Here is a 72,089-nt window from a genome sequence, read left to right as displayed (position 1 = left end):
AATTTTGCACGAAACAACGCCATTTTGTGATTACATGGCATCTATTTTAATATTCTTTGAAATTCTATTCTAAAGCAAATTTCTTGGTACATTTATGCATATAATTCCAGAAGAATTTTAACACACCAGTATTGATCAATATTTTGAACAAATTTTAATTATTTCAATTTTCAATTATCGGCATTGGTTCAAAGTGGTATTACATATAAACCCGTTCCCTGGTGATAAGTATGGAGTGAATTAGTTCTTTCGTGATCATCGCACGCCCTCACGAAGAAATTGCGTCATTCATTGAGGAACGGGTAGGACGGTTAAGGCATGAAACTGTTCAGTATCAAAAGATTGAAGCTTCACATGCTACTTGCAAAACATTGCATGTCGTAGATGCTGGGGGAGGGGGAGCAGCAACAACTAGGTCACTCGCAAGCTTCATGCACTCATTCAAAGTAGCCTGGTACATGCAACTGGCGCTTTCCAAGTACTCGAAGTTCTGAACTCTCCCTTATGACTTAAAGTGACCTTAGAGCTTTGCTACAAAATAGTCCATGGTTTCATATATGCGTGTACTGTGCACCAGTGGTGTATACTGAATTCAATGTCTGTGCTATCTCACTGTGTCACGTGGTCCTAGGCTATGAATAGAAATAAATTTACCAACTCCTAAGAAATCAGGTTGCCAACTCATAGGAAATCAGGTTACCAACTCATAGGAAATCATGTTGCCAAATCATAGGAAATCAGGTTGCCAACTCATAGGAAATCAGGTTGCCAACTCATAGGAAATCAGGTTGCCAACTCATAGGGAATCATGTTGCCAACTCCAGAATCAGCATCAGCATCTCACTGATATCAATGATATTATTTACAATTTGTGATCGATTTTTCTCCTGTATTTTATTCTCTAGACATCAGGCTTCGCAGATATCCTAGCTAGACTAGAATATACGCTCCTGCTGTGCACCGTTAAAAAGTAGGGGAAAGGGTCATGAATCCCTATGGGCGTCCGGAAGGGGGTCAGGGGGGGCCTGGAAAGTGAAAGTCAACCAAAAAATATTTATTTCACACATATAATTTCATTTTAGCCACAATAATATGTTAATTATTGCATGAACATCATAATTCAAATTTAAGCAATGATTTTTTTAGGGAACAACACTATTTTGGGGGAAAATGTGCCTTGTTTGCCCCTCTGGAAAAAAATACTTTACTTGCCCCTCCCTGGAAAAAATCCTGCGGACGTCATGTGAATCCCATAAGGTTGATTTGCAGCCCTATTTCTGACAACCCCCCTGCGCTCTTGATAAATTAGCATTCACAGAGTGTTGTATTATTATTATTATTATTTAGCGTCGTTTTTCTGACACTTTTGACTAATCGCGACTATGAAGATGAGTGATGATATAATGAATCTGATGAAGGGACGCTCATAAAGAACAGTAATGCTAGCACAGAACAGAGTAATGAACGCTATCGTATCTGGCCGGAGCGGCAAGTGCGTTGTTGACATGTGTCCAACCCGAATGATTTAATCATAACATGTATAGAATATTAAACAATATTAATCCACTCTGAATGTTCTGTACACACAATTGTTGATTGGCTGATTGAAATGAACTTCTTGGGTGCTTCGGCTCATTTTGGACTCCTTAATGTATACCAGGGATATCTCCCCTTATCTAAAATCCTTACTTAAGAGTTAAAAAGGGGGTGCGTGTGGTATTTGAACTGGGATGAGGGAGGAATTCCCCTGTGGTTGCTAATTTTTCACTCTAATGGGAAACTAAGTTTACATAATATTCCAATGCTCCAAGTGTAGTTATTGGATTTTCTCCCTCGCTGGAAACTTTTGAAATACCATAACATGTATATATATATATAAATACATATAATCTTCTGTCTGCCTTTTTAAGAATCATCATTGAGCACATAATTACTTTTTAAAATGTGTATTTACTTCTTTTTTCTTGGCGTTAGTTAAAGACATGTTATAATTTTAGACAAAAAAATAAGGTAAAAGGGACATAGGCGGAGTTCTGGAGGGGGCAGGGGGGCCTGGCCCCCAACTTAAAGAAGACTAAAAAAATAACACATGATTAAGTTCAGTTACTACATTTTTGTTATGAAGCCATACCGCATATCTTGACGTTTAGCATGATGGCATGTGCGGTAATTGGGCCGCAATAGCGGGTCTTAGACGATTTGATTGATGTGTACAGTTTGAAGAAAGAAAAACGTAAAATGACTTTGTGTTGAGTCAACAAACAGTTACTGCTGGGGCATCAAAAAAACTTTTAATTTTTCTTAAATTTCTGAAGCTTACTATTGAACCGTAATTTTTTTTAAAGTAAAACGAGTATTGTATCAATTAAATATTAATGAAATGTAAAATGCAATAATCGTACTGTTTTGCTTCTTTTAAAACTGACAACCAATATACTAATTAATATTTGTTTACTTAAACGAGGAAATTTAACATTTTCAAATCTAAAAGGTTAAAACTCAGTCTTTTTTTTTTTTAATTTCCGGGGGAAGGCCTCCGAACCCTTTAGAAACTAGGGGATATTCAATAACCCTCAGGTACAGCATATGCTTCTCCCAGAGTCTGCCCCCCAAAGCAAAAGCTCAAACTGAGCCCATGGTTAATTAGCTCAAATTATCGTTATAATATGGCTTCTGCCGCGAGGGCAGCTCCAACTGTCTTTTTTTTAAAGCAAAACTGATACTAAGTTTGGTGGAGGAAATAAAAGTGACGACACTTGGGGGAAAAGACAGGAAATACTTTTTTCCCTACAAGGTTGGACAACCTTAGACATAGGGACTAGAATGGATGCCCTTTTTTGTTATTCAGTTGTTCATCAACGTCGTCAACTGTATTATTTTGTCCCCTCTTGATGGTATTCTTTCTTTGGACTAACTCTCCTGCTGCTTGGCGCTATCATCTCTTATGCAAGTCTTCACACACATGGCCCCCTACTGTGATTCTCCACATTCTTTATTGGCCCCTCCCCTACCTTCATATCCCACTCTATTCTGTTAAAGAATCTTGGCGTGGGATGTGTAAGTATTGCGAAGTAAATTGTCCATCACTGGTGGACAGTGGCGGCGATTAGGGGAGCCAGGAGGGCAGTTTCCTCCCTTCACTTATTAATATACTCCAATTACTTCATGTGATAGCCTCGGAGCCGATGTATGCGGGGACAAAACCGGAAAATTGTGATCTTAGATCACACATTCCGGGAATCGAATCTGGGTCTCCCACGTGGCAGTTAGACGCCTTACCAACTTCTTTAAGGAAGACCCCTAAGTGGCAGCATTCCCCGCACGTCAAACTCATATCAATTTATCTCAATTCTCTTTTTTCATTCAGGACCGATGAACACAAGCTTCCATGTCCGAACCGGGATTCGAACCCAGGACCTCACCACTCCGCCACGGAGGCCAACTCGACTAGACCCACCCCTCATACACTGCTGGACAATTGCTAGGGAACAAACACATATTGGGATGCAATGTTCGCGGGCGTTTGTCCAGATATACCAGAACACCATGCACACCGTGTGCACATGACACCAACTTTATTGACACAATATGACTGGGAGTCCACACCATGACCAGAACTAACAGAGGGCTACCTTCAAAGCTTGAAGGAATGATGACATGAAGAAGTAGTAACACTATGAATGTCAACATATCTGGTCCAATTAATAAGGTGTATGGCCATCTTGGACAGGAATGCACAAGGCTGTTCAGAACTTCCGTCAGTATATTGTCCCATTCATCCATTAATGCAGTTTTCAGTTCCTGGAGAGGCCGGGGTTGTGGTTTCCTCTGCGCAACACGTCTTCCGAGAATGTCCCAGACATGTTCTATAAAATTCAGGTCTGGCGAATCTGCATGCTGTGCCATTCGCTTGACGTCCTTCCTCTACAGTATCTCTGCAACGAGAGCAGTTCTTTCTGTGGGGACAGGCTTTGTCATGCATGTAAAGAAAGTTGGGACCTATTGCTCCATGGAAAAGATGAGCATATCCCTTCACAATCTCGGTATCATACCAGTCTCACGTTACCGACTCTGCTGCGAAGATATGCAGTGGTGTTCTTGCATTACGCATGATACTTGCCCAGACCATGACACCACGACCACTGTACCTGTCACATTCACGTATGTTTTGTGGATGGTAACTCTCTCTACACAAGCTGGTGACCAGAATTCCTTGTCACACCGAACCTGGACTCATCTGGGAACATCACCTTGGACCAGTCCCTTTGACCACACTCATGATGTTCCATACACAACTCTAATCTGACATGGCAGTGGGTGGGAGATAATGGAACACACTTCACTGGCTTCCGAGCATATAAGCTGACACCATGCAGTCGCCATGAAATGGTTTTAGGGAATACATGGGTGCCTGAAGCGCTTGCAAGATACATAGAAATCTGTACAGTAGTTGTGGTTCGATTCCTTTTTGCCAATTGCGCTACTTACGAATCCTCTCGGACTGTTGTACTCCTTCCTCAACCTCCACCGTGCACACACACGGCGGTTCCTCTGGTTACAGCAGCTTTCTTCAGTCGGAAAATCACACTTTTAAACACTCATCAGCACACATGCAACTTCGGTGACACTTTGACCTGTTTCAAGCCTACCAACTGCCCTTCCGCAATCATAATCACTGAGATGACACCTTTCAGCCATCTTTTCACAGCAGCTTCACTTTACACGATAGTATTTATGTGTAACTGCTCAACACTTAACTTTTTTGCTCACTACCACATTCGACTGTCTCCCTCGGTCCATGCCAACAGACTGACCTCAGCTGAGATTCCCAGGAACGTACGCTCCAATAGCACTGTTGTTTCTTCCACAGGTAAAGACTACTTCCTAGTGCCCTCTAATTGTAGTGTTATGCAGGTACACAGCCGCTGCACAGAGATGTCTGCAGAACTTCCGCTGTTCCCTAGCAATTGTACCAACATTGTATAATATTTTGATTGAAATAACTAAATATGTATGTGTCCAACACTTTTGTAGTACACAAAAATCCGTCCCTTGTGAATGATTTTCGCGAGTTTCGAACTCTAACACTGTTATTTTATGGGCAAAAGTGGTCCACGACAACGGCTATGTATAGTCCTGAAATTCTCATAGGACTTGGATAGTTATATGACTTCTGGGACTGGAGCTTTCCCGTCGTTGAAAAATGGCCGCCATATTGGCTCGAAATATGGCGGCATACAAATTACCCTTATATATCTTGCAATAGGACCGTTTCTATTTAACCGATAAAAGCCAAACGAAAAAATAAATTCAAAGGGACATCTTTCTAGAACCTGACCATTAATAAACAATACGTCGTCGTTCTTGTAGCGAGGTATAACATCTGAAGTAATAGAAATGTTTTATCTTTAATTTACATTCTAATTCAGCCAATCGTAATTGAGCTAAAAAGTGTAGCAAGCAGTGCTTTTTTTTTTCTGGGAAGAAAAGTTCCGATACTCTTCAAGTTAGTTTGTTATTGTGTTCATCACAAGAGCTACTCAAAATATAGTGGTATGTTCATAAAAGATGGTGCGGTGCCTTCTTCCGTTGAAATAAAATATTAGTTTTATTCTCGCCTGTAAAGAAATGTGCTAATATGGCGTATTGTTGCGTACCGCCAGAAAAAAAAAAAACACTCGTTATAAACATTGAAGATTAGGACTACCGAAGCAAATTTTCCAAATTCATGATGTTATAAGATATAGGTGCAACTCCAACCAGAAGATGTTGAGTTATTGGATAGATATATACTGTATAATACACCAATATCTTACATACAAAGAATGCATTTTATACTGTTTGATTGTCTGATATATATATCTTCTACTAGAAAGAAAAATATGGTCTTTGTTACGGCTATTCATTATTTATTTTTCTTACGGCATACGCTGCCATCTTTCGGCAACATGTGGAATTGCTGTCAATTTTTTATTTGATCATGTACGGGTGTAATTTCAGACCTTTCAAGATTTCCAAGAATGCCATATCCAAGGAATTGATTTGTGTGTACTACAAAGTGTTGGATATTTGTCATTTTAATGGTGTCATTAAGGGTGTCATTTTAATGGCGCCCACGGACCACGGAAACGTATAGAGGACATCAAAACAAACAACTTTTCTCAGTAACATTTTTCTCGTTGGTGCATCGTTTCGGCGCTACAGTCGTTCAAAAAAGCCCGTTTTGCCGCCTGAATGCTGGCAACCACACACAACATTTGATTGCATTGGTGACGTCATATCCCGTCGTGAAGCGATGCGTTCCAGGGTTGCCAGGAACACACATATTCTGTTAAAAATGACATAGCTACAATCAGCTACATTATGTACCGTAAAACAAACGAGAAAACACGTTCTGTAACCTAACAGGAAGTAAACAAACGAAACGAAAAATTGTAAGAAAGAAAATAGAATTCAAGTGGAAGTGGTCTAATCGAAAGTTGTCTCAGCTTGCATGTTAAATATTTGCAAATTTAGTTACCAAGTTGGCACCTACAATTTAGTCTTATCCACTTTGTCCTTCTGATACTAGTTGTCTGTGACACACTGAACAGATGACAAAATAGAAATGAAAGAACTCAAAATTCCAAAGGTAAGCAACACATAGGTTAATATAATGTATATTCAGGACATTGTGAGGCAAGTGGCAAAAATGGTTGAAAATACAGGGATAAAAGTAGTAGTAATACAAGCTCTCCGACGACTGTTTTTATCTATGCACCGGATACACATGTAATAGTTTACAACAGTGAACTGGACAGTATATTCGCTACTGATTCATCATTAGATTGTTACTGTGGCTGTACAGCGGGATCCAAAAGTATTACTCAGCAAATTGTCCATGACTATTTTTGTTGGTTTTTATCCTCATCCCACGTATTTTTAAGGACTATATTTTTACGTATACTGGTTCAGAGGTTGTAACCAGATTGTTTGGTATTTTGTGTCAGTTCTTGAAGCTCTCATTGAATAAAACAAAGGGAGTAAACGGGGCGATGGACAATTGGCTTGGTAATACTTATGGATCCCACTGTACGTGTTTTAGCCGTAATGTAACAACGTGAACCTCGGATACTTCCCTTATCAGCACAAAAGTACCACATGGCATCTGGACACAAACCTGTAGATATCAACCTTGCAACAAGATTTCCAAATATTTTACATGTAACTGGGCGTAAACAGCCACATGCAAGCTGTAAGTCCAATAAAATGTATTGTCGTCGATATTTGACATGTAGGCTGAGACAAAATCCAATATTGACACTTCATTTTGAATACGTATTTTTACCATTCTCATATCGTTGGTTCACTTCCCCCTACCCCGGAGATGACTGCTGATCTTCTGGCTGGTAGGATATGATGTTCGGTCTTCTGGACGCGTTTCTCGCTTCGTTTTACAGTTAATAATGTGGTTGGTAGTTTGTCAATTTTCACTAGAGACCTGCACAAGACCCGGAAAAAACCCGTCTGCGAGGAGGCGCGCCTACAATAATATGCAACACGCACGTCAAGCCCAGGTGTTCGAAATCGCGCAAGCGAGCTTCATGTCACAGTTGTGCACAGGCATCGATGCCTGGCAGGTTTTTCTATTACCCGGGTCTTAAGAAGACCCGTGAGACTCGATGTAGTTCTTGCAGGTAGACGGCGAGCACTACTGTCAGTGTTGCCAACGGCCATTATATTTCACTACGCATGGAAATATTTGAATTTCTGCTAGGCGCAGGTGCCTTGAGGTTGTATAACCGTTGGCGTAGCAAGGGGTGAGCGAAGTGGGCGACCACCCTGGGACTCGCGCATATAGGGGCCTCGCGCCCTATGAGGTTGATCCGAAAAACGTAATAAATGGAAGTGAGAAAGATAGAAAAGGCTATTTTTTTTTGGGCAATAAAATTAAAACATTTTTTTATCTGGCTTTATATTCTAGTTTAACGTTATAATTTGAATGAATACGTCAAATCAGAGGCGGGCGGGAGCTCTAAGCCTAAGGGTCCCAAAAAAGTCAAAACAATTCTCATTTCTCATGTGAAACATTAACACAAAAATTGCTTGGACAATTTTATCCAATTATTATTTTCTTGAATAGAAAGCGCTTTGTCTTGCCTTTTCTTCTGTCTCGTGACCTTGCATAGCCTACACGATTTTAATATGTTAATGATGAAGCACCTCAAACTGCCACGCAGCAAAGTAGCCTATGGGGCATTTAAATGCTCCCGGTGTTTTAAACTGAGGAAGGGTATGGATAATATTAGTAGTTCTTCCTTCCTTCCTACAGATGCAGCTATTGCCCTCTGTAACGAGCACGAAGATGATTTATCTCCAGAATATCCTGATAAAGTTTTACGTTTCAGGAATGTGCTTAAATCTGAAATCAAGTGCTTTGGCAAAGTTTCTTCTCCTGATAGCTCTACACTAGCTTCCAGTGTTCTCTGTATCCTGTACCGCCTTCTGTTTTTTTTTCCTACTCTTCAGTAACAACCACGAAAAAGGAACTTTCTCAAAATTGAAACTTAGGAAAAACTTATGGAAGGTAGTGTCGAATGGCATGATTCAGCCCAAATTTACCGGACTCAGTAATCTCACTCTTGAACGAGAAAGGACAAGATCTAATGTAAAAGTATCATTCGCTACCCAGAAGCCAGCTTTCTGTTAAGCAAGGTGGTTTGATTTAAATCAAAATTAAAATTGGGGAATTCTATTTTTAAAAAAATCTCTTATTGAAATCACTTTAAATAAAATTACAGAATAATGTACACAAGAAATTTGTAGATATCAGAATTGGCAAAATTACACCAGAGAGAAAATCTGTTTGATTGATTCATTCATTTATTTGGTCAATTTATGCACAATAAGGCTAATCGGGACTGGACCTACAGTTTAAAGTGGGATCCGAACCACCATGTGCCTCCACCGGGTATCGAACCCGGTACCCCTTGATTACAAGGCGACGACACTACCACTGCGCAATAGGGGAGCACCCCCCCCCCCCGCGCAACAGTATAATGTAGAAAAACCACCAGTAACACAAAGTCCAAAATATTTACAATGGCCCTTTTGCAAAACTTGGTTCGTACTCCTTTACAGGTGTCAGCAGTGGCGGCAATTAGGGGTGGGGCCGAGAGAGTGCAGTTGCCTCCCCCCCCCCCGACTTTTTGAAACTTTTGCACCACGCTAACCTCATGTATCAAGGGAAATTAAACTGTCCTTGCCCCCCCCCCCCACTTTTGCACCTTGGCCCCTTAGTTTTGGAACCCAATCGCCGCCACTAGGTGTGAGTGATACAAATGTTTTCTAGCAAGGAATAAATGTCTGCAATTTCAAATTGATAAAAGTGATGAACATTTTAAGTGCTCCTAGAACAGTTTAGAATCTAAAAGTTGGCAACGGTGACTGCGTGACTCATGTATCTGGAGACGGTGCAAAACCGGAATGAGCGTACGCTGAAGATAAGCGAGCTTCGTCTTGCAAGTCCTTCCAGTTACCCGTGGGCTTTCGATGCTTGACGGGTCAAAACTCAGGTATATAGTTTTACTCGCCCGCCCGACCAGCCAGGCGGGCCTAGTAAGCGATTCTGACCGATATGCAGCCCTCTGATTTTCACAAAATTTGCGTGTTACTTGCAACCCTGCCGTGTGCTGCTTCGCCGCAGGAAATGACGTCACAGATACGATCAAATGTTGTGTTGGGTTGCCAGCATCCAGGCGGCAAAACGGTCTTTTTTGAATGGATGTAGCGTCGAATCGACGCACCAACGAGAAAAATGTTACTGAGAAAAGTTGTTTGTTTTGATGTCCTCTATACGTTTCCGTCGTCCGTGGGCGCCATTAAAATGACACCCTGTATATAAATGCGATATATTTATTTATTTTAATCAAAATATGGAATTAAATATGGACTTAAGTAGACCTAGTGTCCGGGTACTGAATCATCATTTGGGGCTCGTGGGGCTCGATCGCCTTAATGGATTTCTCTCGTAAGGCGCAGTGTTGCCAACTCCTTACCCGAAAAAATCACCAAGGTTGTGGCGCCCGTCGTAGCTTTTTATGATGTACATTTTGAGAGCAGAGTTGGCAAGACTGTGGGTTTACTGTAGCTTTTTATGAGGGGGGGGGGTTTATTGCCCTCTGTTTACATCTGGCAATACTACCGTAGATTGACAGTGTTGTTAACCTACTGGGTTTTTTTTTCACTGTAAATTTTCATCAAAGGACCTGAGGGGTCCATGTATTTTTTATGTCTGGCAATACTGTTGGGGGCCTAGTGTTGGCGACACTGTGGGTTTTTACTGTAGCCTTTTATGAGGGGGGTCTATTGCTTTTTTTATATTTGGCAATTTTATTGGATGTTTTGTTTGAGGCTTGGGTTTTGCCAACCCATCCGAAGAAAATTCCACTATATGATCTTTCACTGGCTAAGCTAACCTACAAATAGGAATTGGCAACACTGACGAGTCTTGAATTATTATTTGAGGCTCGTCGGTGTTGCCTACCCACTCTACAAAAATTCTACTATATGATATTTTGAAACTTTTGAATGCAACTTATCGTAATTTTCCAACTGTGGGACCAAATGTTTATATATCGTGACTTTTGTAAACCTCTTTCGGGAACAATGTGTCGCACACACACACGTGCGCGCGCGTGCCTGTATTGTGACGCAAGCAAACAAAAAAAAAACTTTGCGTGTCATTACAAGAAAAAACTTTGACCGTATTCTTAAATAACTAACAAAGACAATGAATCTTTTTGGCTTCCGCAAACAGATCAACATGGAGACTGCACCGCCAAATTCCAATAACCTCTTACCTTCCGTATTATCTAAACTCAATGGTTTACTGATTGTTCATCTCAACAGCATTTGGACGAAACTGAATGACGATGTGGGCAAGATGTTTTATGTTTTTAATAACAATTTACATTTTTACGAAATTCCGATCGACGGGAAACTTCAAATCACCGTGAATCCGGAAAACGCAGGCGAAATCAAAATTTCTACCGGCAAGAACATTTTTCGAATCAAGCACGACAAGATGCTTTCTAACATTACGTACGATGTGTCTGCAGGAGATTATTTTTACATGGAACTCCTCGGAGATTACGACAAACTTATTCCTCTTTTTGTAGAATTACGAATCGTCTATCCTATTATAAATAACCGTTAACCAAAAATGCCTAACGACATTTTCGGCAACACCAAGCGTGTAGACCACGCAGAAGAGATTCTCATGTTGGACATTCGAGTTAAGAAGTTGAGGACCGATTTGATCGCTTTGCAGGAGACCTTAAACAAAAGTTTAGAGTCGGAAATCGCTACGCTCCAAACGCAATGTCTCGACCCCATTCTGAAAATTGATTCCGAACTGAAAACGCTCATAAAAAATTATGTCGACGTACCTTCTTACGACAGCGTTCAAAATATACAGTTGAGCGTGGATTCGCTTCAAAATGATTTGGCCAAATTACAGCAATTTCAATCGAAAAATGAAGATTTGGAAAAACTGAAACTCGAAATCGAAGAACGAACTTCCGCAATAGAAAAGAATTTCTCCGAACTTCAAACCGTGGTGAACGATATAGACGCAGAACGCTTGCACGTCGTCGTTTCCAAATTACAAGAAGAATTCACCAGCACGTTGGAAGAAATTAAATCCAAGTTGCAGACTTTGGAAGATACAATGACGAACCTACCATCGTCGGACGAACTGCAGGTCATCGGTAAAAGCGTCGCGAACATAAAAATTCAATTGGAGGCCTATCAAGATTTCGAACACATTCAAACCACCATCGCTACGCTTCAGGCGTCCTTGGAATTGATCAACGAAGAAATTAAAAATATTCACGCTGAAGCGAGAGCGTTGACGAGCATTCAAGACACGTTGAGCACGGTTCAGCAGAAGATCGAATATTTAGAAAATTTGAACGTCGAAACGAATCTCGCTCATTTTCATCACGTACTCGACAACATACAGGGTGACTTTGCGACGGGCTAAATTCAATTAGATTAAATTTATTAGATTGAACCCAACAACTACGACTCGATAACTGAGTCTCAACGATCCTGAAACGTTGAAAATGTCATTGGTTTGAATTATTTATTTTGATACACTTTGCCTAGTAACGCTGGTGACGCGTACAGATCGCTGGAGATTAAAATTTTATACCTTCGGATTTCAAATAGGATTTCAAATAATTTACAACTAACAATAACCCCTTTTCATAGCAACAGCATTAACCCAAATTACACATGTGAAATTCCCCCCTTCTGAAAGAGAAGAATTAATCAGTTAAACATTTTCATAAACATCAAGTACAAATGGAAGAAAATGTTTTAGCACGTAAATATGAACACCAGAAACAGTAAACTTGTTTATTGTTTTCAATTTAACACATATTACCTGCGTATGAAAGCATCGACAATTTGTCCTTATTAAGTTAAGAGACATAAAATAAGAACTGTCGAAACATGAACGAAAATTTACCCATCAAAGTCATTTAACATGCACCATTAATACCATATAAGGAATTACAAAAGTCCTAATTACTTCTTACTTTGACATTGAACCAATTTTGGAACATGTTCCTAGTATATTTTGACTAGAGCTGTGCGTTTCTTGCACGAAAATAAATCGTTTTACGTGTGCACAGAGCCCTTATCAAACATGGCGTCGATGGCCATTTTGTAGATAACGCATGGTCTGTGACGTGTACTAGTACCGTTTCCCGTAAAATTCAACACACGCGAGATAGCTATCTCATAAACAACTTTGCTTAAACGTTGTAAACACGATCTTCGAGAATTTTCTTCCTCTCAAAGTCACTTAAGATAATTAATTTCCTCACCTGGTGTGTCGGGAACGACGAGTCCAGTACGCACGAGTCCACTCTTACCTCTCTCTTCCCGAGAGCTCCATTCCTTTCCAACACTTATTTTTGCGATGTGCTTTCACTTCATGCTATTAACTGCCGTTTTGTCCTAACTGCAGATGTAAGATTCCTCCCTAAAGCACGGAAACAATTCTGATTTCCTCCACTGTAGTGACCTTGCTTTGTTCACTCCATGTTCTTTTTTCCGGAAGTCCTTCTCCACCGCTGCACACCCCTATCGATCACTGTTAGTCATTTTTGCAGAGCACATTTGTCTTTACCAAACAACAATTTTTCATGATTTAAATACCAAACGTTAACAGATATGTATATGCGTTAAGGAACCCAGTGTAATGCTCAATAAGATAAACTTTTTGCTGATAATTAACCAAAGGCATCTCGATCAAAACGCTGTATATTTTATGATTTTGCGCCATAACAGCGAATTGCCCATGCGTGCAGTGACAGACACATCAAAATGTCCTTGTGCATAAGGAAACCGCGAGAAAATCGGATCTCAAACAAAGAAATTTACAATTTAAACGCGCACAACGGTCAGAGCCATCTAGCGATTCTTCGCGTAACTATTAAAGCAACAAAGTTTTCATATTGCATAGGCATTCCACCTATCGTGAATTCTCTGCACTAGACGAGTTCATCGTCTTTTGACCTGAGTTGGGCTATTTTACCCCAGCAAAACACCCACGAAACTTAAGTTTCCAGAATACCTTATGACAGTTCGTCATAAATGGCGCCCAACATAGGGCTGAACCCTCACACAATACTTTTGATACAATACTAAAGTTAGACTTACATCAAATAAACATTCATATTCTACATATTCACTAATATACATATTTAATATATACAGACATATTACTTTATTGTTTACAATATGAAACATCCCGGATCACCAACTCTGGTGACTCCATCATTCTCCAGAAAGAAGGAACCCCGCATGTGTTTTGGCGTCTTGTAGAACATAGTGGCTTGTATATTTTTGGTTGGAGCAGGAAACAAATGAATGCCTAGGCCCACCGCAACATTATACTTACTTGACTATTAGCCCGCCGCAAGCATAACCTAACTTGACCTTTACCGCATCATACCTGCCCCCACCCGCAAACTCAACAACACCCCCATGGAACTACCAAAACAACTCTTAATTCGCTTCTGGATTCATTCTATCTGAGCTAATCACTATTTAAAGGCGTAGTATGAGCCTTGTGTGCTACTACCCTAATGCGCTGCAGTTGGTATTTTCTTTGACCTAACCACAACAACGATGCAAATAGTGGTGTTCCAAATATTTATGAGATGAATACCCTTGAGCAATCTATCATAGAAAATGTCTTATTTTATTTTGGAGCAATCAGGAAGATTTCCGGCTCATCTCGCATGCTAGTACGCCGCAGAAATTTCACCTACTTGGTCAACTCGCCCGCCGCAGGCTCAATCTCACTTTACCCATACGAGAAATTTTAACCTTGCTCTTCCCCTACCCCCTCTTTACTTACACTGTCCTTAACTAAAACGTCTGATTTACAGCTAAACCCCATCGTCTGTAACATTTCATCCACACCTTCCAAATTCAAATCTAGTAATCTTTTCACCCACATTTTTACCTTGTCCTCTGAACAATTCCAAACTTTACAATTTTCTATCGACTGGTGATCCAATTTTTCTCCTGTCACACAATCTATCAATGAAAGCGTGGAATCTTTACTGTTCTTAACACAAAGGTAAGGGCCTACAAAGAGGTCACAATATTTTCTTATCACCTTATCTCCGGTACCACTTAAGATCTGATTCTTAACGTGTTAAATTTACTTTTACGCAATATCTATATTCAAAATGAATCCCATAAAACTTAAAATTTGGTGTGTCAGATAGCCAGAAATATGTTTCTCTTACAAACACAATTCGATGTTTGGACCACTCAGTAACCTTAAATGCGACTGTGCAAGGAGAATTCACCAAAGCCAGAAGCTACATCAAACAACTGACGTCAACAGCCCCGTAATTACATGGCGCGCAATCAATGCCACCAAATGTAACACTAACATTTTGTTATTAATACTGGAACCGAACCAGGATACTCGCCTTGAGTAAACCAAAGATACGTTTTATATGACTTATAATTTTATGCTGCCATGCAAGATTAATTGAAATTAATTTGTTCCCTCTTGAATACTGGTTACCATCGGGTGGCATATCTCAGATACCCCCTACCATCACCATGTCATGTATACAGAGAAATCAAACCTATTGAATGTCGTTACTTAAACTCTCCAAAATACAGACTCCAGACGAACTTGTGTCAGGACTAAGCCTATACTAATGGCAAATGTCCCCTCGACACCCTATCGTTCTCACATTTTCTATGTGTGGAGACGTATTTTCCCAAGGACGAACAAATACAACATCCAGTGTCCCTGATGTTCCCTTGTGTTTCTTTAGAACGCCAATCAACACGATTCTACCCGAGAAATTCGCACAAAAGTTTACAATGAAACTTGCATGCACATGTGACAACAAATTCAAAATGATACTGCCCACTTAAAGGCTGTTGGCTCCAAAATGATAGTGAGGCTGCTTGACTTGTTAAATACTCCCATTTCAAATTTCCCGCATAAGACTGTCCATCAGATATCTTTCCTGAGCTATAAATTTGACACCAGACCCCAACTGAACTGACGTTTGAAAATAAAAAAAATAGTATTCAAATGATAATTAAATTCAAATTTATTTTAAACTTCCCAAAGATACATAAGTTATTAAATCCGTCAAACTAAATATATTATCTTTAATATTTACATTTTGTACAAAGCGAAGTTACTATCAATGATTAAAGAGTGATGATCGCGCCGATGATCTCAACAGGCTTCATCTTTGAGCAATCGTACTCAACCATATGCATCCCATGCCATTTTCTTCTGACATGAGTGCGATGCCAGATCATTCTAACCCTGTACCAAAGAGACAAAGCCAAGAGAAGACAAATACTCAAAATTTCCCCCAAAACTTTTGTGCTGGTACTTTTCCGAGGAGACCTTTTTGTTCTTCTCTTCCTAATATGGCTTGGATGGAGAGATACTCTTCCTCCATCAACAGTTCGACTTACTACCAAAGTTTTCTTGGGAAGTGAGTCAGTAGGTGACTTCATTTTAACTCTGATGCGCCTCCCATATCTTACTGAATAACCAGTGCCTAATTTCATGAAAGAAACGACACATGCCATACTGGCAATTCTTTTGGGCATGAGAACACGCATAGGACCACACCTAATGCAACTTCTGGTTTCGATTACTGAATTCCTCACAACAGTCTGCAATGGATAACCAACTACTGGTATGACTACGTTGTGTACTGAATGATTTTGAACTATGGACACTTCAGGTAAGTCAATACTATTTTCCCCAACTGACACTACAGACAGGGTAGATTTGTTCTGAGATGATACTGCATTTGAGTGTAAACACTGAGAATCCACCTTACTTTCCGGACACCCTGTATCAACTTGCACCGTGTGGACACGCTTACTCAACGAAGATGAACCTAGAGAACCACTTTGTTTACAACCAACACCCAGTAAAGGAATTTGCAAGCTCGGTTTTGGGAAAGATGCATCTTTTGTGCAGAAGCCGACAGGGAAAGACTCGTCTCTGTTACCCGACACCCCAAAAGACCACTCCTCGCTTATCAAATATTTTCCTTTATTACCCTTGTGGTGTTTTTGCTCTAACGTTCTGTTTCGGTTCAGTTCGCTGGTACTCTGTGCATAACTCTCCGACCAGGAAGTCAGAGTGCCTGTGCAGTGGTCATGTTCGACCGAATGTGAAGTACACATGCAATTGGTGACCGCAGAAGAAGTTACAACACCATTCATCAGTTCAACTTTACTCCCTGACAAATCAAACTCCTTCGTCAAAGACTCATGCCTTTTTTCTACCAACTCAGCCCTGTATTGTGATACTGAAAACGTGAGATCGTGCAGACCCTCACTTGTTTTAATAACATCTTGCTGCAGCTCTAATATGCATTTACTGGTGTCACTAAGATCTGACTGAAGTTTCCCCACCACCTTACTAGTATGAGCTGCAAGTTCTGTTTTGAGTAACTGATTGCTTTCATTAAGTTCTGATTTGATTGACTGATTGCTGTCTCTGAGTTCTGATTTGAGTGACTCAGTGCATTCCTTGTTCCTTTCCTCACTCTGTTTAATAAAGGCGAACAAGGAATCTAATGTAACCGGTTCCTGCTCAGTTGCCATTATTAATATTAGCTTTAACAACAGCAATTAACCAACTAAAGATTAACCTACTTGAAACCCAACAAAAAATTCAATAACGCAGCCCCTCTGCACTTGAGTCCTCGTAATCTTGCGACGGGCTAAATTCAATTAGATTAAATTTATTAGATTGAACCCAACAACTACGACTCGATAACTGAGTCTCAACGATCCTGAAACGTTGAAAATGTCATTGGTTTGAATTATTTATTTTGATACACTTTGCCTAGTAACGCTGGTGACGCGTACAGATCGCTGGAGATTAAAATTTTATACCTTCGGATTTCAAATAGGATTTCAAATAATTTACAACTAACAATAACCCCTTTTCATAGCAACAGCATTAACCCAAATTACACATGTGAAATTCCCCCCTTCTGAAAGAGAAGAATTAATCAGTTAAACATTTTCATAAACATCAAGTACAAATGGAAGAAAATGTTTTAGCACGTAAATATGAACACCAGAAACAGTAAACTTGTTTATTGTTTTCAATTTAACACATATTACCTGCGTATGAAAGCATCGACAATTTGTCCTTATTAAGTTAAGAGACATAAAATAAGAACTGTCGAAACATGAACGAAAATTTACCCATCAAAGTCATTTAACATGCACCATTAATACCATATAAGGAATTACAAAAGTCCTAATTACTTCTTACTTTGACATTGAACCAATTTTGGAACATGTTCCTAGTATATTTTGACTAGAGCTGTGCGTTTCTTGCACGAAAATAAATCGTTTTACGTGTGCACAGAGCCCTTATCAAACATGGCGTCGATGGCCATTTTGTAGATAACGCATGGTCTGTGACGTGTACTAGTACCGTTTCCCGTAAAATTCAACACACGCGAGATAGCTATCTCATAAACAACTTTGCTTAAACGTTGTAAACACGATCTTCGAGAATTTTCTTCCTCTCAAAGTCACTTAAGATAATTAATTTCCTCACCTGGTGTGTCGGGAACGACGAGTCCAGTACGCACGAGTCCACTCTTACCTCTCTCTTCCCGAGAGCTCCATTCCTTTCCAACACTTATTTTTGCGATGTGCTTTCACTTCATGCTATTAACTGCCGTTTTGTCCTAACTGCAGATGTAAGATTCCTCCCTAAAGCACGGAAACAATTCTGATTTCCTCCACTGTAGTGACCTTGCTTTGTTCACTCCATGTTCTTTTTTCCGGAAGTCCTTCTCCACCGCTGCACACCCCTATCGATCACTGTTAGTCATTTTTGCAGAGCACATTTGTCTTTACCAAACAACAATTTTTCATGATTTAAATACCAAACGTTAACAGATATGTATATGCGTTAAGGAACCCAGTGTAATGCTCAATAAGATAAACTTTTTGCTGATAATTAACCAAAGGCATCTCGATCAAAACGCTGTATATTTTATGATTTTGCGCCATAACAGCGAATTGCCCATGCGTGCAGTGACAGACACATCAAAATGTCCTTGTGCATAAGGAAACCGCGAGAAAATCGGATCTCAAACAAAGAAATTTACAATTTAAACGCGCACAACGGTCAGAGCCATCTAGCGATTCTTCGCGTAACTATTAAAGCAACAAAGTTTTCATATTGCATAGGCATTCCACCTATCGTGAATTCTCTGCACTAGACGAGTTCATCGTCTTTTGACCTGAGTTGGGCTATTTTACCCCAGCAAAACACCCACGAAACTTAAGTTTCCAGAATACCTTATGACAGTTCGTCATAACTTGGAATCGTTACGGACGAGCGTGCCTTCGAGCGAAGATTTGGAAAAATTGAAAACGGCGGTGACGGCACTATCCGAATCGAGCGACATCAAAAGTTCATTGAGCGATCTCGAGAGTAGGGTGGCCAATCTCCCCACCTCCAAAGAATTGCACGCTTTGAAAAGGAACATATCTCGAATGCTGAAACGACTAGAAACGGAAACGGCGAACGTGGAACAGATTCGAGACGAAATTAGTTCGCTGGTGTCGACGCTACCCACTTCGCAGAGCGTCGCCGATCTTCACACGCAGTTTACAGAGATGCGAAGCATCGTGAACGATCTTACCGAGAAGAGCTCGAAATTGAATCAAGTCGAGAACCTTCAGAATATTGTCGTCAACATCAGAGATCAAGTTGGAGTGTTGGAATCCACGCAGGAATCGACGCTGGCCTCTTTCGGTGCCAAGTTGCAAGAACTCAACGAAAACTACAAGCAGTTGAACGTGGAAGTGAAAATCAAACCGTCGTTTTCTGCCGTAACGGATACCATAGTCGAGCATTTGCTGCCCATCGAAAATAAACTCGGACAAGTTCACAGTAATCTGCTCGGCGTCGACACTAAATTCGCTAAACTGCATTCTCTGCAAGCCATCGAAATCAACAGCGTACCCAATCAACAGAGAATCTCCACGTTCGTCGAAGGTAACAAACTGTACATGTTGCATCCTTATCATCCGTACTACAAGTTTCTCCTCGATGGCACGATTCAGATAAACGAATTTTCGTACTGGTCTCACGGTAGAAAAGCTAGCGTTCCCACCATGACTTTGATATCGAATCGTGGTGTCCAGAAAGCAGGAAACATTCCTCTGGCACGTTGGAACGAAACGCGCAACATATATGAAATACACGAAGACGAAGATCTCACCGTTTTCGACGTGAGTGCCGGCGATAAGCTGATCATTCAAAACACGAGCGAAGTGCCACCCTCTTTGAATCCCATCACGCTTGTGCTTCTCTTGAAACGTAATCTCTAAAAAAAAATGTCTAGGCAAGGCATCGTCGAAGAATTGCATAAACCTGCACGCCGTAACTACGAACGTTTGGCTGTGGTAACCAAGGGCATCGACGACCTCTGGCAAAGCGACCTCGTCGAGATGAGTAGCGGCAATTTGAAAAACGTACATAAATTGAACAAGGGCAACAAGTACCTCCTCACCGTCATAGACACGTTTTCGAAATTCGCATGGGCTCTACCTTTGAAGGCGAAAACGGGAACATGCGTCACGGAAGCATTCAAATTAATTTTTCGCGAAAGCGGCGGCAGACGACCACGGTTTCTGCAAACAGACAAGGGGAAGGAATTTTACAACGCCGTATTCCAAAAGTTTATTCAAAAACATGACGTTCAACATTATTCGACCTTCAGTCACATCAAAGCCAGCATCGTGGAAAGATTCAATCGAACCTTGAAAACACACATGTGGAAACGATTCACGCTTCGGGGGAATTACAAATGGGTCGACATCCTGCCGGAACTCGTCGACACCTATAATGATACGGTACACAGAACGATAGGCATGAAGCCAGCCGACGTTACCAAGTCCGACGAGCAGCGTTTAATTTCTACCGTTTACTGCCCAAAGTACACGCCCACGACAAAAAAAGCTAAATACAAAATTGGAGACCGGGTGAGGATCAGCAAATTCAAACGCACCTTCGAGAAGGGATTCACAAAAAATTGGAGCACGGAACTTTTTACCGTGGTTCGAGTTCTACCCGGAAACCGACACACGTATATAATAAAAGATAGTAGCGGCGAGATTTTGAAAGGAAGATTTTACGAAGAGGAACTCTCTAAAACGAAACACCCGGACACGTACCTCATTGAGAAAGTATTGCGTAGGAAAGGTGACAAACTGTTTGTCAAATGGCTGGGACTTCCGGAAAAGAGTTGGATCGACGCGAACGAAGTGATCTTGTGAGTACGTGGAACGTGGTGAAGCGTCTACCGGATCCGGAAAGTCAAACGAGAAAAAAAAAGAACGGCAAGTTGCTTCCCGACAGCATCCGCTGTCTGATCGTAGGTCCATCGGGGTGTGGGAAAACGACACTGCTCGTGGACAATTTTCTCCTCGCACCGAATTGGTTAGATTGGAAGAACAGGCACCTGTACGTGTTCTCGAAAAGTTTGGAGCAATCCAAATACCAGCAACTGATGAAACTGTACGATGGTCTGGACATTGCAACGTTCGCCTCGGAAATAAAACCACTCGACGATTGTCGTGAAAATTCAGTCGTTGTGTTCGACGACGCCATCCTGGAAAATCAAAATGAAATTCGCAACTTTTTCACGCAAGGTCGTCACAAAGGAATGGATTGTTTTTACCTAGCTCAAACGTTTTCCAAAATTCCAAAACAGTTAGTGCGCGACAACGCTAATTTCATATGTTTGTTTCGTCAAGATCACACCAACCTCAAGCACGCGTACGATGACTACGTAGGCGGAGACATGAACTACAATCAATTTTCGGAAGGCTGCTGCTCTACTTGCTGGAACGGTGACGATTTCGGATTCGCGACGATCGACATGACGAGGAAACCCAACGACGGAAAATACAGAAACAAAATCAACGACTTTCTAAACGTTGCAACGTTGTGAGAAACGATGTATATAAATAAACGTTATGACGAAACGAAAAATCGAGGACGAAAATCTCAAGCTTCGCGATTACCTCGCGAAACGCTTCAAAGGTTGGAAATCCGAGAATCGCGGATTCTACGAAGAGAAGAAACGTCAGGATCAACCTGTGATCGATGCCATCAGCGGTCTAGGTAAAGAAATTAAAAATGTCACGGAACAAAATAAAAATTTGATTAATGAACTCGTACCGCTCACAGCTAAAAGTTACGCCGTACCCACGCCTATTTCGAGCATTCCTTCGACGCCGTTCGAACTGAAGGATGCACCGGCACGACGTCGAGCCATAGGCAGCACGTCGTCTTCGGATAAAATCGAGTTGGGACCTTTGGCACGAGACTACCTGAGCACGGGGAAATTCGACAAGGATGAAGTGTTCGGATTGTATCCCAGCATGGAAACCAGCGAAGGCGGCGGTGTGGTGTGGAAGATTGGGAAATCGAAGGTGACCTTCGAAGGCAACGACATTAAAGTCAATTTAGGCGACAAGGATAGTTGGAACAGGTATCCGGGTACGGTGGGACTGTGGGAACTCGTCGCCAAAAAGCAGCCGAAAGATTACACCGACGAAGATTACCAAAGTTACAAGGAAATTCTGATCATGACGGATGCCTTGTACCAGAACAACGACGCCTCGCAGAATAGGGTGAAATCGAGCAGCGGCGAGAAGTACAGGAATCTCATCAAACCGATTTGGAACCAGGTCAAAACAGGCAGCGGCGTCAAACGCTACAACACGTTACCCAAAGAATTCGTTTGGGTGGACGACGTTAGGAAACTCGTGGACCGATTGTTGGTGATAGCCGGCGAAGAGAATGCAGGTAACCGTAATTTCTACAACGAGAAGGTTGGCATCGTGGACATGATCAGCACGAAACTTTCCAACTTCATCGTGAACGACGACAAGGGCATAGGTTACCTGATCAAAATCATCAACACGCTGCCTCCGAAATTTTGGAACGTGGCCGAAGGAAAGGGACTCGTGAACGACATCATCAACAAGTTACCTTTCGAGATGCATCTACCTGGCTACCAGTACTGCGGACCGGGCACCAAACTCGAGAAAAGATTGGGGAGAGGAGACAAGGGTGTGAATCCGTTGGACGCGGCATGCAAAGATCACGACATAGCCTACAACACCACGCAGACGGATCTGGACGCACGTCACGAAGCAGACAAAAAATTGGAACATGCAGCTTTCGAAAGGTTCGTGAGCAGAGACGCATCGCTGGGTGAACGGGTCGCCGCACTGGGTACCACCATCGCCATGAACACGAAACAAAAATTGGGGTGGGGTATATAAATAACATACCGTAAAAAAAAAACTTGATATATAAATAACACACATCGTAAAAAAAATAATCTTCGGTATATATAAATAACACACATCGTGAAAAAAAAGCAATTAAATTTCTCTCTAACACTCTGACAACTGAAAAAATGAGTGATCTCCAAGCATTAAAACAAATGCTAAATTTGTCAGTCGAGTATGTAAAAATTCAGGAATTGGAAGTCGACAAACCTTACACGATAACTTCCGGTTCAATCGTTTCTACCCAGTATGGTCCCAAGGTACGCCTGTTGCTCAACGCACAATACAGTCTATTTTTACCAGATCGATACGCTAACATGTTATCCGACGAGAAGCTATCTATTTTAATCGAGAACAAAACTCGAATCGTGTACAAGGGGACAAAGGAACTTCTTGGTAAGAAAACGAAGCACGTAATAGAATTTGTGTAACGACTGCGAGGCCGTGAAAAAAAATCTCAGAATATTTATATATAAATAACATACCGTAAAAAAACTACACAAGAAAAAATCTCAGAATATATATATAAATAACATACCGTGAAAATAACACATAGAGCATCAACATGAAGCCCAAGGGTGTCGTGTACCAGATACCATACTCCAATCTTAAAAATCTAGGTACCCTCGATGGGTTACTCACCAAGAAACAACGCGAGAAGAAACGTTCTTGCTTGTCGAAAGGACACGGAATGAAATTACTTCTCAGCACACCTCAATTGAAAAGATTGCAGCGTTCGCGGAAACAGCAAAAGATCGGAGGTTTCATATTCAGCATCCCGGCCATCCTGGCAGCATTGGGGGCCGTGGGAAGTTTGGCCGGTGGAAGTGCCGCCATCGCGAAAACCGTCATCGACTCGAAGAAGAACAAGGCCGAGTTGGAAGAACAGAAACGTCACAACCTGGCCATGGAGAAGAAAGGAGGAAAAGGCGTGATGAGAAAGTTTAAAAAAAAAGAAACAGAAGCACTCACCAACCGAGACATTGAATCTCTGATCGAACCGTTACAAATCAAACACTTCAGAGGAGTTTTCATGTCCGACTCGTTACCTTCAAGCGTCAAAAGAAGAGAATGCGGAGTAGTCAACTTGGACGGTCAAGAAAATCCAGGCACGCATTGGATATGTTACCACAAAAACGATGATAAAGCATTCGTTTTCGATTCTTTCGGAGGTGTTCCACCTACAAATTTAATTCATTATCTGAAAACGAACAAAACCTCTATATACTACAACGACGAACGCATTCAAAATTTCGGAGACGTGAACTGCGGTCATCTCTGCCTCTCCGTGCTCGTGTTTCTCTCTAAAATAAATAACCCTACGATCGAGGATTTCCAGAAAGCATTGTGGAACCTCAAACAGCATCACTAGGATGGGCGTGTTCCATCTCACGAGCGAATCTTCAATCTTGAAACTCACGCTGCACGACGACATCGTCTATCCTAAATCCGTGGCTCTGCGTGCATTCTACAGCATGTACCTCATACCTAATGTTACGCAGCACAACAACAAAATTAGCGTCGGAAGCGAACACATCGTCGTCACGCCAGGACAATACAATCTTTCCACTTTGCAAGCTCAATTACCCAAAGGCGCATACCTTTCTCAAAATTCGGTCACGCACAGAGTGGAAATCCTATCCGCTACGGAGACCGTGGACCTGGGCACCATGGGAGAACTTTTAGGTTTCGAGAACGACACCAAACTCGAAGCTGGCATCAAGCACGTAGCAACCAACATTCCTAAATTCTTGGCCATAGAGACTCTGAACGTGCACTGTAACGTGGCCGAAGGTATGATCACGAAATCTTCGGACGGATTGTTAGGAAGTCACAAGCAGACGGGAATCATAGCCACTTTCAAACCAAGTTCCGAGTTCATGGAACCGATCATCTACACGCCCTCTTCGCCGATCTATTTTCCAGTATGCCGCAACCGCATAGACGACATAGAGTTGGTGGTGACGAACGAGAAAGGAGACGTGGTGGATTTCGCAGGTGCCACTACGACGGCCATCGTGGAGATCAACGTATAATAAATAACCATACATGTAAAATGGAGCAAATCGAAAGTTACGAATTGCAATCTTTCCCTCCCAATCGTCGCACGTTCGCCAATCTGAACGAAGCGAACAGGGAGATCGAATACGACGTGGACGTAGGCGACGGGTTCATTCATCCTCACAGAGCGGACCTCTACCTTCAATTCGACGTGGTGAAGAAGGAAAGCGGAGACGCGTTTCCCGCAGCAGCAAACTTGATACTCGTGGACAACTTCGTGCCTCACCTGTTCTCGCAGGTGGAGGTGAGGAAACACAACACCGTCATCGACAGAATAGATTATCCAGGCATCACGTCGACGGCGGTGGGAACGTTGAAATTATCCAAAACGGACGCAGCGTACTACCAGGCCGGGGGATTCGAAGCCGGGGCCAAAATATCGACGAAAAGTCACACGGTGCTCTTTCCCATGCGTCTGCTGCCTGGTTTCTTCTCGGACTACAAGGAGATCATGTGGAAGGGAGGACTGAGGGTTACGTTTCGAAGAGCGGCCAACGACAACGACGCACTGATGCGATACGCTACTTTGGGTCCGGATGGCACCACGCCGATAGCCAACACTTTACCCGAAGCAGCGAAATGTGTCATCCGGAGCATGGAATTGAGAATGCCGGTGGTGGAATACGAAACGAACTACGCCCTCAAGTACAAAGCGGAGATCTTGAAAAGTCCGCAGGTGCCGATTCACTTTCACGGTTACCAGTGCGTGCAGAAGATGGCGTCGGGAAGTCACATGGAATTCGACGTGACGACGCAGTTCAACAACATACAGTTCGACATGCCAGATTTCGTCGTAGTGCTTTTTCAGACCGGGCGCGATAACAACCAGGAGAAAGATTCCAGCAAGTTCGACGACTGCAAAATCAAGAACGTTTATCTCAAGAATGGACGCAACGAAGTGTTCCCGCGCGAGAATTACAACCTCGACATGACCAAAGACGATTATCTCAAACTTTACGAAGCGTTTTCGGCTTACAAGCGCGTGACCGAGGGAAGCGTGGACATGTACTACACGCCCAGCGAATTCAAAGCACGGAGACCCATGACTGTTATCAACACATCTAAGAGGAAGCAAGTGGTGGTCAACGATCGTACCAACATCAAGATTGTATGCGAGTTCCACGATGCCTTGCCTGCAGATACTCCGTGCAGTGTCATTCTTATTGCAGAGAAAACATTTGTGTATGACGTCAAGAATGAAAGAGTAACTGAACAGTTTTAAATAAATAAAAAAAATAGCACACAATAAGAAATGTGGAATTTTATATATATAAGTACAAATTGCAATTAGCAGTTTCCAGAAGTTTAATTTTGCTGTGCCATGCATGCATGTAATCGAGGAAGTGGAAGTAAATTAAAATTGTTTTTTTTTTCGCATTGCCTATTACTTTTTGTTACACTCTGGGCAGGTCTTACTAGTTTGGAGGCGATAGTGGCCCCACGGAAGTGTATGGACCCCACATTCAAGAATACACCTCTTGTCGTCGTGTGCATCCAGAGCAACTTTCCTGACAATATTAGTTGTAAGCACATGATCGACGCTTTGGATACGATGCTCTTTTTGTAGAATGGGCGATTTTGTTCTGAGGCACTCGAGGTAATCCTCAAACTTGAGGTGCTCCCGAACCACTTGCCTGCTTACACCCTTTGCCTTTTTTGTTACAGAACCCTCAGCCCGGATCGCATAGGCTTTGGCACGAAGTCCAGCAAACTCCACAATCACATCCCCGGCTTTCTCGTCCTTGAGTTTGCCGGGTATTTTTTTGTTCCGGGGCAGAATTCCATACCGGTTTAGCTGGGGATAGCCCGATGTGTCGAAGAGCTTGACAAGAGCTGGAACTTTGGCCATATCACCATACGCATCGGCCGTGCGAACATGGTACACCAAGCTGTCTGTGTCTGTGTAGAGGAGCGAGATATTGTGGTTGTAGTGTGCACGTAGTATGCCGTAATATGTCTCGAACATGCACAACTTGCTCAGATCCAAAACTGCAGCTCCCACATAGATGGGCTTGTTGAGTAGCACCTTGCCCCGGTTCATGTGAATCAGAGACATCTGTTCGTTGTAAATTGTTCGAGACCTGAACAGCGGGCTTGGAACAAGTCGACGACACTGTGTTTTCTTCGTCACCAACCTCACATCAACGCGATTTCGCACATTCTCCATGGTCTTCCCAAATACCGCATTGTTCATTAATTTGAAAAAATCGCGATCAAGTTCCGAAGTGGCATCAGTGCGATGTTTGGTGTTCAGTTCGATGTACGGCTTCAACCATGGAGACTGCCTGAACAAGAGCACGCGGTAAACTGCTTTGACCGAGACCCCTTGCTGCATTAACCACTGGAGGTTCCGGTAGTGTAGCACATAACGCTTTTTGGGCTCCAAGTCCATGACGAGCTTCGGTTGATCCGAGCCAGGTGGACACTTGAATTCCGGAGCAGGCGAAAGGTCACAGAATGTATCCTGCAGCTTCTCGGGGAAGTCAAGGTCCACCTCGGCAAAAAACCCAAACTCGTCGCACTCTTTTTCGATGTCGTGGTATAAAGGATCAGCCCACTCAAACTGTCCTGTTGGGAGTGGCTGCATCATGGAGTGCCCGTAAAGATTATTCACGTCAGTGTACATGATGTAGCTTGATGGTTGGAAGGGGTCGTAACCAGTGGCCATGTGGTGATTGTTGGCGTGTGCGAAGCGTTGCGACACTTGGACCATGCCGCCCCGGATAGCTCTCTCGATGAAAAGCATGATATCAACATCGAAGATAAGTGAAAGTTTAACTTTAGTCAGCAGGAGCATGGCCGACCATGCCAGTCCAGGAAGGCTGTAAAAATATACAGGGTCCAGGTTGTAAATGTTTATCGCACTCGCCCGAAACGCCTGGAACACATCGGCAAGAAGCGTCACATCAAGCTTCAGGTATGCATCGTGGTAATCACCGAAAGTTCGGCAACCCAACTCGACCCACATAGACTGAGCATGCTTGTACTCCTCGTCGGTAATACCTGAACCTCTCAGCTGGCTGTAGAACTTATCCTGGGGAGGCAGCAACTCTTCTTCGAACTTGGAAGGGTCGGTGACGTATTCGTAGGGGTAGACCCCTTTACGTCTGATGAGTGCGACATCTAAGTTCGGGAAACTTGATGTGGTAATGGCTAGTTGGTCGTCTCTGAGCTTCCCAGCAAGAGCATCGAGGCTTGCCTGGAGGAACCTCAGAGAGTCGAGGAACCGAAGCTCGATGCTGCTGCTTGAGTCGGGGATCGGCACCCACTTGCTGATGCTAATATAACGCTCCTCGTTCTGTGCCAGGACATTGATTCTCGCATTGTCGTACCCTAGATGTGTAACCAAGTGATGGAAATCATATCCCGAGCCATTGTGAAAAAAGACCGGTATGAAGCGCGGGTCCCTGGCTCTCAAGTTACATCTGTTGCACCACGGGCCAATGTAGCTTCCGCTCCCATAATGGTCATGGTGGTGGACCTTTTTGTTATCGTCAGTGAAGACCGAGTTGCAAACAGGACAATTTAGAGCCATTTCGTGCTGATGCTTGTTTTTGGGAGACAGAGGCAGCATGGGCTTGGGGGCCAGCAGCACCTTCCCTATCTTGATGGCTTCCTGTTGCATTCTCTCCAGGAAGTGTTTGACCGGGTCGGGACCGCGATACACATAGGGCTTGGAGGCAATATGTTGGTCTCGCCACACCACAATATAGGAGTAACTCGAGGCCTCGTGGATTTGGAAAGGAATGGTAGAGGATGTTTCGGGGTTGGGCTCGCAGTTAGATAGAGGTTGAAGAAAGGCCTCGAAGTCTGCTACAATATAGGCAGGATGCTTCACCATAGCACTGTGCATGCGAAAGCACTCTACTGCACCAGGTTCGGGCAAGATAATTCGTGCAGGCTTGTTGGTACCACAGTAGAACATGTGGCGAGCTAGCTTCTCAGCAGCAATGTTGGGACCTCTGATGCGCCGGTAATCCTGCTGTTCTCGATTATTAAATGTAGCCAAGCACCTGCGACACACCTCGACGTGGGTTTTGTCTTTGCTCCGTTGGCTCGAAACAAGCCGAGAGAGGGAACGGATAAGGGTGTAATGGTGATGGGTCTCGTCCTTGATGAGCAGGAGGTTGATTTCTCGTACCTCGTTGTTGTTGCTCACGTTGCTCACCCGGATGGGGTGGACCTCATTTTCGTTCTCGGTGAGACCGTAAACATTGATGGCTAATTGCAGGCCCAACAAGTCACGAGCACGAACCTCAAACTTGCGAATATGCGAGACTTCTACAGGGTAGGCAATCCCGGCCATTGCAACCTCCAGTTCCGACTCATACTGCGTGTAGTGGTTAACACGGCGTGGATTGTTTTCCCTAGGTATAGGGTGCAATGCTGCCAGCACCGACCAGAGGAAGCATTTGGTGTCTTTGTTCTGAATATTGAGAACAGCTTTCCTTGCTTCAACCTCGGGTGGCAGGGCAATATAGCTAGACCCTGCCAGTGGCAGGGACTTGCTAAGTTTCAGACGAAGTTCGTGGGGGTCGCCACACAGCGAACCGCCCGAGCCTTTAGCCTGATGCTCCTCGTGCTTTGCCACAAACTCCTCGACAAACTTGTCGTAGATGCTGTCGAGGTCAGTGACATCTGCCTGATGCAGTGTTTTTGCTTTTGTGGCATGGAAGAATTTATATATTTCATCAGACGGTTTCTTATACTTGCAGCATAGCACAGCATAGAATTTAGTGGAGTATGTAGCCAATGCATCGTTGAGGATGGATATTATCTTAGCTCGCTCGCTCTCCAGAAAACTACGCACATCGCAGAAGCTGTCTGATGTTATGTTAAAGTCTTCTAATAAATGCTCAAACGCAAATCGGTCTGCTTTCTTCGCCAGCTTGACGCGTTTGGTAGGTGGCGATGTATCGAGGGAGGTTACTTCTACCTTTCGCTTGGAAGGTTGCGGTAGAGATGTTCCAGTGCTCTTGCAAGTAAGCTGGTGTCGCTTGAAGTTGTCAATAGAAAAATTTATTCCACACTTAGAGCACAGTTTGGTCGCACATATTCGCTTTCCCGGCACACAAGTACGACAGTGCCTTTGAAAATGTTTACTTGACATAGCAATTTGGCACGTAGGGCAATTTTTTTCAGAACGCATAATGCAGAGATTTTTTGGGGGTATGTTATTTAATACCTAATGCTGTGCAATGCAAAATATAATTGTTCACTTTTTTTTTTAACTATTTTCTATGACCTTACTTGGATTTTTTTTTTCGCCAAATTATATGCTTCTAGTCTCCTATACAATACAATATACGTACAATATTGTCGACAGTATGATATTTGAGCAGGTTGCTTGTCACCTAAACACTACAGCTCACAGGTTGGGAAAATCTGACATGAAAGCAGATAATACGCTTATGCCTTATTTATATATAATTTTCACGGGGCGTACAATATTGTCGACAATATGATATTTGAGCAGGTCGCTTGTCACCTAAACACTACAGCTCACAGGTTGGGAAAATCTGACATGAAAGCAGATAATACGCTTATGCCTTATTTATATATAATTTTCACGGGGCGTACAATATTGTCGACAGTATGATATTTGAGCAGGTCGCTTGTCACCTAAACACTACAGCTCACAGGTTGGGAAAATCTGACATGAAAGCAGATAATACGCTTATGCCTTATTTATATATAATTTTCACGGGGCGTACAATATTGTCGACAGTATGATATTTGAGCAGGTCGCTTGTCACCTAAACACTACAGCTCACAGGTTGGGAAAATCTGACATGAAAGCAGATAATACGCTTATGCCTTATTTATATATAATTTTCACGGGGCGTACAATATTGTCGACAGTATGATATTTGAGCAGGTCGCTTGTCACCTAAACACTACAGCTCACAGGTTGGGAAAATCTGACATGAAAGCAGATAATACGCTTATGCCTTATTTATATATAATTTTCACGGACGTACAATATTGTCGACAGTATGATATTTGAGCAGGTCGCTTGTCACCTAAACACTACAGCTCACAGGTTGGGAAAATCTGACATGAAAGCAGATAATACGCTTATGCCTTATTTATATATAATTTTCACGGGGCGTACAATATTGTCGACAGTATGATATTTGAGCAGGTCGCTTGTCACCTAAACACTACAGCTCACAGGTTGGGAAAATCTGACATGAAAGCAGATAATACGCTTATGCCTTATTTATATATAATTTTCACGGGGCGTACAATATTGTCGACAGTATCATATTTGAGCAGGTCGCTTGTCACCTAAACACTACAGCTCACAGGTTGGGAAAATCTGACATGAAAGCAGATAATACGCTTATGCCTTATTTATATATAATTTTCACGGGGCGTACAATATTGTCGACAGTATGATATTTGAGCAGGTCGCTTGTCACCTAAACACTACAGCTCACAGGTTGGGAAAATCTGACATGAAAGCAGATAATACGCTTATGCCTTATTTATATATAATTTTCACGGGGCGTACAATATTGTCGACAGTATGATATTTGAGCAGGTCGCTTGTCACCTAAACACTACAGCTCACAGGTTGGGAAAATCTGACATGAAAGCAGATAATACGCTTATGCCTTATTTATATATAATTTTCACGGACGTACAATATTGTCGACAGTATGATATTTGAGCAGGTCGCTTGTCACCTAAACACTACAGCTCACATGTTGGGAAAATCTGACATGAAAGCAGATAATACGCTTATGCCTTATTTATATATAATTTTCACGGGGCGTACAATATTGTCGACAGTATGATATTTGAGCAGGTCGCTTGTCACCTAAACACTACAGCTCACAGGTTGGGAAAATCTGACATGAAAGCAGATAATACGCTTATGCCTTATTTATATATAATTTTCACGGGGCGTACAATATTGTCGACAGTATCATATTTGAGCAGGTCGCTTGTCACCTAAACACTACAGCTCACAGGTTGGGAAAATCTGACATGAAAGCAGATAATACGCTTATGCCTTATTTATATATAATTTTCACGGACGTACAATATTGTTAAGAGCACCAGTTTTTGTAGAGCTCTCTTTTTCCATCTTTCCTCTATACAGTGAAGCTGTAGAAGACACAATTAGCTAACCTAGCATACAACATACCTTTCTAATTAATATGGATATTGTCACACATTCCTCTTATTTTATACTGTTGTAAATAGAAAAGATTATGTACGGTAAATGTTTTGTACATTATAGGGAAAAAATGCAAAATATCCCCCAATTTTAATTCGATCCACCTCTGAATCGAATTTTTTACATATTCTCACGCCGCCATATGTTGTTCTATTTGCTTCTTTTATTTGCCTTGCTTAATTAACTCTCGCTAATTAGCATTTTTTTGGAAGAAGTCAACTAGAACAACATATGGCGGTATGAGAAATATGCAAATCAAAGAACATTTTAGCAATATAGGGGCCCTAGCAATTAGCTTTATCGACTAAGAGTACTCTTTTAAACGTCTTTTGCTGATCGTATTACTAAACGAGGACGTTTAAAATGTTTGGGTGTTGAAAAAGTTTGACCCTACTTTTTATTTCTATTGTTTGCTAATAGATGGCGCTAATAGTACCCCCTCCCCTCCCTCTCCCCTCTTCTCCTCTGCTGTATGACAAATAGCACAAACATAAAAATCAAGATTTTGGAGATCAAAACATAAAATTTGCATGCATCTGATGTCGAACTAAGAACTTTTATCTTTCGGGGAGTCAACATTATTTTTTTACTCAGTCGTCATATAACATGAACACACGCAAATATTCACATGTGCTTTTTATTATTTTGTGTTCGGTAAGTACAAGTATATTCTTACATAAATTATTGTTTAATTTAATAAATTGTAAACTCGGAGCCTGCTATACTAACACTCCTTCTGTCTATTGAAAGCGAATGTTGCGTGCATACGGAAATAACACAGAAAAAAAAGCGGATGGAAGCAATTTAAAATCAGTGGAGCAAGGTCAGTATTACGAGAGCGTAAAAACATGTGCTTTCATTCAACTTCGAAAAATAAGAATAAATGTATGCATACAGAACACATATGCTTTCTTTTCACAGTTGTAAAAACATATAAATTGTACATGAAGTAAGTTACGGGAAGGCTCTCTCTTTTATGTCTGTGTATATGTTGTACAATTAGGTACAAGTTGTTGTACAATTAGGTACAAATTGTTGTACAATTATTCCTAGGCCCCCAACAGTATTGCCAGACATAAAAAATACATGGACCCCTCAGACCCTTTGATAAAAATTTACAGTGAAAAACCCAGTAGGTTAACAACACTGTCAAAAAATCTACGGTAGTGTTGCCAGATGTAAACAGGGGGGGGGGGCAATAAACCCCCCCCTCATAAAAGGCTACAGTAAAAACCCACAGTGTCGCCGACACTGTGCCCCTCAAAATATACATCATAAAAGGCTACGACGAGCCTCAAATAATGATTCGAGCCTCAGTGAAAAAACCCAGTAGGTTAACAACACTGTCAAACTACGGTAGTGTTGCCAGATGTAAACAAAAAGCAATAGACCCCCTCATAAAAGGCTACAGTAAAAACCCACAGTGTCGCCAACACTAGGCCCCCAACAGTATTGCCAGACATAAAAAATACATGGACCCCTCAGGTCCTTTGATGAAAATTTACAGTGAAAAAAAAACCCAGTAGGTTAACAACACTGTCAATCTACGGTAGTATTGCCAGATGTAAACAGAGGGCAATAAACCCCCCCCCCCTCATAAAAGGCTACAGTAAACCCACAGTCTTGCCAACTCTGCTCTCAAAATGTACATCATAAAAGGCTACGACGAGCGCCACAACCTTGGTGATTTTTTCGGGTAAGGAGTTGGCAACACTGCGCCTTACGAGAGAAATCCATTAAGGCGATCGAGCCCCACGAGCCCCAAATGATGATTCAGTACCCGGACACTAGGTCTACTGACTTAAAATTTCAAATTGTCAATTATTATTAATATGATACGTATTAATTAACGTATAAAGTTTTAAATAATCAGAAACGAAATAACGAATAAAATCGTAGGGTTCGGGAAAGTTTTAGAACCACTGCAATGAAAAATCTTAATTTTCTTATCTTATTAATTAAAGGGAAAAGGTGTCTCTCAAGATATATATAATATAGGAGCCTCTAAACGGCCAGAATTTTGAGATACTTCACAATGTGGCAATGGGTCTTACAAAATACTTGTAAAGTTTCATACTGGTGAGTTTTGAGTTTTTGTAGAACATACAAGGAAGTATGGAATACTATTTGCTGCAAGATGGCGTACAAAAATAAGGCATGCTGCAGCATGCATGTAGGTTTATTTCATTTGTAATTTCCATATAATATTTTCATGTATTTTTTGTTGAATATTTAACAGAAATGTGCTGCAAAACATAGGAGATAAAAAATATAGCCGCATCTAATATATTTGGCTAAATTTAGGGAATGAAAATTGAGCGTATCCGAGAAGATACATTGCCCACTTTAGCATTATTTGATTTTGGAACCAGATTGTAATGCATATTTGTGATATTGTTCACATATAATATTATGTTTTCACTATCTTTCAATAATAGTTACTTCAAAACTCTATTTAATGATCCGGGACTATATTCTATATGTAATTTCAATTATGTTATACAATTTACAAGGTTTTCTGTATTACTAAAACGTTAGAAATTGATGTTATTATTTCATAATTCACTCTTCTTTTATTTCTTGGAAAAAGTAAGGAAAATGAAACAATGTTCGCTAATTATGGTGCTGTGATTCATGATTAGATGACATTTATAAAAGGACACTCTCAAAGGATCACATGTGTCTGACTGGGATTCGAATCCAGAACCTTTGATGGCAAGATAGTGAGTTGACCCCTCAATGGACATGCTTACAGAAATGGCAGATTTTATATTACCATACAGGCGTACAAAAGTACTTTTCAAATTCGAATTATTCATTTCATTTTTTTAGAAAATTCAACTTTCAATGTTTTATGAGACTCTTAGAAGCCAGGAAAAGTTATGAGTATCATTCCACCGGACATAGAATTTCTGACTTGGGAAGTTCTTCAAGTGAAGGTGGAGATACTGCAAATCACTGAGATCCTGTATTAGTTGTCCCCATGTTTCACTTTTGGAAGTCGGTTGCCATGATCCGCTAAAGATATTTCGACGTAAATTGAACACAGGAAGAAAAGTGTCCAAGCATCTGTTGAAAATGTTCCATCACGCCCAACTAGAATCTGGACCACTACCACCTTTGTTGTGAGACCATTTGCTCACTGGCTCAGCCGATATGATATCTAGATCATGGGGGGTGGGGGATGGGGCACGAAGGATAGATACAAAAAGTGCCGTAAAGGACAAAATAGGGCACTAGGGGAAGATGCAGAAACTGCCCCAAAGGACAAACATACTGGGTGGGCACCGGAGCAACTTGAACAGGTGAAAAAATAAACTGTTCTCCCTCGCCGGGTTTCGAACCCGGGCGTCTAGCATGGTAGTCAGACGCCGTAGTGACTGAGCTACCGCGGCTATATTTTTTATAACAATAGCATATAATAAAATAATTTCCAAATTTTTATTTTGTGAATTAATAAACACGAATATATATTCTGTTTTTGTATCCTAAAAGATACATTGCGCTATGATGTCAAAATTTTCCACAAAGGAACATTGTATCCCTCAGGATACAACAAATTTGGCAAGGTTGCAAAAGGAATTTACAAATTTTATAAAACGTTCTCTCTCATTTGACTTTCAAGTAGTCTGATTGTAAAGTGTCATATTTCTTTGGCAATTGGAACATATCTTGCTCCTTTAAGGGTTAAATTTTAAATTTTAAATTGAAATTTAAATAAAAAATTTAAGATGCCATGGCATATTTCATGGCATTTCTCAAGGATAGGATGGATCCTATACCGTAGCATTTTTCATAGCATGACCAATCAGAAGCGACCTCTAGGTCACGGGTTCAGATGTAATGGCGGCCGCGTGAGATGTAAACAATGTATCACTTCACACTTTTAAAAGTCGATAACTATTCAACCGAGAGGAATAACTTATCTTATGAAAAAGGGATTAGGTATGAATCAAATGCGCTGCTTAAATGCATAATTTATAGCGTACACAGCACACGTATGGAAGAATACATTAGTTGATTCAATTGTAACCAGGGTTGTTGAAGGTCCAGGAACACATAACTTGTAATGGGTTCTGTTGGGATCCGCTGCAGGTTCGGTCCAAGTCGCGTATTGTTTCATTGAAAAAAGGGTTACTGGACCGTATTTAAATTCATTCAGGAAAAAGGTTCCTGGACCGAACTGAAATACTTTACAGATAAAAAGGTTCTTTACGGTCCAGAACCCATTTACGCTTTCTGATTTTCTCTCCTGGGCCGGAATTGAATTTATTTAAAATCAACCCTGATTTAACAGCGGGCACTGGCTCATCTTGTATGCCTTTCGTGCTGTATATAGTTTTATCTAACGTTCTCTGCACGCATTGCATCCCAATCGCAAATGCTAACCGGAATGTTGTAGGAAATGCTTACTTCTAAAGTATTGTCTGCTATAAAAAAATTGCTATAAGATTTTTGGATGCATTTATGCTAGCACAAATGCTAAAGGCAGTGTGCGGATTAACGGAGTGGATGCAGGGATTTCCCACCACACATAAAAAAAAATCCCGGCAATGTTTTTTTTTATTCCTGCCAAAGAAATGGATTTGAAAGCATTTCTTAATTATGTAACAAACACATCTCCATTAATAGTCCAGTCATCAAAAGATTTCCCTATCGAAAAGTATGCAGCCTTTTGGATTAGAAAAGGACACACACCATTCTACAGCTGGCCAGCGCCACCGAGCCGGGACAACAGCAGGCTGTAGGTTAGATGCACATTAATTTTGAACTTGGCAATAGAAGTTGGGTCAAATTTTCTGTGTTATTAGTTCGATAGCTCTTTTTCTGCATGAGTTTAGGTTTCCTTAGAATGTAAACATGTACTAAGTGCTTCTAAACCTATATACAGGGTGGGCACAAAGTCGCTTACCCCAATAAACGAAGAAAACAAATATTTGGGGAAAGCGACTTTGTGCACACCCTGTATATAAAAATGAATGTATGTGTGTATATATGTTTGTTCCGGCATAACTCTCGAACGCCTGGAGCAATTTCAACCAAACTTGGTAAACATATGACTTACAATCTGGAAAGAAATACTGTGGGGGTAAGACACCCCTGGAACCACTAGGGGTGGGGTGGGAAGGGGGTAACATGTAAAAATAATCGAAAACGACCGATATTAGTGTGGAATCCATAGTTTTCGGGGTCGCTAAGATGAATAGTGACACTCCCAATGCCGTTCAACTCCAAGTCCATCACCTATTGGCATGGGGGGTGAAAAATAAAATGTCAAAAATGACCTACATTAGAGTCGAATCCATAGTTTTCGGAGTCGCTAAGCTAATTGGTGACATTCACGATTCCAATTTTCATGTGTGTACCAGGTTTGGTTGAAATTGCTCCAGGCGTTCGAGACGTTTGATTACTTTATAATCTGTATACTGTACTTATACTTTTCAATACCTGTAAATAAAATTAGTTTATAGTTAGAATTCATTATTTTCCTGTCTAATAGAAAATTGGGATAAATAAATACCCGAGCAACGCCGGGAAATCAGCTAAGGAACTTGGAATCGCCTGCAATAGTTTAGTTTCCTGACTGGTAGTAACATACAAATTTTCATAACAAAAAATCTCAGCTCCCGAAATGAAATCACAAGTACGCCACTGAGTGGGCACCCCCCTAGGGTTGCCAGACGTCCCGTATATACGGGATTGTCCCCCTTTTTAAAGAAATGTCCCGGTATCTCGGAAAATGATCTCCGGACGTCCATTTGTCCCGTATTTATCTAAAGAAATAATAAGTGAATGAGAATAAGTGATGTTCTGAATTTTATAGTAATGCATTGAGAAAAAATGTCCTCTTAAAGGACGCCAAGAGTTCACTCAAATATTAATATATTTTGTCAAAATGTTAAAAATTTGGGATTAACAATGCTTTAAACAGCAATTGATTTTGTAACGTTCAAAAATGTTATAAAAAATAAATTTAACTATATGCATGCCTACATAATCTGTATGTACCGTTTTTTTTATTTTAGAAATCTGGCAACCCTACACCCCCCCCCCTCAAAGCGAACATCTTTATTCGCACAATGGCTAAGAGACATGCTTGGCAATATTTTTTTGCCTCCTTGTCTGTACACCCACACCCTTAATTTGCAATGCGAAGAGAGCATTTTACACAACTTCCGCAACCTCAAACATCAGGGAATAAGGGGGTGAATTAGCTGTTCGGGATATCGACCACTCCACTTGCTGCAGAGCTGTTTGGTCCATGCATGTGGACTCCAAGATCACCTCTCTCTGAAATCAATTCCCACAAGTAAAGCCATGCAGTTCGGTCTTTTCAAAGCTTTCCCTCCCACCTCCACTTCTTTTTTTTTTTTTTACCCCTGCAATGTCGTCATCAGATTCAACAACCTAGTTCCGTGTTAATGCACTCCCTTTCCCGTTTTATTTAAGCTAGCTAGTTGGATTAGCAAGCAGGGGAGCGAATCGGTGACTGTATAGGCTCGCTTGCTGAGTTCTCTAGTAGATTTTTGTACCTCAGTTGAAAACTCACACCGTCGTAAGCTTCTTTTAAGTCCATTTTATGCTCAAATAGGCTAATCAGGACTGGCCCTACAGTGGAAACCGAACCATTGTGTGTCTGCAGCGGGAATCGAACTTCAGGTCTCTTAATTACAAGACAAGATAAGACAGGGAGAATGATAGTGCGTTTTGTACCTTTCTGCGTCTGTGGGCAATGGCGACGATGAAAATGAATTAAAATTTAATAAGAAAGAAATGCCCAAGCCGGGCGTTGAACATGGAACCTGGATATACACAGTAGAAGCAACATATAAAGCGTTATTGTTATTTTCAAATCTCTGTACTATGTCATATGATTGTTGTGTTTCTTCAAGAATTTAGCCTATTTCTGTTGATGTCATAGGATAGTGACTTGCCTGTGTATGTACATCTTGAGAATTCGTTTGATATACGAATTACGATTTTTTGAAAGACTAGTAGTAGAGTTGAGAAAAGTGAAAATGTCTGAATTATGATTTAATGTAAAAACTTGTTAAGTTGATAACTTGTTAAGTTAAGTAAAAAGCGATGTTTTATCACAAACAGCACAATTAAATATAGTGCTTGGATTTGATTTTATTAAATAGTGAACTAAAAATATTTCCCATTCCCTAAGTGGTATCTAGTGAATGTTATCGAGTATTATGTACAGTGGAATGCACAAGTATTGCTCACAAATTGCCCATAAATGGCTATTTCATTAATTTTTCTCTTGCATTCTAGTGTTTTTTAAACTATATATTGTGTAGAAGTTGTTGACAGCTTGTTTTGGGTTTTGTACCAATTCTTGAAGTGATTGCGTGAAACACAGAGAATAAACATGGTGATGGACAGTTTGCTTGGTAATGCTTATGCATCCCACTGTACATATATTCTTGTGTTTTATAACACTAGTGGTCTTTCTTAATGTTCAAGAAAAGAACGTGTCAGCTTTCACGCCGTATAGAAGTTATTGTGAAGAACAACTTTCCTTAATAGTTGTCTAGTTTCGACACCATCATACCAGTGTCGGTCTCGTCCGATTACAGAGGTCTGTCTCGAATGGTCTGGTCTATTTTTACAAGGGTGACATCCCTATAACAGTGGAGAGAATGATGCAGGAACAAACTATTTTTGGTTACTTTCCTATTTAACATCATTCCTCTGTCCAGTACTACAGGCAGCAATTCTGTTTGACCGTATTTTATACCCTTCAGACGCTTTGATATTGGACGAGACAATAACCCTTTGTGAATTGACAAGTAACACGCACAACGTACATAATGCATGCTTTTAACTTCCCCTTTTAATATAATTTGCTTTCGTTAATATCTCCTCCTACGTAAAACCGTAGAAGTTTTGTCTACTGACAAGCAATTCCTTTCAAACGCCGCCAATCTGAGATTTGTGATCACTGCCCACGCTAATTCATAAACCGGGTTCGATTCTCGGTGAAAGCAAACTTCAGTGATTTGTGCCCAGTGATGTTCCTGGTCAGAGGGAAATTTCCCTGTCGTGCGTCAAAAATTCCCTCTCTGACCTTAAAATTCCCCATTTTTCACCAACAAGCAAAATTAGTACTTAATATATAAAACAAATGATCAGTAATTGCAGGATTTATCCACAACTTTCGATCTACGAGGACGAAAGTACGATTTTAGAGGGTGTATAGGCAAATTTAGCACCAAATTAGGTCCAATAGCAATCAGTTTTGTTTGAATCGATGGTGCAGTGCATTAATGCATGATGTCTAATTTCCCAGTTTCTTGCACATTTTTTTTAGAGGTTTCTCCTTTTTTCGTAATTTTTGGTTAAAAAATTATCCGATCCTGGGAGAATCACTAATTGGGCCACGGTCTGCGTGGGCAGTCGCACATGTAAACATTTCGCTGTCCACCTCTTTGCTTTGTTAGAGTGTCAAAATGAAACGGTTGTGTCCTTTATAAAGGGGAGAGAAAAGAGATGTGAGATAAAGAAACACCAGAGAATCTGATAAAGGCACGAGGAAGACAGAGGAACAGAGAGAAATGAAGAAGTGAGGAAGAGAACAAAAAAGAAATGAAGATGATAAAGAGAGAGAGCGAATAAGAAAAATATATGACAAAAAAGAGAGGCAGTAAGCACGAAGAAAAGGATAGTAAGGGCCAGTGGCTGCCACGTCCTCTCACGTGAGCATCTGCCAGCTTAGCACAGGGTAGAAACAATGAGATACCTCTGGGCACAGATCAGGGTGACTAACACTACGAATATATGGAAAGAAACAATAGATTTAACCCACTACGGAGGGTACAATTCGTAATATATTCTTGAATAATCATGTACAAATATTAGATAACTTGGGAAATCTTTTCATACAATATTTTTCTTCTATTTTTATTTCTTATTAATTGTAGACAATCTTCTTCTTTGGGCTTCTTCTTCTTGTAATCGCTAAGACTTCTTCTTCTTATAATTGCTAAGGCTTCTTCTTCTTGTAACTACTAAGACATCTTCTTCTTGTAATTACTAATGCTTCTTCTTCTTGTAATTATTAAGGCTTCTTCTTCTTATAATTGCTAAGGCTTCTTCTTGTAATTATTAAAGCATCTTCTACTTATAATTACTAAGGCCTCTTCTTCTTGTAATTACTAAGGCATCTTCTTCTTGTAATTACTAATGCTTCTTCTTCTTGTAATTATTACATATTGTGTACTTTTTCTTCTTTCTTTTCTTTATCGATCTTATCCAAATTGACGGAAATATTAATAAAATCGATCTCCCAGACAAACAAAGAGAAAGGGGTTAGTTAAAGATCGCCGCCTGGCCGGCGGTAACCTTACCTTGGAGCTGTAATAGATGCGCCTACCAAAAGTGCTTGGGTGCCTGCCGTAAGATAGCGCTACGCCTGGGAAAAACAACCCAAAAGCCGTACGAAACTCTCAGTAGTTCGTGGGAACCGAAATAGACACAGAATCGTAATTACAATTCGACTTCTTTACATTTATATAATGATCACTTATGCTATTACTGAATATTAATTACCCTTTCCACCTTATTTATATCCTGTTATTGTATTAAGTTCATTTATTTATTTCACTATAATTAGTATTAATATCTACAATCATTATTTCACCATATCAGCGCTTTCCTTTTTCTCTATTTACAATTGTATAAGTTTTCTTGGGTGCTGCCATCTCTGGCCCACTTTCTAAATTGCTTTATGCATCATCAAATATAAACGTCGTTCTTTTTGCATGCTGCCATCTATGATCCTCTACCTCAAAGAACAACAATGCAGTTTGTGTACGTGACATGGCGTATGCTGAGTCTAAGACCTGGTCTATCTCACTATGACACTTGTCCTAGGCTACGAAAAAAGGAAGAAGACTAGACTCATTCTTGACGTTTACAAGGAAGCCACGTTTCCATCCCAACGGTAGTCAGGTTGGCAACTCCTAAGAATTGAGGTTGCCAACTCCTAAGAATCCAGGTTGCAAACTCCTAAGAATTCAGGTTGCTATCTCCTAAGAATTCAGGTTGCCAACTACAGAATCGCCATTATCTTCTTTTTCAAATCAGCTTAATTCACACAGTTTCTAATAGTTTATCCTGGTAATGGAGGTGATGTGATCAGCACCACGCTCTTTAGTCTGGAAAATTTTCAGAATTGGGAACATCACATCGATTTTTTTCAAAAGGAGAACTTCGCCAGTGCTTGTTTTTTGTTGCGAAGTAAATGATATTTACAGTTCCTTTTTAATGTTGTGCTTCTAAGTCAAGTGTTATCGGAAACCTTGTACTGTTAGGTCTACTCAAGCAACGCGCCTTATCGCAACGTCAGAAAAAAATCGCGTGAAGCTAGATCGGCTAGGTAAATGGCAGCAGATTGTATACAACGCAACGCTTAATCTGCTCTTACTGTAAGGTTATGCCCCTCATTCACTTCCATGGTAGATACGGTATCTATTCGAAACTGAGTTCCTTGTTTGCTTCCTCAATGTAAAGTTGCCTGCGAGAGACTCGTTTCTCAACCTAGGGGTCGCGTTCCACCTGCTGGGTGGTGTAAATGTTTTACGTTCTGGAAACCTAGGGGTGTGAAACTTGCTATGAGGGGGTGCAATGTGTGTTACGTTAAAAATTTAAAGGTAGTTGTTTCATTGGTAAACTAAATTTGTTGTTTCGTTAAAACTTCAAGTATTTTCTTTCATTGAAAAGTTAAAATGTGTTGTTTCATCAAGAAATTAAACTTTTTTGTTTCATCGAAATGTTAAAATTTTGTTGTTTCATTGAAAAGTTAAAATTTTGTTTAAGTCCACTTTATTCTCAGATAGGCTAATCAGGACTGGATGTGCAGTTTACAATGGGTTGATTGATTGATTGTATTGTTTTATTTTACTTCGCTTTTCTGCCACCTTTGGCTAATCGTGAAGATGAGGATGTTAGGTTATATAATGAAGTTGGTTAGAGGCAATTCACAGAACGCAAGCTCCACATAGGATTATAGGTGCCTCCCCGATGGCGCAGTGGTAGCGTCGTCGCCTTGTAATCAAGGGGTCCTGGGTTCGATACCCGGTGGAGGCACATAGTGGTTCGGATCCCACTTTAAACTGTAGGTCCAGTCTCGATTAGCCTTACTGTGCATAAAGTGGACTTAAAACACCAAATCAACCAACCAACCAACATAGGATTATACTGGCTATGAGTCCAGGGGGGTGCCTTCGAAAAGGGTCATCCTTTAAACCCTAGTTTACAGTGGGATCCAGATGAATCTGCAATGTGCATCCACCTGGATCGAACCCGAGACCAATTAATCACAAGGAAACATCATTAAGATTGGAAGACCGTATTTTATTGAAAAAATATTAATTATATATGTATTTGTCTTATTTTACGTCGTTTTTCTCTCCATTTAGGCTAGTCGCGAAGATGAAGATTACAAGATTGTTTTTTAAAAATGGTGAAGGCACACTCATTGAAAACACTCTTGCCCAGACTTCAGTCAAATCAAACACTCTTGACTCTTTTCTTTGCTTTGTGTTGTATCACCTTGCAGTAGTTTAATAAATGCATAGCAACAGTGGAGATCTCAAATCAACCGCGTGTATTCCTGGAAGTTCCGGATTTGAAAACGAGATGGCAGAGCTGTTGTATTTTGGAAGCTTAGGGCTGGTGCTGCTCGGTACTAGTGCCATCTGGTGAGTAAACTGTAAAGTACGTATGAGGTATGAACACTATCAGGATTCTATTCCATCCGTCGTTCTAAGAATCTATTTATATTTTAGGTTCTTGTATATCGTTTTTGAACATGAATGAAATGGATGCAACAAAACAACAGACCTAATTTTAATTTCAAGAGAAATAATAATAAAATGCTCATGGCTTTTATGCAGTGGCGTGCCCAAGGGGGTAGGTGGGGGTCTTGATCCCCCTCTGGCAAGTATTCCTAAAGAAATGAACGTCAAAGGCAAAACAAAAATAGCAAAATGAGGACTGAGTGCTAAAAAATATATATATACCTAACCCCCACTTCGAAAATCCTGGGCATGTCACTGACCATATGCACCATATTCCTTCCTAGCTGCATATTGAAATAACCAATATGATTTCTCATTAGCCCATGTTTACTTGTTTACATTGCCTTCAGTCGTACAGAGGACATAGTATAGCATTGTTTACATTGTTTATACGTGGATTGCGTGGAGATAGTACAGTGGGATACATATCCATGAGTATTACCGTGCAAATTGTCCATGACTATTTTTATTAATTTTTCTCTTACATCCTATGTATTTTTAAGTGATTGGATTTTTCTGCATGTTGGTGCAACAGCTTATCTCGAGTTTTCATTTAATTCTTGAAGCTCTTATTGGGTCCAATAAAGTGGATGAACATGGTGATGGACAACTTGCACGGTAATGCTGATAGATCCCACTGTACATGTAGACGTAGACCAGGGCCGCCCTAAGTACGGCCCGCGGGCCACTCCCAACCCGCCAGTTCTTTTTGGAGGAGTCGACCTTAGTAGGGGAGACCGGGGTGAGTTGAGCATGTTTTTATGTTTAAATTTTTGCAGCCCTTAAAAATTACTATCTACTATTGATGAAATGCAACGAGCAATACCTATAGTTTCCTTGACCACTGAAAATTTTTATTACACAATGATGCTAAAACTTGTCAAGTTATTGCTTGTTTCTTCGAAGCGTGTCACTATTGTCAATTCACCCCGTATATGGGGTGAGTTGACTATATGTCAGGCCCGTAGTTAGACAGGGGCCAGAGCCCCCCCTGGCACTGCCTTCAGTTGACATTAGGAAAAAACTATTTTGTATAATTTGTTTGCAGTGAAGAGTGAAAATGTAGACAGCACATACAGTATTACTTTGCTCACAACTTTGGTGAAGTATAAATTCACATAACATGAACAGCAGCTATTACATTATTTATCTGTACTTTCGCTACCCCTGTTGCAACATCCCTTTGAGACAAAAACTGTGACTTTGATGTTATCATGCAATTTCCCTATACATCTGCGTCAAAGGTCAATATATCCCAAGTTTTGGGAACGAAAAGGAGTTTCATTGCTTCGGCCAGAGATGGAATGTACAGTAGGCACTATGATTGAATATTGTACTTTTTTTTTTGTGATTATAAATATCTGTATCATCAAAAGTAGTATAGATTCTGTAGTAAGGGATGATTTCAATAGCAGTCAATTAACACTTCAAGCGATGTTTTTGTATATTTCTAAATTTTATGTAACTTAATGACTCCGCACACACACACGCACATAATTTACCTTCATTTAACACTGTTAAAATTTTGAAAAATGCACTTTGTTTACAAAGCCCCCCTGATAACCTGTGAGCCCCCCTGGAGATCAATTCTAGCTACGGGCCTGCTATATGTGCGGGGTCAGTTGACAATATGTGTAATTCTATCCCATACATGGTTTGGACTAATTTTATTTCAAACAATATACTGCCTTAAAAATTACGGATTACAAAAATGCTTTCAAATGAACAGTATAACATGAGACATAAATGTTCCAAACTTTTTTATTGTTATATCACAAATACAAATGCAATATACTGACCTATGATCCTAATCTAATATACCGGGTGTCGCAGAAGTCTTTCCCTGATTACAAACTTTATTCATATCCGCTATATGCAATGTAGAGATGTGAAAGTTGTGCCAAAATGCTGGAAAACTAACCAAGTTTATTTGTTGCAGGTTTCAGTAATGTGGCTGTAGTGTAGCAGTGTCAGTGCCAAGGAATCCGGAATTAATTCTCTTGACATCGGGTGGCATCTTTCCATACAATGTTTCCTGGACTTGACAGGATTTGGGAATGAAGATAAATTGCATTTTTTAAATACCAACTTATTGATGGCAGATATTCTAGACGAAAGAATTATGTACATTAGAAAGTTCCTCTGCACTGTTATTGGTGACCGGGTCTCGTGATACCAGAGGAAATGCTGAGCGTTTTCCTGATTTGTGAACATTTCCGGGTTTCTGGGCACTGACACTGCTACACCAGAGCCACGTTACTCAAACCTACAACAAAAAAACTTGGTTAGTTTTCCAACATTTTGGCACCATTTTCACATCTCAACCTTGCATATAGCGGATATGAATAAAGTTTGTAATCAGGGAAAAACGTCTGGGACACCCGGTATATTATTACAAACAATGTGTCTATATGCTAAGATGTTTTTGATGAAACAATTCATTGAAGAACAATTTTCTCAATAGGCCTACATTATTGTCAACTAGCTCCTTCCTTCCTATTATCAACTCACCCCGATCGCCATATTGGACTTCCTGGTCATGCAGCTGCTAAACATCGCAGTTTAACAAAGTATCCGAATGTAGTATCTGTACAATATACCATAGTCTTCTGGATAGCCTTACCACAAACTATGTGCTTACTTACTTTGAAAACGTACAAGAAACAATATAGAGTTGAGAAAATTTACTTCGCTAGTAAGAATTGATGTTATTTGTCATGCACTAGAAACTTTTTGAACAAGACATTTAACTTCTTAGTTGTGAGTTGGTTCTAGAGATGACACATATTCACAGTAACCTGCAATGTTGCCAACTCTTGACTGGTGGGAATAAAATTGACTTTGTCAACTAGCCCCTATGGGCAACTCCTCCCGGTCTCCCCTATTGTATACACTGTTTATACGCATACGCGTGTGCGCGGAGATAGTACAGTGGGATCCATGACTATTATGTATGCTGGTGCAGACATCTTGCTTTGAGCTTTATTTTAATGCTTGAACAATTTGCACGGTAATACTCATGGATCCACTGTACATGTAGACGTAGACAAGGGCCGCCCAAAGTGCGGGCCACTCCCAACTCGCCAGTTTTCTTCTTGGGGGGAGGTTGACCTTAGTACTAATAAAACTTACAATTTTATTTTGAGAGATTATCTTTTGAGCAAGTAACATGTAGAATGACTCACTGCGAATTGGCCCTGCAAGCGAAACATTTGGACACCCCTGACGGTACATCATTGCTAGAAAGACCGGGACAGCCTGTCTAACTTATGTCGCACGTTTTCTTCCTTAATGAGACAAATAAACCGACTATATTTAGTAACTGTGGGCCGCGCAGCCTATTCCCGTGTTGTGTCAACATTTACAACACGTATGTTTAACGAATACTGCGACAGGTTTAGAGCCAAACCTCCCGTAAGAGAGAATTACAGAAAAAGTTAATAGCGCCTCTTCTTCACACCAAGACTTGGTTTTGTAGACGTCATGAGGAGAAACGAGATAGTCACCTTGCTTCCTGCGACACATATAACAACAAGAAAGCTTAAAGATTGAAGGAGTAGCACAACATTTGTGAGTAACTTCCATCCTCATCCACTGGCGTACGCAGGATTTTATTTCGGAGGCGGGTGGAATCGTAAGAGTGGATTCTTTTGGGAGGGACGGAATACACAATAAAATATTTCATAATTATTAGGCCTGAAGTACCATATCCAGTCTATATCTAAACCGATACCGACACTCGTACCCAGTGGCGGCGATTAGGGGGATGCGTGGGGGCAGTTGCCTCCCCACTTTTTTGCCACTTTTGCACCCACACTATGCTAAACCTTATGCACCAAGGGAAAGTAAACTGTCCTTGCCCCCATAGGCGTAACTTGGCGGGTACAAGGGGGGGCACTTGCCCCCCAAAAATGTTCAGGTTACTAAATTTAGATATTAAGGATACTTTTCTTAAACTCCTGGGATCTGAGTAGCAAAGTATTGAAGAGTATATTTCATGATTTAGCAAATGCAAGTTATTTAGAAAAGTAGTTCTGGACTTTTTACGGGATGGAAAACTTGTCGATTCTGGCTCCCAAAGTCTCAAGTTTGATTCTGTCCCCGAAGGTTAAGTCCCAAGTTTGATTCTGCTCTTGAAAGTTAAGTTCCAAGTTTGATTCTCCCTTTACAAAGTTAGGCCCCAAGTTTGATTCTGCTCCTGAAAGTTAAAGTTCCAAGTTTGATTCTGCTCCTGAAAGTTAAGTCCAAAGTTCGATTCTGCTCCTGAAAGTTGTTCCAAGTTTGATTCTGCTCCTGAAAGTTAAGGTCCAAGTTTGATTCTGCTCCTGAAAGTTAAGGTCCAAGTTTGATTCTGCTCCTAAAAGTTAAGGTCCAAGTTTGATTCTGCTCCTAAAAGTTAAGGTCCAAGTTTGATTCTGCTCCTGAAAGTTAAGGTCCAAGTTTGATTCTGCTCCTGAAAGTTAAGTCCCAAGTTTGATTCTGCTCCTGAAAGTTAAGTCCAAAGTTCGATTCTGCTCCTGAAAGTTGTTCCAAGTTTGATTCTACTCCTAAAAGTTAAGGTCCAAGTTTGATTCTGCTCCTAAAAGTTAAGGTCCAAGTTTGATTCTGCTCCTGAAAGTTAAGTCCCAAGTTTGATTCTGCTCCTGAAAGTTAAGTCCCAAGTTCGATTCTGCTCCTGAAACTTGTTCCAAGTTTGATTCTGCTCCTGAAAGATAAGCTCCAAGTTTGATTCTGCTCCTGAAAGTTAAGGTCCAAGTTTGATTCTGCTCCTAAAAGTTAAGTTCCAAGTTTGATTCTGCTCCTAAAAGTTAAGGTCCAAGTTTGATTCTGCTCCTGAAAGTTAAGGTCCAAGTTTGATTCTGCTCCTGAAAGTTAAGTTCCAAGTTTGATTCTGCTCCTGAAAGTTAAGGTCCAAGTTTGATTCTGCTCCTAAAAGTTAAGGTCCAAGTTTGATTCCGCTCCTGAAAGTTAAGTTCCAAGTTTTATTCTGCTCGTGAAAGTTAAGTCCAAAGTTCGATCCTGCTCCTGAAAGTTGTTCCAAGTTTGATTCTGCTCCTAAAAGTTAAGGTCCAACTTTGATTCTGCTCCTAAAAGTTAAGGTCCAAGTTTGATTCTGCTCCTGAAAGTTAAGGTCCAAGTTTGATTCTGCTCCTGAAAGTTAAGTCCCAAGTTTGATTCTGCTCCTGAAACTTAAGTCCCAAGTTCGATTCTGCTCCTGAAAGTTGTTCCAAGTTTGATTCTGCTCCTGAAAGTTAAGTTCCAAGTTTGATTCTGCTCCTAAAAGTTAAGGTCCAAGTTTGATTCTGCTCCTAAAAGTTAAGGTCCAAGTTTGATTCTGCTCCTGGAAGTTAAGTTCCAAGTTTGATTCTGCTCCTGAAAGTTAAGGTCCAAGTTTGATTCTGCTCCTAAAAGTTAAGGTCCAAGTTTGATTCTGCTCCTGAAAGTTAAGTCCAAAGTTCGATTCTGCTCCTGAAAGTTGTTCCAAGTTTGATTCTGCTCCTAAAAGTTAAGGTCCAAGTTTGATTCTGCTCCTAAAAGTTAAGGTCCAAGTTTGATTCTGCTCCTGAAAGTTAAGGTCCAAGTTTGATTCTGCTCCTGAAAGTTAAGTCCCAAGTTTGATTCTGCTCCTGAAAGTTAAGTCCAAAGTTCGATTCTGCTCCTGAAAGTTGTTCCAAGTTTGATTCTGCTCCTGAAAGTTAAGTTCCAAGTTTGATTCTGCTCCTGAAAGTTAAGGTCCAAGTTTGATTCTGCTCCTAAAAGTTAAGGTCCAAGTTTGATTCTGCTCCTGAAAGTTAAGTCCCAAGTTCGATTCTGCTCCTGAAACTTGTTCCAAGTTTGATTCTGCTCCTGAAAGTTAAGTTCCAAGTTTGATTCTGCTCCTGAAAGTTAAGGTCCAAGTTTGATTCTGCTCCTAAAAGTTAAGGTCCAAGTTTGATTCTGCTCCTGAAAGTTAAGGTCCAAGTTTGATTCTGCTCCTAAAAGTTAAGGTCCAAGTTTGATTCTGCTCCTGAAAGTTAAGTCCCAAGTTTGATTCTGCTCCTGAAAGTTAAGTCCAAAGTTCGATTCTGCTCCTGAAAGTTGTTCCAAGTTTGATTCTGCTCCTAAAAGTTAAGGTCCAAGTTTTATTCTGCTCCTGAAAGTTAAGTCCCAAGTTTGATTCTGCTCCTAAAAGTTAAGGTCCAAGTTTGATTCTGCTCCTGAAAGTTAAGTCCCAAGTTTGATTCTGCTCCTGAAAGTTAAGTCCCAAGTTTGATTCTGCTCCTGAAAGTTAAGGTCCAAGTTTGATTCTGCTCCTAAAAGTTAAGGTCCAGGTTTGATTCTGCTCCTGAAAGTTAAGGTCCAAGTTTGATTCTGCTCCTAAAAGTTAAGGTCCAAGTTTGATTCTGCTCCTGAAAGTTAAGTCCCAAGTTTGATTCTGCTCCTGAACGTTAAGTCCCAAGTTTGATTCTGCTCCTGAAAGTTGTTCCAAGTTTGATTCTGCTCCTGAAAGTTAAGTCCCAAGTTTGATTCTGCTCCTGAAAGTTAAGGTCCAAGTTTGATTCTGCTCCTAAAAGTTAAGGTCCAAGTTTGATTCTGCTCCTGAAAGTTAAGGTCCAAGTTTGATTCTGCTCCTAAAAGTTAAGGTCCAAGTTTGATTCTGCTCCTGAAAGTTAAGTCCCAAGTTTGATTCTGCTCCTGAAAGTTAAGTCCAAAGTTCGATTCTGCTCCTGAAAGTTGTTCCAAGTTTGATTCTGCTCCTAAAAGTTAAGGTCCAAGTTTGATTCTGCTCCTGAAAGTTAAGTCCCAAGTTTGATTCTGCTCCTGAAAGTTAAGTCCAAAGTTCGATTCTGCTCCTGAAAGTTGTTCCAAGTTTGATTCTGCTCCTAAAAGTTAAGGTCCAAGTTTGATTCTGCTCCTAAAAGTTAAGGTCCAAGTTTGATTCTGCTCCTGAAAGTTAAGTCCCAAGTTTGATTCTGCTCCTGAAAGTTAAGTCCAAAGTTCGATTCTGCTCCTGAAAGTTGTTCCAAGTTTGATTCTGCTCCTAAAAGTTAAGGTCCAAGTTTGATTCTGCTCCTAAAAGTTAAGGTCCAAGTTTGATTCTGCTCCTGAAAGTTAAGGTCCAAGTTTGATTCTGCTCCTGAAAGTTAAGTCCCAAGTTTGATTCTGCTCCTGAAAGTTAAGGTCCAAGTTTGATTCTGCTCCTGAAAGTTAAGTTCCAAGTTTGATTCTGCTCCTGAAAGTTAAGTCCAAAGTTCGATTCTGCTCCTGAAAGTTGTTCCAAGTTTGATTCTCCTCCTAAAAGTTAAGGTCCAAGTTTGATTCTGCTCCTAAAAGTTAAGGTCCAAGTTTGATTCTGCTCCTGAAAGTTAAGGTCCAAGTTTGATTCTGCTCCTGAAAGTTAAGTCCCAAGTTTGATTCTGCTCCTGAAAGTTAAGTCCCAAGTTCGATTCTGCTCCTGAAAGTTGTTCCAAGTTTGATTCTGCTCCTGAAAGTTAAGTTCCAAGTTTGATTCTGCTCCTAAAAGTTAAGGTCCAAGTTTGATTCTGCTCCTAAAAGTTAAGGTCCAAGTTTGATTCTGCTCCTGAAAGTTAAGTTCCAAGTTTGATTCTGCTCCTGAAAGTTAAGGTCCAAGTTTGATTCTGCTCCTAAAAGTTAAGGTCCAAGTTTGATTCTGCTCCTGAAAGTTAAGTCCAAAGTTCGATTCTGCTCCTGAAAGTTGTTCCAAGTTTGATTCTGCTCCTAAAAGTTAAGGTCCAAGTTTGATTCTGCTCCTAAAAGTTAAGGTCCAAGTTTGATTCTGCTCCTGAAAGTTAAGGGCCAAGTTTGATTCTGCTCCTGAAAGTTAAGTCCCAAGTTTGATTCTGCTCCTGAAAGTTAAGTCCCAAGTTCGATTCTGCTCCTGAAAGTTGTTCCAAGTTTGATTCTGCTCCTGAAAGTTAAGTTCCAAGTTTGATTCTGCTCCTGAAAGTTAAGGTCCAAGTTTGATTCTGCTCCTAAAAGTTAAGGTCCAAGTTTGATTCTGCTCCTGAAAGTTAAGTCCCAAGTTCGATTCTGCTCCTGAAACTTGTTCCAAGTTTGATTCTGCTCCTGAAAGTTAAGTTCCAAGTTTGATTCTGCTCCTGAAAGTTAAGGTCCAAGTTTGATTCTGCTCCTAAAAGTTAAGGTCCAAGTTTGATTCTGCTCCTGAAAGTTAAGGTCCAAGTTTGATTCTGCTCCTAAAAGTTAAGGTCCAAGTTTGATTCTGCTCCTGAAAGTTAAGTCCCAAGTTTGATTCTGCTCCTGAAAGTTAAGTCCAAAGTTCGATTCTGCTCCTGAAAGTTGTTCCAAGTTTGATTCTGCTCCTAAAAGTTAAGGTCCAAGTTTTATTCTGCTCCTGAAAGTTAAGTCCCAAGTTTGATTCTGCTCCTAAAAGTTAAGGTCCAAGTTTGATTCTGCTCCTGAAAGTTGTTCCAAGTTTGATTCTGCTCCTAAAAGTTAAGGTCCAAGTTTGATTCTGCTCCTGAAAGTTAAGTCCCAAGTTTGATTCTGCTCCTAAAAGTTAAGGTCCAAGTTTGATTCTGCTCCTGAAAGTTAAGTCCCAAGTTTGATTCTGCTCCTGAAAGTTAAGTCCCAAGTTTGATTCTGCTCCTGAAAGTTAAGGTCCAAGTTTGATTCTGCTCCTAAAAGTTAAGGTCCAAGTTTGATTCTGCTCCTGAAAGTTAAGGTCCAAGTTTGATTCTGCTCCTAAAAGTTAAGGTCCAAGTTTGATTCTGCTCCTGAAAGTTAAGTCCCAAGTTTGATTCTGCTCCTGAAAGTTAAGTCCCAAGTTTGATTCTGCTCCTGAAAGTTAAGGTCCAAGTTTGATTCTGCTCCTAAAAGTTAAGGTCCAAGTTTGATTCTGCTCCTGAAAGTTAAGGTCCAAGTTTGATTCTGCTCCTAAAAGTTAAGGTCCAAGTTTGATTCTGCTCCTGAAAGTTAAGTCCCAAGTTTGATTCTGCTCCTGAAAGTTAAGTCCAAAGTTCGATTCTGCTCCTGAAAGTTGTTCCAAGTTTGATTCTGCTCCTAAAAGTTAAGGTCCACGTTTGATTCTGCTCCTGAAAGTTAAGTCTCAAGTTTGATTCTGCTCCTGAAAGTTAAGTCCAAAGTTCGATTCTGCTCCTGAAAGTTGTTCCAAGTTTGATTCTGCTCCTAAAAGTTAAGGTCCAAGTTTGATTCTGCTCCTAAAAGTTAAGGTCCAAGTTTGATTCTGCTCCTGAAAGTTAAGTCCCAAGTTTGATTCTGCTCCTGAAAGTTAAGTCCAAAGTTCGATTCTGCTCCTGAAAGTTGTTCCAAGTTTGATTCTGCTCCTAAAAGTTAAGGTCCAAGTTTGATTCTGCTCCTAAAAGTTAAGGTCCAAGTTTGATTCTGCTCCTGAAAGTTAAGGTCCAAGTTTGATTCTGCTCCTGAAAGTTAAGTCCCAAGTTTGATTCTGCTCCTGAAAGTTAAGGTCCAAGTTTGATTCTGCTCCTGAAAGTTAAGTTCCAAGTTTGATTCTGCTCCTGAAAGTTAAGTCCAAAGTTCGATTCTGCTCCTGAAAGTTGTTCCAAGTTTGATTCTGCTCCTAAAAGTTAAGGTCCAAGTTTGATTTTGCTCCTAAAAGTTAAGGTCCAAGTTTGATTCTGCTCCTGAAAGTTAAGGTCCAAGTTTGATTCTGCTCCTGAAAGTTAAGTCCCAAGTTTGATTCTGCTCCTGAAAGTTAAGTCCCAAGTTCGATTCTGCTCCTGAAAGTTGTTCCAAGTTTGATTCTGCTCCTGAAAGTTAAGTTCCAAGTTTGATTCTGCTCCTAAAAGTTAAGGTCCAAGTTTGATTCTGCTCCTAAAAGTTAAGGTCCAAGTTTGATTCTGCTCCTGAAAGTTAAGGTCCAAGTTTGATTCTGCTCCTGAAAGTTAAGTTCCAAGTTTGATTCTGCTCCTGAAAGTTAAGTCCCAAGTTTGATTCTGCTCCTGAAAGTTAAGTCCCAAGTTCGATTCTGCTCCTGAAAGTTGTTCCAAGTTTGATTCTGCTCCTGAAAGTTAAGTTCCAAGTTTGATTCTGCTCCTGAAAGTTAAGTTCCAAGTTTGATTCTGCTCCTGAAAGTTAAGTTCCAAGTTTGATTCTGCTCCTGAAAGTTAAGTTCCAAGTTTGATTCTGCTCCTGAAAGTTAAGTCCCAAGTTTGATTCTGCTCCTGAAAGTTAAGTTCCAAGTTTGATTCTGCTCCTGAAAGTTAAGTTCCAAGTTTGATTCTCCCTTTCCAAAGTTAGGCCCCAAGTTATGCCCAAGTTTGCCCCCCTAGTTTTGGCAGCTTGATATCCTCCCTCAGTTTTCGAACCCAATCGCCGACACTGCTCTTACCGATTCTCACAGATATCGATGCTTAAAAACTGTAATAATTTAAAAGTTGTTCAAAATATTGACTAATATTAGTGTGTACGTAACTACTTCTAATCATGTGCATCAATTTTTTGGAGTTTTGCTTTAAAACATGCAAGAATTACATCAAAATATTAAAATACCTCTTACGTAACCACAAAATGCAGTTTTTCCACACAATATTGGTGCAAAATTAATCGAAACTTGGAATTTTGGATAAAATCCAATCGATACCGAGGTCGATTTAAGTAGGTTTTCAGGCACCACTTTGATTTTCCTAGTTCTGTAATGCTTTCAGTTGAACATTTTATTTTCTCAAAATTTCGGGAGGGGCTGTAGCCCCATCAGCTCTTACGCCATTGTCCACATTGTGATAAAGACTTACTTGAAGTTACAAGAAGAGTGTGCAAAGATGAACAATAACAATTACTTAAAAATAAATCAACTTCAGAACAAATTCTATCTGGGTAAGGATAAAAGGGTATTCTTAGAATCAGACAAACATATGAGGCGTATTTTTAAAGTAAGTACCGTTTTGAAATTCCGCCGCTGCAGCGCTGCGGTCGGTGTCCCGTGCATGCGCACTGTGTGTTGCCATTGCGGCAACAATCGATCGTGTATACATTTGCTTTTGCGTATTTAAAATGCCTCCGCCGATTGAGAATTCCGCCGACTGTGAAATACGCGCTGTTATTCGTTTTCTTAGTGCTAAAGGCGTGAAACCAGTTGAAATTCACCGTCAGATTTGTGAAGTGTACGGACAAAACATTATGAGTGATGGAATGGTACGCAAATGGGTAAGAGCTTTCAAAGATGGCCGAAAGAATGTTCATGACGAGGAACGGAGTGGGCGACCCTCAGTGATCACTGTCGATTTGGTGCAGAAAGTCGACGAAAAAGTGAAATAGAACAGACGCTTCACGATTTCTTCGTTATCAGAGGAGTTCCCTGAAGTTTCAAGAAGTGTTATCTACGAAATTGTTACCGAACACTTAAACTATCGAAAATTGGGCTCACGATGGTTACCAAAAATGTTAACTGAGGCGCACAAAAGCAAACGTTTAGGTAGCGCCTTGACTTTTCTTGTCAAGATCTCATCACATCATTTGGCTGGGAACAATTTGATCATCCTCCATACGGCCCCGATCTAGCGCCCAGGGACTACCACGTTTTTCTGAAACTGAAGAAGCATCTCGGAGGTCAGCGCCACGATGACGACGATAGCCTCAAAACGTGTTGCAGTGGCTGTCAACTCAGGCGGCAAACTTCTATGACGACGGAATACAAAAGCTTGTTGTTCGATAAGTGCCTTAATATTGGTGGCAATTGTGTGGAAAAGTAGATAAAAGTGCGGTCTTTCATGTAACAATAAAATTGTTACAAAAGGTTTACTTGTTTTTTGTACATATCAAAACGGCACTTACTTAAAGGATACGCCTCGTATATGAAAAATGTTAGAAAATGGTCAGTCATTCCCGAGTCCTTAGCAAAATCGATACCAGAACGAGACAAGATTATTCGAGGCTTGTCGAGACTAGCCTGAGAACGAGACACTCATTCTCAGCTCGAGATAAAGCCCAGACACTACCAAATCTAATCTCGTCTCGTGTCAAAAACATCTCCATTACCAACCCAAGGGGTTATACAGAATTTTCCATCGGGAAGGGGGAGCGTGTAAGTTCGTACTGAGAGGGATATAAGGGTAAATTTGGAGATAATATGACCATACATTGAGCATGGAATTGGGAGTGTGTGGATCAATCACTGTTTCCAGACAATAGTAATTCACGCAGAGAGAGAGATTAAATGAAAGAGGGAAAAATAGAAAATGTCGGAAACAGAAAAGTAAGGAATGAATGGGCGAATAAGGGAGAGAATTGGATAGAAAGAATAGATAAAAATAAGAAAAGAGGAAAATGAGAGAATTAGAAAATATGGGAAGGAAAGATTAGGAGGGAATGAGCCAATAAGAAATCAAAAAAAAGAGAGAGAATTTTTAGAAGACTAAAATTAAGAGAAACAATGCGAAAGGAGAAAGGGAAAAATAGAAAATTTGAGGAATCATCGAATAAGAAAGAGAATAAGAGAGAAAGGAAAGATATAAATAAAAAATAATGAGAAAAGGAAAATGTGTGAAAGAAAAATAAGGAAGAAGTGAGCAAATAAGAAAGAGAATGCATGAGATTTGAAGAGAAAGGAAAGTAAGAAATCACGAAAAACAATATGAAAAGGAAAGCGTGAGAAACAGAAAATGTGTGAAAGAAAAATAAGAAAGGAATGAGCAAATAAGACAACAGAATAAGGAGAGAGAATTGTAAAGAAAGGAAAGTTAAAAACAAGAGAAGCAATTAAAGAAAAGGTGAAGTAAAACCGAAGTAGAATGACGTCACCTTTGAGCCCACCCAAACGAAGTTTCTACCGACGTCACTGATCGCAATCACGACCAGCACCTTGCATACATTTACCACAGGACTGGTAACTCGTAGCCAGGCTGTATACACCGTACGTGAAGTTATAACCCACGACTACATTTGCCATCTTCACAAGTTCTCTTCCCAGCAGGGATGTGGGGACCCTATTATAAGCCTATGCCGTTCTCACGGAACCGGATGTTAACATCCCCTCTCCCCTCCTCTTCTTGCCGCCGCCGTTGAACCGCTCTCCGCGCGACTATTTTGGTGTCGCGTCCTCTTGTCACCTCGACGCCCCTCTTTTTGTGTCTGGAACGAAAAAGATGAAAGGGAGAAGACGAGATGGGTATGGGGCACGTCACAAGGGAAGATGTTGAGTTGTGCTTGGGAAATCTTCAGCTTCAGAGTTTCCCAAACAGTTCGTTCTATAGCAACGTGTATAACCAGGAGTTTTCCTGCCTTTCTTTTTTTAGGAATACTGTAGCGAAAAAGGGGGTTATGACCCCCATCAACCCCCTCAAGCACGCCACAGATTTAGGGGGTGTATGCAGCGATTTATCTCAAATTTAGGGCGATTCAAGTGTGAATTTAGATCCAAAATGACTATAAATTGCGCTTTCTGAAACGTTTTACAGGTGATGAGAGATTTGGAGGAGGATAAATCAATGGGTATATATGTAAATTTACAACTAAAATAACCATAAATTGGGCAAACGCGAAAGGTTTTGGAGAAGTGTTTAGTGCGAGTAACCTCGGCCGATTCATTGATTGATTGAGTTGGTGTTTTAAGTCCACTTTATGCAAAGTAAGGCTAATCAGGTCTGGACCTACAGTTTAAAATGGGATCCGACCACTATGTGGCTCCACGGGTTATCGAGCCCGTGACTCCTTTATTACAAGGCGATGACGCTACACTACCACTGCGCCATCGGGGAGGCTAAACACGGTGGAATATAAAGTGGGAATCGAACCAAACCACCATGTGCCTCCACCAGATATCGAGCAAACTAAAGAATGAGGGACGAAGAAAGGTAGAAAATAAATAGAAGAAAAAGAGAGAGAGAAACAGAAAGACAGAGGAATAAAGATAAAAGAGGAAAGCGAGAGAACTAAAGGTAGAAAAAAGAGAGAATAAGAAGAGACAGGTAAAGTGAGGAAGATAGAGAGGAAAAGAAAGCCAGAATAATATAAAGAAAGAGGTAAGATAGCAAAGACAGTGAAATAAAGATAGAAAGAGAAAGAAAAAGAAATAAAGATAGAAAGATAAAGAAAAAGAATTAAAGATAGAAAGAGGAAGAAATAAAGATAGAAAAAGAAAGAAAAGAAATAAAGATAGAAAGAGAAAGAAAAGAAAGAAAGATAGAAAGAGAAAGAAAGATAGAAAGAGAAAGAAAAATAAATAAAGATAGAAAGAGAAATAAAAATAAATGAAGATAGAAAGAGAAAGAAAAGAAACAAAGATAGAAAGAGAAAGAAAAAGATAGAAAGATAAAGAAAAAGAAATAAATATAGAAAGAGAAAGAGAAAGAAATAAAGATAGAAAGAGAAAGAAAAAGAAAGAAAGTTAGAAGGAGAAAGAAAAAGAAATAAAGATAGAAAGAGAAAGAAATAAAGATATAAAGGGAAAGAAATAAAAATAGAAAGAGAAAGAAAAGAAAGAAAGATAGAAAGAGAAATAAAGATAGAAAGAGAAAGAAAAATAAATAAAGATAGAAAGAGAAAGAATTAAAGATAGAAAGAGAAAGAGAAAGAAATAAAGATAGAAAGAGAAAGAATTAAAGATAGAAAGAGAAAGAGAAAGAAATAAAGATAGAAAGAGAAAGAAAAGAATAAAGTTAGAAGGAGGAAGAAAAATAAATAAAGATAGAAAGATAAAGAAAAAGAAAGAAAGTTAGAAGGAGAAAGAAAAAGAAATAAAGATAGAAAGGGAAAGAAAAAGAAATAAAGATAGAAAGAGAAAGAAAAAGAAATAAAGAAAAATAAAAATAAATAAAGATAGAAAGAGAAAGAAAAAGAAAGAAAGTTAGAAAGAGAAAGAAAAAATAAAGATAGAAAGAGGAAGAAATAAAGATAGAAAAAGAAAGAAAAGAAATAAAGATAGAAAGAGAAAGAAAAAAAAGAAAGATAGAAAGAGAAATAAAGATAGAAAGGGAAAGATAAAGAAATAAAGATAGAAAGAGAAAGAGAAAGAAAAAGAAAGAAAGTTAGAAAGAGAAAGAAAATAAATATAGAAAGAGAAAGAAAATAAATAAAGATAGAAAGATAAAGAAAAAGAAATAAAGATAGAAATAGAAAGAAATAAAGATAGAAAGGGAAAGAAAAAGAAATACAGATAGAAAGAGAAAGAAAAAGAAATAAAGATAGAAAGAAAAAGAAAAAGGAAGGGGAACACAGCCAGAGAAATAAAAGTGGAAAGAAAGCGGTGGAGAAACGAAAGAGGGGATGACAGAGAAGTAGAAATAAAAAGAAAGAGATAGGGGAGATACAGAAGAGGAGAGATAGAAAAAGAAATATAGAAAGAAAGAGAGGGAGAAGAAAGCCACAGAACTAAAGAAAGAGACAAGGAAACAGAAGAAAAGTAAATAAATGAAGATGCAAAAGCAGAGAAACAAGATGAAAGAGATAGAGGATTAGAGATGGAAATCTTAGCACCCATGATCGATGCAGGCCACACCTGAACATATTTCGGCCATCGTTGAACACCCCGATCTAAACCCTACCGACGCCACTGTTCTACGCTCCCTTTAGCCAGAGATAGAGCCACAAAGAGCCGCCAGTGTGCCTATAGTTGCTATAGGCAACCGTTGGGAGCATCTTCAACCTTATTTTTCCATCCGAACTTTGCACTGAAAAAAACTAGTTCCTCCAGGGACGTAACGACGTTTTAAATGCTTCACCTCTCCTCACAAAAAAAATGAACATCAATCCGCGCTTTCCCGCTCCCAGAGAAGATACAACGACCAAACCCAATATCTATTGTCATGCCCTGTGAGAAACTCAACCTGATATACGCGCCCTTGGTACTTGACCCACACCCTCCTGAGGGCCTGAGAAGAGGGGATAACCCTGGGTTACAAGATTATGCTTTTATCACGGAGCGGGTACAAGCCCACACCCTTTTGTTGTTATAATTTTTCGCATGCATTGTCTCTCAAAATTACATTATGCACGACAGTTGGCTGAGAGGATGAGTGTACAGGAATAGTAGCTTCACTCAAGGGAGGGTTCAACGGGTCTAAACACCTCCCATCGGTTTAGTAAACATTTTGCACTAATTGTGTATGAAATAAACAATATCTCAAAATTAGTTCACTACATTGGTTTAAAAGTTTTTTGCATTAATTGTGTAATCAAATAAATAATACCTCAAAATTGATCAATACACTATATTTGTTCAAAAAACATTGCACTAATTGTGTAATCAAATAAACAATATTGGTCTTGAAAATTCTTTAAATATAACACAAACAACTACATTTCTAAGAATAAAAGCCTTACTGTTTACAAATTAAAATTTAAAAACACTGTTGGTTATTCATTCTAGTTTTTGGACTTTTAGCCACTGTTATTTTTTAGAGATTTATCTACGTTTCGGAGGCTGAATCTGCCTCCGTCTTCAGGGTAGCGTGTAGTCTGTTATAAATGGTTGCCTAGGAGGATTATAACAGACTACACGCTACCCTGAAGAAGGAGGCAGATTCAGCCTCCGAAACAAAGGTAAATCTCTTTAAAAAATAACAGTGGTTAAAAGTCCAAAAACTAGAATGAATAAATCACCACTGATTAGCAGTGGCGTACCATGGACATTTCGGGTGGGAACGCCAAGTCCGAAGAAAGAGTCGGCCCTTTCTTGCTTAATAATTTACTTATGGTATTAGTCGCCACAGGCATTATTTGCCTGAAGTAAGCTGGGTTTTCAATAAAACATCATCATTGCATGTTTTAGCTAGAAAATTAGATGCCTCACTATGCCACAGATGTTTTGAACTCTGGTGTTCTATACCTTTTTTTATATATTTCTGCATGACGCAAGTCATTAAAAACCTACCTGAATCACAAGCGCCTCTGCACAACAGTAGACGTCATTGTTGTGGGCGATCCAACTACTGATTGATTTGGTTTATTTTACTTCGCTTTTCTACCACTTTTGGTTAATTGCGAATATGAATATGAGTAATGATATTGATGAAGGGACACTGACAAAGAACACCCGTGCTCACGCCGGGATTCGAACCAGGGACCTCTGTCGTCTCGGCGCACTGTGAAAAGCAGAGTGGATGATCCAAATATCGTACATTCTACTGACGTAACAGTGCCGATTAGTAATTCAGACCACTGTTTATTACATCTTGAGAATGCAGATAAACATTTTAAAATAATTTTCTCCAGAGACCATTCGATGTTAAGAGTTTTCAAATGAATGCTAAACATTTCCATTCACACAATATTAAGTAGTTAGATAATAACGAAAAAATACAATAAGAAAATAATAGTTTTGCGGGTTAAGTGGTAGAGCAGCCACAGGCTGAATTTCTATCACGAGGACTTCACCAACTTATTTGACAAAAACTGTGTTGATCTTTTAGTTTCTAATACACATCGCTGTTCGTGCGATAAATTATACAATGCAGTGGCCATTAAGAAGCAGTATATTTGAGATTGGTAAAGTTACATCAGTCAATATTGCGTATTGTAGCATCACACAGCACGAGTTGCATGAGCGCGAAGAGCGAAGAACCGGGTAGGAATTCTGCCGCTGTCGGCGTAAGAGAGTCCATTTACGCGCGTGCTGTAGAAATGGAAGCTTTCCCTCCATAAAGGCAGCAAGGAATATAGGAGTCCTGTACGCCGAACCTGCTCGGCGTCCGGCCGGGAAAGGCATTGAAAAGAGATGCTAGAACGAGTGTTGAGAGTGGAGCGTTGCAAGCGGATCGCGAAAAATAGCCATTATAATGTCATGAAGGTCAAACATATATGAAATTAGTCACGTTTTACTTTATAATCACAGCATTTAAGCATTTTTGAAATTTTAAATCTGGGAACACCGAGCGTACGGGCGTACTATAACGCTACGCCACTGCTGATTAGCTACAAAGAAGAACTGTTGGTTATATAATCAATGCATATATCAAATTGTTTAGAGGTGAAATGTTATTGGTTAACATATTCACAAGGTTCAAATGAATAAATGGATGACTTGATTCATTTTACTTCGCTTTTCTGTCACTTTTGGCTAATCACAAATATGATGATGAATGGGGATAAAGATGAAATGGATGAAGGGACAATCACAAGCACACATGGACAGAACACAGTGGATTATACTGGCTCTGAGTCCAGACGCCAAAGCCTTGGTAGTCTGCAAAATGCAGTCCAGAGTGCACTATTTATGTTTTAAGTTCGCTTTTATGCACAGAGAGGCTAATTGGGACTGGACCTAGAGTTTAAAATCCGAACTACGTGCCTCCACCTGGTATCGAACTCGGGACCCTTTGATTATAATTAGCTGATGACGTTACCACTACGCCATCAGGGAGGCCTCCAGGGTGTACTACGTGAAAGAGAGGTTGACATTTGGTTGTCTACGGAAAAGATTACCCTTTACAAACACCCCTCCCCCCAAAGTTCGAGCAGACATCTCCAGATACAGTTTCCACCTGAGGAGAGGATTGATTATACTATTGTACACTTCTTAATTGATTTATTGAATTCGGACATTTTACGTCGCTTTTCTTGCACTTTAGCTAATCTCGACGATGAGGACGAGGAATGATATGAGGAAATGAATGAAGGGACGATCACAAAGAACACCTATGCCCACCCCTGGCGTCGTAGCGCGCCGTGCTAACCACTACACTACTGAGTTCGGCTATACACTCCTGTTCAGATGTACATCAATCATATTCCTTCTCTTTCAATTTTTTCATATTCATCAGGATCAATATTGTTGTTGTAATTTAAATTAACATACGCATGTATGACGTATGATCCCTTACAAAAGAAAATTCTAGGTGAACATCGTTTATATCAAGCGCAGCGTAGGCCGGTCAAGGACTGTTTTAAAACAAGGAAACGTCTTTCATAATTTCAGCTACGATTTCTTTCAGGTTTGTTGAAAGGGAAGAAAGGTGAAAAGCGGGAACAAAATCTCTCATTTCCGCAGTCTCGCAGTGCGGGGAAGAGGTAAAAGGAAAGGGGGGAAAACGACGCGAGAGGGTGTTACCATGGCAACTGCTGCCAAAACGGAAAACAACATCCGACTAAATAATGACGACAGACGATGCGTTTTGACGCCAGGGGTAGGAAAAGCTTTGGGCGGAGTCTGCATCTGCCTTTGCAGTTTGATTTAAACGAAAGGGGTCGATTGTAAATGTAGATCCGAGTAAAGGATTGATATGTCATCTCGTTAACCTTGTTCGCTCGATGACAAAATGGATCATGATCTTCATGTGTGAAGGTTTACAGCACCGACAATGCAAATAACGGGAAAACTTTAAATTTCTTGCATTGCGGGTTTCGTACCAACAAGGCGCTAGTCGAATACAGATGGTTGATTAAAACATGAGTATATTGAAAAGAAGTTAACCCACACCCCTTTGAAGCAGGGTCGGGCGATCAGGACAACTGCCCGGACGTCCCCTTTGATTAGCGTCAAAACATTATTTCCTTTTACATTTGCATGTTTGGTGAGTTTATTTTCAAGTCCATTTTATGTACAGAAAGGCTAATCGGGACTGGGACCATAGGCGCCAACTCCATGGGGCTTGGGGGGCCAATATTAACGATGTGGGGGCAGAGCCCTCCAAATAATTTTGCTTAAGAGGATCTAATGTGTCACGGTATCTAGTGAGTATGACAATAAATGACCGTCTCAGTACCGAACTTGAAAACCTGGACCGAGAGTCACGACCGGTCTTCCGTACACATAACGACGTTTGGCCCCGTGCCGGGGTATGATTGACACGTCATTTCGGGGACCGTGAGTGCACTCGTTACAAATGTATTATTTTGCTTCTCTTGTAAAGTTTACTCTGAATTGTGCCACATGAACTTAACTTTAAATACACATTTGAAATGTTATAGACCATCAACTTTGGGGGGCTAAGACCGCTAAACCATCAACTTTGGGGAGGCTATGACCAGAGACAGCAAAACACATGACTTATTACTATATACTAAGTATGTAATTATGAGTATTGTTAAAATTTTTACAAAAAAGAGTGTTACCCTGCCCACGAGTCAGGGCAACAGTGTTTTTTTTCTTATTGCAATATTTATTAATATGTTAATTAATTGGGTAATCAAGTGTATAAACATATATATATGTGATTAGTGTAAATCAATTTATTATGCATTTTTAGGTTCATATTATTCCATGTATAAATACCATGTAGCTCTCTGTTCTTGCTTCGTGTTTCGAAAGTTCAAAAGAAAGGCGGGATTAAATATTTTGAAAGAAGGGCGGTTGGCAACAGACGCCAACAAAACGTATATAAACTCCCAGATGAGAGTAGGGGAGGTCGGCTGTTGGAACTGAGACTTGGAAGGGAGAGGCTGTTTTTGCTTCGGTTAGCTAGGACCGGAGGACAGGTCTCCCGAAACGGATGCTGTAAGAGATTGGATTGCCGGGCAAGCTAGTGCCTTGGTGTCCAGTTTACAGGTAAAAAGGTAGTTTGTACTGGATGTTATTTTGAAGTAATTACGGTGCGCCGGGCAGCCTAGTGCCTTGTCACCGTGGAGGTTGAGAAATGTACACGTCGGGCGGCCTAGCGCCTGTTAAGACGTTTCTTGGAGTAACGCGAGTCTACCTTGTGACAAGCGTACTTCAGATGTAATTCATGAAATGTAAAGCATCCAGGTACAAACAATAAAGATTCCAACATCAAAATTAGAGTTTTGGCCCGATAAATAATTAGAGAAATGAACGTTCGGATACGACTTGTATATACTTTAAATTTTACGTTAATTAAACTATAGAAAATATCCAAAAATTTCCGTTTTTAATTTCACACATGCTGGACAAGGTAATTTATCCCCTATAGCAATAAAGTTTCGCAAAGGTTATCCGTTGTCTCTTGTAGTTAATTATATAATTATGTTGACTTGTAGCAACCCACGTGCATTGTTGTACAAAGAAAGATACCCCTAGACAAATCAGAGCCGAGTACGAAGTGCACCGAACCTCGAGTGCGGAGGTAAAGTGTGGGGGGGGAGGCGAGTAACAAGAGTTTCAAAAGAAGATGTGCATGAAATAGGGTAGTGGATGGGACGTTCGGGCTACAAATGGCTCTCACATGACATTCAGAACGAGATCATTGATATATTAGGGAGATCTGTTTTGCGCTCCGTGGTAGCAGATATTAAAAGTCGGGAATATTTTGCTATTATGGTTGACGAAACTTGTGACATATCCATCCGTGGACAATTAATATTCTGCATTCGAGCTGTGGATAAAAAAATGATATTTTTGAGGAATTCATGGGCTTTTATGAGATTCGGAACACTGAGGCCAAAACTTAAAAAAGGGAGAGAGTGAGTCATTCATTAATTTATTTCAGTGATCAGGGCGCCCCCCCCCCCCCCCCAATATTTTTGACAAGTCGGTGCCCCTGACTGGGACTATAGTGTGTGCCTCCACAATGGGACTATTCGGTTTATGAAGACTTGGATTTATTGATCGAATTGGATTATTTCAGTTTGCTTCTCTACATCTTCTGGCTAATCGCGAAGATGAGGATGAATGATGATGTGATGAAACTGATGAAAGGACACTCACAAAGAACACCCATGCCCAAACCGGGATTCGAACACAAGAACCTTGTCATAATAGCACGCTGTGCTTACCACTCCACCACGGAGGTTGGCAAGTTGAATTCATTGTCGACAAAAATTAACTGAAGTTACTGCTGCATAATATAATAATTATATTGAAAAATCATGTAGCAATTTCTGCTAAGAAATTACTGTTATTTTTATGTCATGATCTTCCAGAATATCTTTCCGATTCATGTAAAAACATTCTTTTGTTCGCTGGCAAAATATATAGTAAAATCTCTAATTTCAGTGACATGGCACTTCTGCAAAAGAATTAAGATTCTCTAATAAAGTGGTGTGAATTGTGGAACTTAAAACTCAACCCTCAAAAATGTACCATGATGACCTTCTCCTTAAAGAAAAACACATTTAATACTAAATATTTCATAAGAAATAATTGTGTTCAAAGAGTTGCCGCACAAAAGGACCTGGGCGTCATATTTGACGAGAAACTTTCCTTTTCTGAGCACATCTCTACAGTCACAAGGGGTTCAATGCGTATGCTGGGTCTTCTCTATCGTTTCACGGAAATAAACAACTTGACTGCCCTCAGCACCTTTTACAAATCTTTTGTGTCACCTAAAATTGAATACTGTTCTCCGATCTGGTCTATGGCATGCTCCTCAAATTCAGATAGACTAAATTCCGTCCTAAATTTCTTCCTGGCCATTGTTCGACACCGAATTCCGTCCACAAAATACTTGCAAAAGTCCAACCTCCTGCAAATGTTAAATATCCAAACTCCTCAAGAGAGACATAGACTGGCTGACAATATATTTCTACATAAAATAGTGAATGACAACATCAGAAGTGACCGCCTTCTTCAGGAAATTCACCTTCGTGTGCCTGCCCGCTCAAGAACCACTCAACTTTTTGCTTCTCAGAAGCCTAGATTGTGCCTCATCCAGCGCTCTCTGTTCCATAGACTCCCCAGCGAAAATAATAATCTAGGAAGCCAAATAGACATTTTTTTAAAATCTGGACCATTTTAGAAGAACTAAAAGTTAACTAAAAGTATGTAATTTTAGTCTATGTTATTATTTTTGTTGTGTTATGCTATTATTTTTGTTGTTTTATGTTATTATTTTTGTCCTTATGTTCTGTTAATTCGTTAAAATGTAAAATGGCTAACGCTGTATTTGGAATCTTCTATTAAATAAATAAATAAGTTAAATAAACAGACTACGTAGATACTAAATAAACACCTGCCTACGATAATGGTGTTCTTTTAAAATAAGGCTATTATTTTTCGTCATTAAAACCGTAAATATATAACACGGTCATGTTTTGTTTTTATTGGAGTTACAGCTTTACATTTGGCTGTTTATGCCCAGTATAAATTTTGAATACATAAACAGACACTTCTGGTATAAATTTCTACACATAAAGTTCAAATACATTCTTAAATAACTTGCATTTACTCCTTCATCATTAAAAAAATACAATTTCATACTAGCTGTCTCAAAAATCAAGTATAATGCATCCAATGCGAATATCTGGTGAGTACAATATGACAGCGAACTACTTCCCCCCGCAATTCGTTGAAAACATGCCGGGCAAGCATGCTGCGTATGATCTTTGCCGAAGTTAATCAAGGGGTGATTATCGTGATCATATGAGGAATTTTCTCACTGTGAGAAGGCTTATCATACGCTTCTTTAACACCGCGAATCTGTTTACCGGACTTCATGCGTATTCAACTGTTTCTTAACAAAGTACACTGAGTGATGGTGTCAAGTTGAATATCATCCATTGAAGTCAAGTTTCTTGGAAAAGAGACATTAATTTTTTATAATGATTTGTATATAATATTTGGTTTTGTTGTATGAATAGGAGATTCCATTATTTGCCACAGTCACAATTTGGAGATTTGAAAATGTATATTTCAAATAAATTATGCTAATTTAAAGCATGAATACTTCCTAGTCTATTTAGAAAAATAATTGCATTCCATAATGACAAACATCTCTAGCCAACAATTATAAAAAACAGGTGAACACATTAGGATTCTTCAGTTTTGATTATGACGTCATCAGAAATATGAAAATTTCCAAATAACATTTCAGTATTATATGTTTCACTGCGGTGAAGCTATATATAGACTTTCTAAAATTTGGCCTTTTTTTGAGGAGCATCAATATGTAGACGATATTTCAAAATTAACGGTTCTTGTATAGGGTGGGCCATATTGATGGGACACATTTCAAATGCATATGTAGAGCATGTAGGAAGCAACATTTATTACCAAATATATGGAAAACACTGCCAAAGGACGGGAGTTTTGCACTGTGTTCAGTGTTTGAAGATTACATCCCTGAGATGGACACCACCTTGAAGAGAACATTCTTTGGCTCTTATCAGTCATGTTCAGCATAGTTTTGCGCAGGCTTTCGGCTGGGATGGCTGCTATCTTCCTTCGGATGTTGTCATCCACTTCATTGATGGTAGTGGGCCTTGTGGTATACACCTTGTCCTTTAGGTAACTCCACAGGAAGTAGTCCGGTGGAGTTAGATCTGGGGATCTGGATGGCCAATGGACATCACGGAATCTCAATATGAGCCGTCCCGGGAAGTGTCATCGAAAGGTTGTCATGGACACTATTGCTGCTGTATGACTAGTCGCACCATCTTGCTGCAGCCACATGTCCCTTAGGCTAAGCCGTCTAATTTCGGGTATGAAGAATGTTCGTAGCATTGTGTTGTACCGCTCAGCGGTGACTGTGACGGTGTCATTCTGTTCGTCCTCAAAAAATAGGGGCCTATCACACAGGCACAACTCACTGCACACCACACCGTAACCTTGGCACTGTGCAATGGCTTTTCATGCAACATTTGCGGATTTGTCTTGCCCAGAATCGATAGTTTTGTTTATTAACATACCCAATCAGGTGGAAATGTGTTTCATCTGACGTGATCAAGTGTTGCACAAAGTCATCACCTTTGCTGATTAACCAATTACAGAATGTGGTTCTGTGAACCTTATCTTGGTCGAACAATTTATGCACCACCTGTAGCTTGTACGGATACAGTTGTAAGTCCTTTTTGAGGATTCGCCGCACATTGGTTGGTGGAATATGAAGCTGCTGACACAATCGCCGAGTTGACTTCTTTGGACTTAGGTCTATGGCATTGGACAAACGTTCAATGTTTATTGCACTACGAGACGATCGAGGCCTCCCAGGGGACCCTATCTTGTTGGCATTTGCGGTCTCACGAAAGTTGTGAAGTGCACGCAGTATGACCTTTCAGGATGTGCTACTCGTTTCTGTGATGATGGAGCTTCCGCTACTGAAGAACGCCTCCACAACGTACAAAATTTCAACTGCTGTCCACATCATGATGATTCCCTGCAACAATGAAAGAAACGTGTAACAGTAACTCCCATCCTTACACTTCCTATTAAGCTATATCTAAAACATGCTCGACAGTTATTACTCACAGTAATATAAATATAAATGTGTCCCATCAATATGGCCCACCCTGCATTATAGAAACCACTTTTTCGTGCTATTATTAGTCTATGTGGGCTACTGTCCATAAAATAATCCATTGTTTATAGCTCTGTCAGTTCCTGAATATTTTTTTTTTCATTATGGGATTAGAGCCACGGTAGTCTAGTTGGTAGGGTGTCTAACTGCCATGCGGAGACCTGGATTCGATTCGTGGGGTGGGTGTTCGGAATTTTACCCTGCATAAAGCGGCTCTGGGGCTAACTCAATGTGTACCTGGGGGACACCATGGAGGGCAAAGGCCGCCGGAGCGTGGTGCTGATCACATCACCTCCAAAATGGCCTATATCGAGAGTATGTAGTGGATGTGTGGGGCCCTACCCTCATATCCCCTAAGTGTGCCTTCAAGGCATGGTGCTGCATGCAGGGGGACCTTACCTTTGACCTCACCCGATATGTAATGTTTATTTGCGGCATAGTCTATATATAGATTGTTTTCCTTAGCTTCATTTTGCGGCAAGACTTTTTATAGTTAGTTTTTGTATTATTTACGATGACACGAATTTGCGGTTGCATCTATATATAGATGATTTTTTTTGGCGCACTTCCTCCCTTCAACGTCGCCGCAGGTAAGGGGTTAACACGTATATATTACGCAAATATTCAAGAGTGCAACATTGCAGTGCCTGATAACTAACAGCAATAATAGTAGCTTCTTTGTTACAACGAACCCATTGACTTATAATGGCTCTGTTACCACGTAGACATATCTCTTACTGTATAATACGTACAATTATAATAAAGAGTGACTTATACTGAAAAATACTTACCTTACTTAGCCTCATACGTCACAATGTACACGGAAAGATGTTGGAAGTCTGTAAAAAAAATAGTAATTTTGAAAAGCGTGAAAGTAGTCAATATGCTTGGACTATTACGAAGTTGCAAACTTGTCCTGAATGGAACACTTTTGCTCGTTCGTACTCCTTCGAATCTCCTAAACTCGAGCGTTTGCAATGGAATATCATTTTAATGTGACAATAATCGGTGACACATGAATGTAAAATATCACTTGGTAGTTTCAGCCCACAATCATCATTTTCATAATCACTGTGTATGGGCAAGATAGACTAAACTACATTTTAACATGGAGATAATGCCTATGTTTACTGTACTTTGAAACGTTCTTGTAATAGACGCGTTGTATTATTATACTATTAATATTAACTTAATAACACTCAGCGGTGAACGATGAGAATCGGTGAAGTACACAGACTCCTCTCAGGTACAGGGATAGTGTTAGGCAAAGACAATATTCACAGCACAGAGAAATAAAACCACATTACTGCAGTATGTATAAACTGAAAGGTTTTATTCTTTATTTATTGCAATTATGATGCAAATATACTTGAGACGAAGGCGAGGATTTCGCTTTTGTCGATGAATTGACTCAACTAAACTCAATGCGTGGCTATCGGCATGCCTATGATCACATAGACCTAGCTTGCACCCCGAACTACCACACCAAGAGATATGCAATGATAACTGAGCCATTCTGTATTTGCTCTTTAGCCTTTTATTTCCAAATTAATCCTTAGGCTACCTTTATTATTTAACGTAGAATGGTTGCAGTATTGTGCATATCATCAATGCATGGCTATCGGCGTACCTATGATCATATAGGCCTAGCTTGCGCCCCGAACTACCATACCAGGATGTATGCACAACACCGAGGAGTTCCTTTTAACTTTAAAAGCTTCGTCGATCCGTGGCGAAAGTGTGTGATATTTCTTACGGGATATCCTCGCTTTTATACTATTTTCGAGAACACAGATTAAAGTACAGATGAATCACTCACTATCTACAAAAGGATACTATCAACAAAACTGACATCTATACATCTTTAGAAATACAAATTCGTATAGTGCACTCTCGCAAACATGAAGATACATTAAACTACTCACAACAGAGCATAAAATACAATAAACATTAAACAAAAGATATACATTACAAACAGGGTGCAATATTACATATAATAACACAACATTTAAGTGTCCTTTCATAAAAGTATATTATATCAGTAACATATTTTAAAGTTGTGACGTCACATAAAAATATGGATCATATCAACTTCAGTTTCAATTTCACTGCGTCTTTTAACTCACGATCCATATCTGAGTTCTCACTTCCTCAGACAAACTATACGTGTACTACTGGGCTTCGAGCTCGAAGAAGCTCTCAATTCCGTACGCTATCTAGCGTCGTCCGTTCGAATTATTTGACGCTCGAACGAAATCATCTTTCTGCAGAACTCTAACGTTACAAAGAGATAGAAAGAGAAAAAGAGAGAGGGGGAGAGAGAGAGATGGGACTGCCCGTGAATTGGACACCCAATAGAACTCTACGCTTGGTTACCGACAATGGATGGTGTCGCGGGCCTTACATTTCGTACACTGTATATTTCGATACTTAACGGCAATATTTGGTTTGAGTTGTTGTTTTAAGTCCACTTTTTGCACAGTAAGGCTAATCGGGACTGGACCTACAGTTTAAAGTGGGATCCGAACCACTTGTGTCTCCACCGGGTATCGAACCCGGGACCCCTTGATTACAAGGCAATGACGTAACGGCAATATTCAAGACACCTGACACACAGTACACCTGTCCCGAAAAGCTGTAAAGTTGTTCTGGTGGCAATTGTAACAGCATTCAGATGGTGACGTAGGCACTTGCTGAGAACGTTTTTCTACGCTGGTACTTTTTTTTTTACCTGATTCCTCGCGTCTGGTGCACCTGCTGGCCTAAAGCTGACTCGCCTGTTCTAAAAAATGGGAACAAGAATAGACGGAAGACGCGTGGATGTTCTTTATAGACTCGCTCTTTTGTTTCGCCTTGCTGGTATGAGTGGAAGCGTACAAATTGCTTCCTCTCTACGTATTTTTGAAATTTTGGACAACCGCAGTAATTTTCAATTGATATGCAGAACTATATTTGTTTGTTTGAGTTTTACGTCTACTTGAATTGTTGGTTTAAGTCCACTAATCGGGACTGTACCTACAGTTTAAAGTGGGATCCGAACCACTAATGTGCCTCCAC

The sequence above is a fragment of the Lepisma saccharinum genome, chromosome 19, assembly GCF_977018435.1.
Source record: "Lepisma saccharinum chromosome 19, izLepSacc3.1, whole genome shotgun sequence".
NCBI classification, from domain to species: domain Eukaryota; kingdom Metazoa; phylum Arthropoda; class Insecta; order Zygentoma; family Lepismatidae; genus Lepisma; species Lepisma saccharinum.
This window is presented reverse-complemented; position numbering follows the sequence as displayed.